Source organism: Ostrinia nubilalis, chromosome 16 (genome assembly GCF_963855985.1).
Source record: "Ostrinia nubilalis chromosome 16, ilOstNubi1.1, whole genome shotgun sequence".
Classification (NCBI taxonomy): domain Eukaryota; kingdom Metazoa; phylum Arthropoda; class Insecta; order Lepidoptera; family Crambidae; genus Ostrinia; species Ostrinia nubilalis.
Window position 1 is genome coordinate 13,488,425 of NC_087103.1, and position 72,089 is coordinate 13,560,513.

The 72,089-nt window shown below is 39.6% G+C and overlaps 1 protein-coding gene across 1 annotated transcript; it reads left to right on the top strand.

Annotated features, from left to right (window-relative positions):
• Positions 1 to 1,809: 1,809 nt before the first annotated feature.
• Positions 1,810 to 56,337, top strand: LOC135079440 (RNA-binding protein MEX3B). The gene is made up of 2 exons (XM_063974104.1): positions 1,810 to 2,182; positions 53,970 to 56,337. Exons 1-2 carry the CDS (start codon positions 1,936 to 1,938, stop codon positions 54,842 to 54,844), a joined length of 1,122 nt encoding a protein of 373 aa, XP_063830174.1. The 5' UTR covers positions 1,810 to 1,935; the 3' UTR covers positions 54,845 to 56,337.
• The last annotated feature ends 15,752 nt before the right edge of the window (positions 56,338 to 72,089 follow it).

The window sequence follows — 72,089 nt, forward strand, 5'->3', positions numbered from 1 at the left end:
GCCCTTTTGACACACTTTTCGATGGCGTTACCCACTTAAAAATAATTTCGGTATAAATAATTCATTATGCATAATTCATTATGCAAATGACATCTCACATCGATCGACAAAGAACTAATGACTTGTTAAATTTTGTTAATCGATAACTTTTATCTCGAATAATGAATAATTATGTTAATTATAATGACCTCGAATATACACTTCAGTTGAATGTATAACGCAGTACACGAACACGAGGACCTTTCAAAATTATTCCGCTATCACTAGGTGTAAGAATTATGTAGGGAGGACCTACTTATTAAACAAAAGCTACTTTCAAATAATATTTGTGTATGTAGCTAAAAAGTAGAAAACTCATTAAACCCCGCCGTATGGATGAGTATTGCCTAATTTCTTAAAATGTTCCTTTAACTTTAAATATTCAAAGTTCACAAGTTACGATATTCAATTAAAACAATACCAAATCTGTACCCAAATAGATAATAATACTAAAGTATGTTATCATCAACTATATTGAATTTAACGCAATGATATTATATAAAAACAAAAGCAGATATGTTATAAGCGCTCGCGCTGTGAATACTCAAATACGTCCCAATTGGGACGTCTTGTGTTTAGTCTTCGTGTGGCCTGCGTCGTGCGCAATCGTGTGCGTACCACACCGTAAGTTCCTGTGTTCTTACCAAAATAAATAAAAAATGCCATCGTGTGTTTCGAAAGTGTACCAACTATGACTCTAAAGTAAACAAAATACAAGGGATCTCTTACCACATGTGATTATGCAAAATTATTTAGTATTTATATTTTCAATTATTTATGCAAACAATCAAGACGCCATGCGCCATGTTCAAGTTAAGAAAGAGAAAGCGATCTTGTTTTGACGTTAGAGCGATAAGGATGCGTGCGATGCGGACATAGATTAGTTAGTGCAGAATCGTTAAAACTATAGCTATCTCTTTCATTTGCGTGCTATTTCGTATCTTTTGTTTCACTTATCAGTTACATTTGTCAATGTGTGCAATTTGGAATAGCTCGGCACGGATTAAAATCGTAATTTCTATGGACGTAACATATCTATAGTTCTATAATATCATTGATTTAACGTAAACAAAGCAGATAAGAGTTCATTAATTAATTCCGTAACACTCAATTATATTTATTAAATATATTCCAGTAGTAACCATAATTATTATTATTACGTCCAGGTGTTTATTAAGTTACTAATTAATTACAAGCACCCGTCCGGCACCTGCGTACGCAAAGAAAACAATTAGAAGTGCATTTCGCACGTAAGAGTAGGCGCACACCGTTGATTTTTCGTCGGCCGATAGTTTAGTCGGGCAGTTGATCAGTATGGGCATGTATGGGAGTGCGCACACTAGGTAGTACGCCGATTCGATTTGGCCGATTCTTCATATGCTGCGTTTACACTGCGCGGAAATTAGCCAAGTCAAGTCAAAAAACAGTGGAGTGGGGATGAATTATGAATTAATTTCATCCCCACTCCTCTGTTTTTTGACTTGACTCGGCTAATTTCCGCGCAGTGTAAACGCAGCATTACAAATTAAAATCGGGCACAACTATCGGCCAACTAAAAATCAACGGTGTGCGCCTACTCTAATTGTAAGTACGTTGGGTGAGCGGCCGCGCTAGGCGGCTGGGCGCTGGGCGGGCGGGCGGAAGCTGCGACGCATCCCGCCCTCGCTGCAGTCGCGAGCCCCCCGGCGCCCCGGCCCCGGCGCCCCCGGGGGCACGCGCCCCGCCACCGCGCGCAGGGCGCAGGCGCCCGCCGGCCGGCGACTCAGTTCACCGCCGCGACGCGACAACACCGCACGTGCGTATGACAAAACGCGGCGAATAAAACGATCGACTAATATTCCAGTGACAGAGAGGGAAACCTCTCTTTTAAAAGACAAAATTGCTTCACAAGTGGAAATGCCGAGCAGCCTTTTCGGCGACATCGGGGGAGGCGGCGGCCTCGTGGAAGACCAGCGAGCGCTGCAACTGGCTCTGGAGTTGAGCATGCTGAATTTCGGAGAGAGTCTTCCGTCGTCGAACCCGCTGGCGAGTCCCCTGGGCTTCGCGCCGCCGCCTGACGATCGTGCCAAGAAATCACAAAACATGACAGAGTGCGTGCCGGTGCCGTCTTCGGAACACGTCGCGGAGATCGTCGGCCGACAAGGTAGGTTCTTCATCAGCTGGCCTTATGTAAGGCACGTGAATCGGCTAGGTTATGTTCGATCACGCCCGGCCGGGGCAAACTCCTACTAAGCATGCGTTACTTTTTATTTGTTTACCCTCGCGTTATGGTTACTTCGCCAGTTTTACGTTACGTTGATTATAAAGTAGGCACTTTCTGGCGTGATTACGAGCGCTGGAGCTTATTGTTACCGCGGGCAGTCGTTGTTTATGTAAAGCTTCGAGCTTTCCAATGTTACGATCGAGTTGTGAAGATATCGAGAATGTTTGGTAATTTGTAACGTGTATACGTTAGTTTATTTACGTTACTACGTTAGACTATCACTTAAAATTACCATTTTCGGTTGAAATTAAAATTTGAAAATAACTGCCCTTTTCTATTTGTTACGAAATTGATGTTAAATCGTTTAGATTTGAAGAAAACCGCCGAAGTGAAGGTATACGCGAGCTTATCTTATCAGTGAGGACTTTTTCACTGCCACAGAGTAAACAAACAGACAGCGGGAATTGGTTGTTGTACAAATAGTGGTTCTATGCCTTCCCATACCAAATTCATGTTTATTTCCTGTCTGATACCTACCTAGTTACTTGTTTGAATAAAAAGTAATCTGTATCTAAAATTCGAGTTTTCCTCTCGAAGTTTTGAACTCAAGTTAGGTAATAAACAAGCCCTTGTTTGGGTTTCATTCGATAATTTTAGACTCCGTTTAATATCATGATGGTATAGTGATATGAAACAACGATTATTTTTATACCTACCTACATTGTGGATAGTTATTATTATTATAATTTTCAACCTTTTTGGTTAGATCATGACGATAGCTAGGGCTGTAATTTATAAAAATCAAATAACCAGTTTCCTATCTATCCCAAAAATGCGTAAATTCCCACAAAAACAGAGGTAATAATGAAAAAAGGCTGTTCTAATTAAAAGGTAACATTTGAGCAAAAAACGATACCCCGAGGGATGTCAGCATTTTTTCTGGAACACTGGAAAAAATGCCGACAAAGTGGACCAAATGGATCTTATCTGGGCCTAAATTCTCGGTAATATGCAATGGGTAGCGAAGAAAATCGATTACGGAAAATCACTTATTTTTAGTGAATCCGCAATTAATAAACTTTTTTGTTTTTTTTTTCTAATTTTTCAAGAATTTTTAAAATATTTTTGACAAAAACTTCACATAAAAAAGCATCTAAACTTTCAGATTTTGTTTACTGGCTTGTATGAGAATCGCGTTTATCAATTATTTTATTTTATGAGGTAAGTAAATGTACCAGTATCAGGTCAGGTATCCCGGTGGCCAATGATAATGACATGTCCAATTAATTACTAGTAATAGATGCTTTTTGCATGAAAATCCATTTCTCGCTTGACCGACCTGCACAGAGGGTAAACACAACTTAAAAAAATTGCACGCGCTCTCGGGGCGTTGACCCCGTGGAGTATTTCGCACCAGTATGATGAAAATCCGTTTTATTAACTATTTGATCACAATCTTCATTTAATTATAAGACCAATGTGTTATTTTGACCTGAAACAAACTTGGTAATCGAATCGCTATCATGTAATTTAATTTAATTAAAATGTTATGAATCTGTTTCCAACTTACGTAATCTAACACTTAAATTAGTAATCGTTTGAATAATTAATTTGTATTCCATTAAATTGTGCTGCGTATGTAAATAAATACGACATCCCTACTTACACTATTAGAGGCAATAAGGTATCTGATCCAATTATGGTCCAGTGACCCAATTTTACGGGTGATTTTTTAAAGTTACTGAAATGAACCTTTTTACTACTAAACTCCTCTGCATTCTCAAATATAGACGCGCATTTAAGTTCAACTGTTCAAGCGCTCGCTTCCAGAAAGTTCTAAAGCATTATTTATAAATGCGTTTCGAATCGTCTCGAACTAAAAACTCCAACCTGCGTAATGTAGGGCTCGTCGCAACCTCATTCCCTTTCCCATCGCAGAACAATAATATGTTATATGCTTATCTGTAGGTATACACATTTCCAGACAGGATTCGTGAAACCGGAGCAAAAAAACGCAGCTGCTCCACTTGCAACCTTGTCTAACTACCGATCGCACAATGCCCTCAGCGTTCTTACCGCGATGCCCCGGCCGCTTGGCGCGACAAGGTGCCATCGCACCGCTCCATAGCTATGTAGGTTATGTTGGTATATTTAGGACGTTTCTCTTGGTTTGTTTGTGTTTAGTTCAGTAATAGTTGCGTTTACCTAATTGACGGAACTTCTCTTTGTATGTTGTAATCTTGTAATAATCCCAAAATAGTATCTCTGATGTTACTATTCATATAAATTTAAATGAGACATTGATACAGAGATTTTGATCTTAAAATATATTATCAAAATATTCTGTCAACTGAATACAGTTTACTACTTGATTAATTTCCTTTGTAAAGTGAAGGTAATGTAACATAATGATTTTTAACAAAAGCAATAGAAATCCACAAGAAATTACCAGAAAATCACATAACTGACTGGTCCAATTCAAAAGCTCTGGGATATACAGAGAACGTCTTTAGAAAATGTATTCCTTTTTTTGGTCGAGTCCGTACCCAATGTTCAGAATCTGAACAATAATGGCAGAAATTCAATATGTACTACGCACTTACGCATAAATGTTTGTTCGTGTGGAAGTTTTTCTATAGCAAACGTCTTTACACAACAGAACTTTTTCGGGTATTTACAACTTACCTGACAGCATTGTACGATTTTTATAGCTTAAGAAGTTGTTTGGATCTCAGAAGAAATTGGTATTTTTTTATTAGCTCGCAGATTACCCTCATTTATGTAGGTATAATGACAAATATGAAATAAACAGTGGGTCTAGTACCTGTCAAAATACAGCATTTTATCTACGCACTATGGTGGACATGAATACAAATTATTTTGACATCCTTCACCACAAAATTTGCATTATGAACCTTATTGTCCTGTGTGTAGTGCGTATTAAATGGAGATATCTTTGTTTGTATGACATCTTGTACAAGTAGGTTGTTTAAAATTCTCGCGTTTACGCGCGGCGGTGTGACGTCACATCCGCTGGCTTGGACTCGCTATCGATATCGGCCGATTCGATTGTCTCGATGTCGATCGAACCTCCTGTCGGCTTGTTTGTTCTTTGATTTGTAGTGGCACCTCGATGATGTTTTGCATCTTTCGAGTTTTTGCAGCCTGCGTCTGTTAAGGGCATGCGCTGCTTAACAATTTTCATTTTATTGGAAACACGTTTTTGCCGCATGATTGTAGGCATCAGACAGTCTGACTGTCTTCGAAACAGAAGCATTCCTCGAATAAAACTCTCTAAAATTATTGCAATTAAAGAGGCCTCTAATCAAAAACAGCCCCATTGAATACAGAGCAATCCCAAGTTCTGTAACAAGCTTTAAAATTTACATCGTCTGGACGCTGGCATCCCAATGTTATTTAGAACTCATAACAAAGTTCCCAAACCGCACCGTTTCGGTGAGTAATTCATCCCCGTCCGTCACGACGAGCCGGTTCTAGTGACGAGTCGCTAGGACCGGTTCCACATCAATGACTCCAACCCCCTCCCGGCCTCTGTTTACTCCTCATCTCTTAATACTCCTGTTTTTTGTACACAATAACTCTCGATTTTGTCGCTACCCAGCCGTTTCGTTGCTATCTGAACGTTTGAAACCGTCTTTTTATCAAATTGTTTTGACTAGAACCGTACAATGTTGGCCTTAGAACAGAATACTATTTACAGAATCCGAGACGAGCGTTAATTAGCGAGAGAAGAATGTGGCCGTAGGCTGCTCGGGAGTTTTATATCGGTATTTAGTTTAATCGATGCAATTTCCGAACATGAACGAAAGAGAAAACAATCTAGTAAAGCACACGTGCGAGCGGAATGTACTAAGATCACAACATCGGCTAGGCGGTGCGCGGTATCGGCGAGATTCGCAATGTGGCTCGGCGTGCGTTCCGGTCGACGCCACCGCAGTCAGGGTCAAGGCTTCGCTCCTGCACACTGCTGCACGCCTGGTAACGCTCGCCGCCGCGATCCACACGCCGGAAATGGAACGCTAAAAGCGAAAACTGATTGATACCGACTATGCACTTTCCCACGATTGTTCTATTGAAGAAATTACACGTTCGACGTTAGGAATTTAGACTCAGTGCCCTCGCTAACTAGTACCTGACTACACTCGGACAATGAAATTGTTTTTATAGAATTAAATTTCAGTATCTTGACCTCCCGCCTCGATAGCCAACACACTGTTTATTTTATAACAAACGCTTTAAATCGTATAACGACTATAAATGTCAGCGTCGATTCTTGAATGATCGCTAAATTGGTTGTTAACCGACTAACTGCTATTACTTTAACGAGATTACACAAATCTCCCTATCCGTTGACAATTTTTGAATGAATCTACTCGAGCGGTAAAAAATAAACGAGCACATGTCCCGGCGCTGCTGAGACGTCCCAAAATTCCAGGGACCCATTTTTTGTGAAACTTTGACAGATGCATTCGGGGACGCCGCTAACCGCATCTTGCATCCTTATCACGCACTCGGAAATGCGATCTACGGTTGTATCTACTACGACGAATTTGAGGGTTATTTTAAGGTGCATCGCCCTGTCCTTGTCCCTCACCGAGGCGCCACAGCTCCGGGAAGAGGAGAGATACACTAACTCGCTCCTGTTTGTATTGTGCGCGCCATCACTGTAGCAGCATTCTTAAACATGGCTACTTTTTGTTTCCAAAGAATATTTATTAAACGAGTCGACGAGTGCAGCGATCTAGAACCCGTATAGAAGTATAATAATATCGTTGCGAAAGAAGCAGCGTGACGTCACGGTGCGGCGGCACCCCCACGTCTGCGAAACTTAGGGACCCTAATGAATGACTTCCTAATTGCCGCGGCAGCACGAATAAGCCCGTAATCCGGCGCGAAAGCCGCGTCTCCATTTAATTGTGGACCTTGAGCCCTTTTGTTTCTGGTCTCAATTCGATTGTCAGCTGTCTCGTGTCGTGTACTTCTGGACGAGAGTGGTTAGCATCAAATCGTTCAGTCCCAAATGTCACAGTGTAGTAGAATGAAAAACGATCCTATGATATCAGCTGTTAGGTTTGAATTGTAACGAGTTGTTGTGCGATTACGTCGTTTCAAATCGGAGCGAGTGACAGGCGCGTTATAGAGCGACAAGTCGATATGCTCCCGCAATAATGTTGACAACAATCCATCTCGGGCTGTCACCCGGCGCCGCGAATTAGACTCACTCCCATTTCGATTTACTCCTCGCAGGACTCGTATTAGCGTCCGTCTCGCTCCCACTGGCCACTTTCATTATTCCTTTGCCGCGTTCGAGGTTATTACCAGAACTATGCGATAGCAATTTCTACTGGAGATTAATTTATTTGTCGCGGACTACATTACTGTTGGGAAAAAATGCGCTCGTTCGTTTTTCTTGTAACTAAAGGTTTAATGACAGGATATGATGTTAATGTCTTCGAGTTGGACGGGCGCAGATGTGCGAAACTCTGTCGCCATGAAAAGGTTCCGTTCTACACAGCAACGGCACACGTGTTCGGTTGTAAACACGAAATGAACGCCGCAAAACATAATTGAGCGATTCGGTTGTAGAAAAATACGTTACTATTGTACGTGTAGGTGTTATCGTTTACCAATTAGTTCTAGACTCCAACAGGAGGGACCGATTCCGCCGTGGCTATTAATTTTAAAAGCATTATTCTCCTAATCTTAATTACCAATGAGTGTCGACGTGGATACGTTATCATTACCAATAGTCGTGGCAAATGTCGTATCTACATCTGCCAACCGTCGCAACCGCCTCTTCGCACCTGCCCCAGACCCCGACCCCGTTGGCTCCTTAAGAATTCACAGGTACAATCTACTCGGGTTAACGTTCCTTTGAGAACAAAGCAATAGATTTTAGTTGTTCCATTAATTGACTCTGTTTACAATTTCTATGGCTCCGTTATGAACTTCACCTTGGTTTGATTTCCATTCATTGCTTAAATTCATTTATAGACAGTTAGTTGTAACTTTACCTACTTTATTCATGTGTCAATTTCTAAAAATTAATACATTTTCGAACTAATACAAACAAAACAATTCAACATGATTATATTTTCCTTCGAGTTGGCGATTTAACGGCTGTCGTACATGTCCCGCTCATTACATCAAAAACAAAGCAAAAATGCAACGGCAGGTGCAACGCGCACTGCAAATTACCTGTGGACACACTGACTTACTGAATGTCAACTATTTTTGTTTAAACGCCGTTCCTATTAAAATAGACTGAGTGCGGTCGACGACTCCTTACCCGTCTCTTTCTTCACCTAGCCTTGGTCTCAACTTGAACAAGTGAACAAGTCTATCCCGGAATTTCAATTGAGCGTCTACTTTTTCTCCTTCGAGTCATTCACTCCTTGGACAACTTAATGTAGTCAAATTATTACCATAATCAAAGCTAAGAGCAATTCGAAACCGGTATGTCGTCAATTCACTTTCGTATAAGCCCGAATAAAAAGGTTTTCACTTTCAATTACGATTTTTGACTTCTCACGAATCGCTTTACTATTTGTTTTAATTACCTAATGGTAAGGCGAAGGATAACGATTAAAATCAGTATGCAAATTGATAGATCAATAAATTAACAAACCTATCAAACAGTGCACAAGTATATTGCTTGTTGGCTCAGTATGAATTAATTGCAATAAAACAATTTGGCGCAAAAAGGTCCGTAAAGGCTTGTATTATGGCGGGCTAATAGTGGAAGTGTACCGGTTTGCACGATATTTCGAACCAATTAAACATGTATTATACACGGATTATTAATGTAAATCGCTTCCTATTCCGAGGACTTGGTTTTCGTCGAACAATGAGTTTTTATTCGTTACATAATTGATATCTTTGTGAAAAGGTTGGCCATTAAATTCCTGTTTTTTTAAGCTTTTGTAACAATAATAAAATTCCTCTGTTCAAAAACGATAATGGCCGAAAACAAAAGTTGTCCAGCATTTTATTGGATAGTGTAACGTTTACGAAAATAATGTTAAGTTATCCGATTCGTCATCCGACAATAAGCGAGTACAAGTTTTTTCGTGTACCGGTCAGACGACAAGCGGTGTGGCAACAATTGGTGCTGTTACCTTAACCGTCTTGCGTGCGTTCCCTCTCGTCTGCACAGGGTTGGCAAGTAGAGCTTTTGATTGTTTTTTTTTGTTATATTATTTTCATACATGGAAGAAAATTGTTTTGTATTTATAAGTTTTAAGGAACATAGCTTAATGTTGAAAACTGTACATCAGTGTTGCTTGAAAGTAAACATTTTCATGTCAACTAAGTTCCTAACTCTTTAATGGTAGGTGTGCAGAGTACACAAACCCATACTTAGTATTTTAAAAAAATATCCTGACATATTCAATTCTATGGTCTCTGCGTTAGATATCCTGAAACGAACCATTTCTCAGGCGTTATGAGCCACATTCGACATTGCTCAACTATACCACACATCCAACCGATTCTCCAAATGACATATCAATTAGCCTAAAATGCCCATAACCAGCCCTACTTAACACAGGCATCAGTTGTTCAGCGACAACGGTCGCGACAGCTGCGCGCGCGCCGTGTGAACGCTAACGGCAGCGCAACACTACAAGGGGTCATACGTACGCATAATTGGCGCACTTACCCTATGTTTAACCAAAACTAGTTGAAGAATGACGTATGCATTTTTTAAACTGTCAACCGAAATTCTAGATTTTTTAAATCAATATCTGGCCATATTACAATATTTTTTGTTATAACCTATTAACTTAATTGATATTTTTTGCAATATTTACTGATAAAATATATTTAAAAAAGTTAGGTGACATTGAAGATACAATAATCCAATTAAAAGTTATGCAATAGCATTGGTCATCTATAAAATATTCTAGAACAATTTTTTACTTATCATTGTTTACTACGCAGCCGTTCTATTTTCCAATTTGAAGCTTTAATTTACAAATGCAAACTTATTTATTTTAATTTGCACTCGCAATGCAAAAGACAACCCAGCTGACAACATTGTAAACTACCCAGTTTGCGTCCAGGCAAGACTTCCTCTGACTCACTTTATTAGTGAGTTATTGCGTATTTGTTGTACGGCGGACGCGGGGTTATCGCCTATCCTATCACGCCGCTCGTTATTCGTACTCGGAGAGAGCGGAAAGCGATTTTACTATCAGAGTCTAGAATAAAGTACAAAAAATGTGAAGGATGCCACTATTTCTCAAATTCTCACGCATCCAATAAAAAAAATTGAAGAATGAGCATTTGAGTACCGCTCTTGCTCTTGCACAACAAAATTAAAAAGATTGGCTTCGATTCAAAATAAGAACGCTCTTTGAATCACGTAGACCTCTTCAAAGAAAAAGACATCTGGCCAGTACGTCTACTCATACAAGAAAAGAAAAATAAAACACCAATGAAAAGGCGCGGAAACAAAAGCGCGCCAAGGACAACCGAGACCATAGACAACGAGCTGACAATTTCGACTCCTTGTCATTTGTATTTCAACAGGCACTTTACAAGAGGCTCATGATTGTATTGTTGAATTCCGACACTTTCAACAAAGGATTCTCTAACTGTACCTTCAAAATGACCAATGAAAAAAAGGTCGGCTAATTCGTGAAAGCGTCTACCTGCCTGCTTACCTGCCCTAATCAGGCTTACCACATTGACGATAAATTAAATGCGCGTTTTAAACGTTCCAAATGGGATTTATGGCGTCTCCTGCTTGAGTTCATTATTCGTGCGTTTGCGCATCTTTTATTTTTCGTCCCGGGGTTAGTGGACTTGCAAATAAGAGGGCACAGAGGCTGGTTGTTCTGCGTGCATAGTCCTTATTATAATTTACATGTTTGATGCTGGGAATTCTATTAATAGGATCTAAAAGTACGCGATTTAAATCTCAGGTTTTGTCGGTCCTTTTCCCGCGTGAGGTCGGTTTAAATAAGCAGTAAAAAGACAATTTATACAAATATTATTCCGCTGTTGATTAAGCCACGCTGGCATTCAAAAGCGGCGAGGTTGGGAGTGAAAAATTCGCGCAATAAGTTATTGTTAATTTTATATTTTGATAAAGGTGTAGTCTTACGCCTCGCTGTCCTTCGGTCTGTCACAAGCATTTTTCTTGTCTTTTTGTGAATAAACTTATGAGGTGGATGTTAAAAATAATGATAAACAGTCGCTGCGTGCGGTATGCGCTCGTCTTTTCACAAGTTTCACCAGAGTGGCACACCATTGTGAGGAAATATTAAAAAAAACTGGGTGTAAATAATTTGTATTGCAACGCGTCTTAAAGCAATACACAAACAGTTAAAAAACACAAACTTTTGAATAGTTTTAATGAATAATAATATTCAGTCTGAGCTTTCATGTAGAGGGTGTCCTTAAAAAATCAATTATCTTTAAATATCGTAGTGAGTGGTAATAAAATAATTTTATTGCATGTAAGCCGATATAAGTACTACACCTAAATAGGTGTAACTTTAACTTCCTAGACTTTCAGACAAAGGACTGACGTGACATTTTTAATTTATTTTTATATTTTTTAACCAAGTGACTCGTGAAATTGTGTCTAGCCTGCTGGGTGGCGCTAGTTTCGCATGTAAGTCGATATTGTACCCGTTTACTGTAACTAGACTTTTAGGCGTGCAATATTATTAATTTTTAATCTGTATTTTCTTTTTTAAAATCATGTGGCTTGTGAAATTCGTGCGTGCGTCCTACCTAACGTAGTGGGTGGCTGGGTCGCGTATGTAAACCGATCCCCGCGAAAACGCTCGGTGTCGAATGGCGCGATCCTATAGATTTTCTTCGTCGGATGCTGGTGCATTGTGCGTGTAATTATAGTTTTTGCCCCCATGGGCCACCTGTCGGTAATTAAAGATTGCAGGCGGCATACGGGTTCACCTTCGCGAACGGGTTTGAAAGACTTATTTATCGGAATCTTTGTTTAAGAGAAATTGTTTTCGGCGCGTGAGCAGCTGATTACGTTTGCAGTCGTAAATAAGTTTTAATGTTTGTTTTGATATTTTGACTTTCAATTTTATCTACGCTTTAGACACCTAATTGTTACTTATTAGTCGCTATTTTGGAGTAATTTTATCGACTTAGAAGTTGGTTAACAACTTATAAAAAGTTTCAAAAAAATTCCAATTAGAAAACGTGCCTCATATTGCAACGTGCTTCAAACCACTGTCTGCCCCATATTTCAGCACACAAAAGCCGTACTTATGCGTTTAGCAATCGCCAGCTTCCTTCAGAGAAGTTTAGTCTGGAGCTTTCGACTGCTTTCGACTAGTGCTGCCTTTAGCGCGGAGGCGAGAGGCGGCCTTAGCTTGGAGCGGTTCCGCAGAGACGCAGCTGGCGGAAAAGCGCCATCTGTCGAGCGGCGCCCCGGAAACGCACGTTGTTTTGTTTTCGAATTCGAATCCTTCGATTCGAACCCGACTGCCAGTTTGACGTTTGCGGTTACGGTCACGCGCCGTTACGCTCCGTATTCCAAAATTAAATATGTACCTACGTTTTTTTCTAATTTATCTATGGCCATAATAATTTCGACGATCAAGCCCAGGCTTTTGAATAATAAATACACGCCATGTGTTAATAGAATAAGTGACATAACCGTTACACTAATTATGTAAGAAGTACAAAATAAAAACAAATCAACGCAATGAAAGCGTTCTAATAAGTTTTTTTTTATTGAATGGTAAACACATAAAGGTTAATTCTGAAAAAACATGTTCTATAAAAATGCAGCTTGGCATAATTATGCATCGTTCACCTATTTAGGATTTCGTTCCGTTGCACGTTCGACATCTGCCGTCGCACCTGCCGAGTTAAAAAGTTTTTACATCCGTTGATCCGCCACATGCGCGAACGCAGCCTCACCCTGGGGAGTTCTTAATTTAAAAGCTTGAATTCTTTTTGAATTTGGAACTAAGCCGTTTCTAGCGGTAAACAAACGGGTTTTAAGAGGGCGCTAAGTTGCACCTTTGTTAACCCCTCGATGTTCAGGGTGGAATTTTGAGAAGGGACAAGTTAAGAGAAAACGTTCAACTTAAATATTTTGAAGTTTCTTATTGGACTAAAAAAAAATATCTAATAAAGTTTCAACAAAATCCGTTCACTCGTTTTTGCGTGAAAGAGTAACAAACATCCAGGCATTATGACATCCAGACATCCAAACTTTCTCATTTATAATATTAGTAGGATATTTTCTCACACATTTTGTATGAAAATGAGGTATTTTTGCAGGTAAATAAGTATTTTGTAAATATTCACTTTTAATGCTTATCGATTCATCAGTCGAACACTTTATGTGATGACAATTCAGATCTCGTATCATTTCAAACACGTTAATGTATGCCCAAACGCATACAAAATCGAATAGGTATCGTTTGTCGATGTCAATAGTCGCCGCTTGCATCTGCGCCACAGACTGCATTCTTTATACATTCCTGTGCCTTTTTATGCCCATGACGGCATTTAAAACCTCATTCATTCAATATCGTAATTTTAAAAACACCTCAATTGCCCCAATCGTGTCTGTTTACGTGCATTTACATCGCAATTGACACCCGAGGCACGCTCTCCGTATCGCATAAGAACCGCATCTCACGCACGCACCGACCTGTAATTTCGACTTCTGCAGGTAATTGAAAAAATGTCTCTGTGAAGCCGAGATTGCCCGCGCCACAATACCCAACTCGATTATCGATTAATTCGTCGCGTCCAGAATCGAGTGGAATAACGACCGCATTAAATAAACTATAAAACGATTATATCGCGGCTTGTATGTGTTCGTCGAGAGCGAGAGCCGTGCGGCGGCATTCCGCGGTAATCGTCCTTAGAAGCGAGCGCGTCCCAGCATCGAACCTCGCGACAATCGATTTAGGAATGGCACTGGCCACCAACTTTTCCTTTTTTCAATTCCACCCACCCATTATGGGCATGCGAGTCCGTCATGACGAGAAAATTGCCGCGATCCTGATCCATCCAAAAAACTGACACGCACAATTTGTTTCAGGATGCTCAAACTAAGAAATTGTGAACCGAAACTGATTTTATAATCTCGAATTTTCGGTTGTTACCGTCCAAATATATGCTAAATCGCTAGCCTTTCCGCTGGCGGTATTGAACGATTTTATTATAATTGGCAACGCGGTCAACGCTTCTTGGAAATTGGCTTTTTTTCTCCCTTTATTTCCAACATTTAACCGATCTTGTTTTTGTGCCGGAATCGCTCGAATGGACCTTTGTTCTCCGCCATATTGTTTTTAATGTCGACCGATCGTCAAGGAAACACGAAAGTGAGTGAAAGTTCGCAATGTAATCTATTGTTTCGGGGCGGTGAAGTAATTGTTACGACGATTACGCCTCCGTAATCGATTTAGCGTAAATCCTTATAAGCTTCGAATAAGACTGGCCGCTAGAAAAAAGTGGGCCCTTGTTACGCGTGTTCGATTCCTATTACAAATTTAAAAGTTGGGCTGTCACGGTGGGTCGTCTATGGTTTGTTTTATTTTTAATTCGAGTGTTGAGTTGACACAGAAACACACTCCTTGTAATTAGGGGTAACCGGGCGAGGTGCGAGGGACCGAGGGAGCAGCTGACGCGCCAGTCGACCGTGAATGGAACTATTCGAACAGAAAATGTTATGCACCGTAATCGATACAATCGTTTCGTATACTCACCTCCATTCGTTTCTTTTGTTCTTATAACATTTGCATTAAAATTTTAAAGCTCTATCGATATTATCTTTTTCTGTAACGCAACATAATCGCTATATTTGATATTAATTGCATTTCGATACCGAAAAAACTTTTTAATTAAGTCGGTGACATTCATAAATCTTAAAATTTTATTTTTGTAGGTTGCGATCGCTTGTTTACCGGGGCACAAAAGCAATAAATAACATTATCGATATTTTAGGTATGTCTGTGTGGTCATTAAAATGCCGACGACATTTTTAACGAAAACCTTCTTGTGTCGGATTCGTCTAATTCTATATTCCGTTGAGTATCTCACGGTGTTCGGCAAATCGAATGCGAGCGGCCATCGTAAGTTGGTCTTCCTCCTCGGATGGGTGAATCTCAGCGCGTTACCGAACACAATTTTCGAGGGATCCTCAGTTTTCGGAAGACAGAAGGCGCACGCGTTTGATGTGGCCGGCGGTTCAATAGGCGATTATTCCAAATACACATCTCGTCCTAACAAAACGATCCATAATTCATTCAGATGTTTATCGCTTTAAGACGAAAAACTAATAGCGTCATGGTAGATGGCGCTGCCTTGTTAAGTTAAACGAGCGTGTTCATACAGACATGTTCGCGAAGTGACCTAACCTAACTGATACCTGGTGCAGAATTGTTATTTATTTGCCTTGCACAAAGTATTATGGTAATAATAACTTTACAGTCGATTCGTATAAACTCATTTAAAAGTAATAAAAATATTGAATTTACTGCTTCGAATGTCATAAAACTCATAAAATTATATGATTTAAGAACATTTAATGTCAAATTAGAATCTTATTAGAATACAACTTCCCAATTGAGCACAAAATCAAATTATCCAATTCATTAACTCGCACATAAAATCGTGACCTACGGTTTTTTTGTGGAGTTTTTCGTTGCGATTTTCGACAGCACCCGCCCTAGGCCCCGATCGGACCGTAGATCAAAGCGATTAGCCGCCGGTTGACAGATATTTTGATAGTTCGCAGATAATCTTAATAATATGCACGGATGACTTACTGTTGTGTCGGTGGTCGGTTTTTTCGGTAAAGTGACTCGTGTGACTTTGAGTCGGACGCGCGCGGTGGTCCGCTGCATCTGGCGAACGAACCCGGAAAGTAAAATGTCAATTTTATACACTTTGCACCAATAAAGTTTTACAAGCCACTCGAAAAGGTCTCCGCGAGCGGCGTAACCGACGAACGTTAAATTAATTAACGTCCTAATCGCAGGCACGGACCAAATTTGAATTCGGTTTTCGAATTCCCCGACGTGTGACGGTCACGTGGCCCGTTCGAAATTCGAATAATTGTTTACGGTCCGATCGGTTGCATATCTGTCGCCCGCGCCCTCCGGGTTGCGAACCTAATGCGGTCAATTCCCAGTGCGTTGCACTCGGTTACAAAATATTTTAATGTCTTCGTCATTCGAGACGACTTTTTGTGATGTTTTGCCACAATTAAACGTGCATTTTCGGTCCGACCCCAAACTTGTTATCGTAAGTAGTTAATTAATTTCAAAATCGGATTCGTTTGTTGTTTTTGTTTTGTCTACTGTAACATTTTTAATTGTGTGCGTTTATATTTTACGAGTCTGGTGTTTATTTTGGTTTATGGCTGTTAATAGTTGATATGATTAAATGTAGCGTCCGTTCCGGCTGTGGTGGGTGACTCTGGCGACCTAAAGACGACCTATGGACAAAAAATAAAGAAGTCCATTCACGATCGCGACAGGGGGACCTTGAACTAGTTAAACGGGCGGGAACACTTCGGCGAGACGCTGGCAACACTGGGCGGGAAAAAAGCGTTTCTACGTACCGCTCGAGTAGACGTGTTATTATCTCGTTATTAATAATATGAACTAGTTTTGAATGGCGGTGATGTTTGTAGTCAGGCGCGTTTTTGTACGTATCTTAACAGCTTTTCAGTTGAGCAGTTATTTTGAATTAAGGAGCTTCTAGAACGTATTAATTCGATATCCTTTCAAGTCTTTTAGAAAAATCAGTCGGATCATCATCACAACTGTTTTGGTCTTGTAGGTGCTGATCACTAGGTCTAATACGTCAATCAGCCTCACATTAAAAAGCTTTAAAAGCTCCGATAATTATCTAATTTGGTATTTTGCAAAGAAAAAAATGACAAACAAACAGCAGTCCTATTGTTTTCGCTATATTCGCAGACTTAACTGTAACTCGCCGTTTTTTCAGGGTTGCGTCATGGTGCACGGGGTCACGCGAGCTTGATGCATCCTACTAATGACCGCAAATCACAATCCTTGCCAACAAAAAACCGTATTAATCTTAATTCTGACCCACCATAAATAACGTTGTGTTATGCTTTGGCATTTTTTGAGTGATGATAGCGGTAAAAAAGGATCTAATTGGATTTGGAAATATTACAGTTAAACCACTGTGGGAATATTAATATCCTTAACATAAACTGACCATCAAGGAAAATAAAAGATAAATAAAGTTATTATCAAATAAAAACGAACAATGCAAGAATGACCCTAAAATTTTGCACTCACAAATAATATACCCAAAATATTTTTAAGGTTATTTATATGTGAACCGAATCGACTAAGTGAGATAATAGAGCGATCCCTTTTTTATTCGATAAATAAATACCTAAATGAGCCTTCGATTTAGCTAACACGGCCGTTACGGCGGCAAATTAACTCGATCCACAGGGTATGTATAAATAAGTAGTTATTTGTACAGATAATGATGGGTTTGGTGATTGCTCCACGATAGTATTGTAATTACGACTCGTAAACAAAGCGGTTCAGTGTTGGCCGCCAAAAAAACCGCCAAAAACTAAGCTCCGACCAATTAACCTATCAGATATTATTTAGTGCTGAAGGTCGCACATAAATGGGTGCAGGCAGATACATTTCTTATTAGCATGAAATAAGTTTTTCATATAATTGCTATGTAGATTATAATTATCAGTCGTTAAAATTATACCTAGATTTTTTATACAAAAAATAAAAGCAATTTACAATCTATTCAAAAGAGCGTTAAAAAATTAAATATGTATTAAAAACGTGTTAAGTGTTTTACTTGATGAGTACACACCTAGTTACGAGTAGGTATGATCGCTTAAAAATAATAAAAAAGAGGTTACGTTTTTTTGGTTTCAAAAAGAGTTCAACTGAATTGGTTTGCAACGGGAACACCGTTCCGCTTTGAATGAAGAATCGCGACTTCCATTACGACCATTAAACATAAGCGAACAAAGAAATTTGCGAAACGCACAGTTTTGACATCCTTTGACGCTCGCAATTTGGGCGCTGGGGATTGCAGCAGCGGCTTTAACAAAGAATCTTTAATAGCCCTTTCGTGATCCTTAATACATCTCAAAAAACGAATAACAAAGGAAACTCCAACTCAATATTTACTATAATGAAGCCACTATAATTGAAACGAGAATTTCGTATCTTTTTGCCGTGTACCGCTTCGTCCGGCGACGCGCCGGGCACCAGGGCAACAAAAGCAAAAGGAGTCTAGTGGACACGGCATAGACAAACCAGTCCCGCACTATGCATCTCCCACACATAGAAGGCTTCGCAGCCGAGCTCTTGCGGTAACGACCTGATAGATCGCTTCATTTGATACCCCATGACCACGGCTCAGATTAACCACACTATTCTATTTCAAATCACAGTCAACACTTGTGAAGTCTCGCAGTCCACCTTTCGAGATGAACGCGGATTTTCTCGCGATTTCATTACCATAACTTTCGGTTGCAAAGTTCTTTAAATAAATGGCGGTCCTGGAAGTCGAGAGTTCCGAATTCGATATTTAGAGTCAATAAGTATTCCTTTATCTTTTGAGTTAGTCGCGCCTAAAATTGATGTGGAAATGTCCAAGTTATTTGAAACTTGCCGAACGTTCGGGCATCCGACTGAAATCCAATTCATCTTCAACAGACTTCTGCTTGCCTAGTCCCAATTCGGTGTCGAAGTAAAATATTGTTTTAGCGGTGTCTGCTATCAAATTGTTTCTCTTTAAGCCTGTCTCCGGGTTGTGAGCCCGGTTAATTGAGTTGAATACCGAAAACTTTAAGCAAGCATAAACTAGCATCCATTTCTAATAAAAATATCGATGATTTTCCTGCATTTCAATGCATTTATTTTTTATTATTGAAAATCCGCATTTGAATGGCCCATAAAACAGAGCCATGAATATTCCCAATGAAATTCATATATGAAAATATTTCCTGCGAAATTGAAAATTAATGGAATTCAAAAATCCTTTAATGGTCGTCGAAAATAATTACCCAAAAAACCATGTTCCATTAAATCACAGAGCTTTATCAGTGAAGAAGACACATGCCCTAAGTCTTGTTTATCGGCGGAATACCACTGCTTAGCATATTATTTGAGCTAAACATAAGTGGTTAAGTTTGCATAATTGGGCGCTCGGAGCAGACATCAAAGAAAAGGAAAACAAAAACGCAGCCAATCGCATATAAGCGCGTATACATCGACGCATTACGTGCATCCGGGGCTTTCGTCGCATCCGGCGCTATTGTCCGCCGGACGCCTTGCGGTCGCACGTAATTTCACAACCTCTTGACTCCCATGATGCCCTGGTACTTCGCCGGTACAAGGAGAACTAGAGATTGTTGCTGCAAAAAGGGTCAAGACCGAAAGCTGCATTAACTTAACTTCAAGCTGCTTTATTGTTACTTTACAACCACTTTGTTTCAGCAGACGTCATCGACTACAGCTTTAGAAGCTTTTAGTGTTTAGTATAACAGCTAGCTGGCATGCTTGCAATTTAATGCATTATTCTAGGAATTTTGCGAGGATATTAACAAGTGATAATGGTTTACACGAAATAGCGTGCTGGTCGAAAATAGTTTCACACTAAAAACGTAGGCAGGTAGTTAAGTTTTAAATCAATGTTAATTAAATTCGGCACGTAAAATATGAAAAATCTTGAAAGTGGACGTGCAAGGATGGATTCAAGAAGGCTCAAACTTTAATTTTGCAATAAAATTATGCACATAGTAGATCAGTCGTTCTCAACTTGCGCGCTTGAGCGAGCTTTTGAAAGCTGTCCACAAACTGCCAATATTTATCAATGTAAGTAATCCAGATATGTTTTTATTAACGCCCAGGTAAATAGATCTTGAGACCATTTTCATTGCGTGCGTTGTTCTAAAATATTAATTAATTCAAAATGTAAATGGAGTCTGTCAGTATTGGTTAGACTTGTTTGGCAAACTGTTGTAGGTACTATCTAGATAAATTATAATTTAATGTTTGGCGGTTTGGACAAATTATAGGTTTGCATAAATCATTCAGATACGGCACCAGACGGAATCTCGGTGCATGTTAAGACTGACTGACCGGGAAGGTCAAGTTGGGCATAATTAGTAATGATTAGGCCCACCATACACGGACAGCTAGAAGCAGCTAAAATAGAAAGACACAGGTTTTAACGCTACGTTTATGAATGAGTTACATTATGTACTCACGGCTTGACGTTTCGGCTGCTGCTGCAGCCGAAGCTAAGTAACCACTGCAGTGGTCACAAGCAGACTGGCGACTCGTGAGTACGTGGCAAGCCGTGAGTACATAATGTAACTCATTCATACGAGTAAACGTCGCGTTAAAAGTGTCTATTTTAGTTTAGTTGAAATTGAACGCGACGTTTAAAATCTTATAGAAGCACCTGTGTCTGAAAGCTTCAAGCTGCGACTGCATAGCAAACTAAAGTATTCTACGTACACATACACGGAACCGCTCGAGCAGTAGCAACTGCTTCCGTAGTTTGCTATGCAGTCGCTTGATGAAGCCGTCGATACTAACTGCTTCTGCTGTCCGTATTTGACGGGCCTTAGAGTACCAGGATCGCATGGATGACTAGCAGTCGGCCGGGCGGTCGAGGCGCCCGCCCGCCTGCATCAATCATCCAATGATGTTTTAATAACACGAATTGGGGTATTAGGTGTCTAGATTGGACCATGTCTGTTTGTTTTTATCCCCGACCTACCTCGACGTTCGAGCGTGGGACGCGACCTTCTATCTCATTTGTGCACATATAAATAACTTTATCATACTTGAGAGCTTTATTTATCAGCGCGTATTTATACATAATGTAACATTCGTCTTCGCCAACACATCCACTCTCCGGGAACAATCGCTGTGCGTGGACGCAACTGGAAAGAATGCCCTCATAAATAGAAATAACTTATAAGTAGTTATGTAACGCGGGTGATATGATAACGCGACATAATACATTTTATTTACAACGTGGTAATGTCCGCGTGACAGGCCGTAATCAATATCAACGGTTTCTTTCATTTCGCTGAGTCGTTGACTTGTCACGTTGATTATATTGGCCGCGAGTCGATACGGGAACGAAGTTATTGCAATATACGTATAATAGGTCCCGCGACTCCGCGCTCAGATTAATTTATTCGCGGTTCAACCTTAATTCGATACGATCGGTTTAGCGTTCTAAATTCGATCCCTTTTTGTGCCTGCCGAGGCATTGTGTTCTTCTTAACTGTAACCTCGGGCTGGAAAAAAGAAGAGCGGCGGGTCCGCGCGACCCCATCGCCCTTGCCGCGGCGGGGTTAACGGTAAGCGTCACACTCGCCACCGGCCGTCATTTCGACAACTAATAACCCCCGATGGGCTCATAATTTACAAGGCGGTGCATGCGACCGCTTTTTACCTCGCCGTCGCCGACGTCTGGGAATCCGCAACAAAGAACAGGCGAGATTCCGTTTTGCATTCCGCGAGAGTTCGTGTGCGACGGACGACTTCCACGAGCTTTTGAAACCACCGAATCAGTTCGAAAATCGAATTAAAGCGTTCGAATTTCGAGCGTGATTGTCGTTTGGTCCAGACTCCAGACGGCGAGCTTAATCGCGGCGCGAGTGCTCGCGCACTTAATTTGACGCGTCTGGGTTTCGGCTCACCTCGTCACCTTTGTCCGTCTGGAGTCTGGGCGAGTCTGGTCGCGGTGCTCCGCGACGGTGACCCACTTTCGGCGCCATAAACCCCCCATCAAATTTCGTCCCGGGTTAACTCGCACGCAGCGTTCGGCCATCTCAGTTTTTTAGCCACAAAACCCGTTGCATTCCCGTCTTTACGAGCACCTCGACTGACCGACGTCTGACAGGGGTCGTAAAAGATCAAATTTTATTTCTTATTGTTCGCCTTTCGCGAAATCTAATTGAAGTCGGCAGGGCCCGCGCCCACCGCGCCATTTACGCGTTTTTAATTTTACAGCCGCGAGAACGCTGACTTATGTCCCTGTGGACGATAATGACCGACAACGAGAATTTGTTCATTACTTTTTATCACACATTAAATGTTTAAGAGTCGCGGGCGCGAATAAGACATGCGTTTACGCGCGGATGAGTGCGTGGCGGCTCCGTAATGTTTTCGGCGACGGATTTAGTTGGATTATTCCTCTCGTATAGTCTTTATCCGCAATCTGGCTGCGTTAAACTGCCAGAAACAAGTACTTGCGTGTTGGTTTCTTTGCCTTTTGGAGGCTGTTCACTATTCCTAGCCCAATGAGCGGCGTCAGATCGGCGGCATTTTAAACCCGATAAGCTTTCTGTGCACTGCCGCAACTTGATAATTGACATAAATGAAGTTAAATTCGTTAATCATTTTCGTATATCTCAATGCACCATAAATGGCGTGTTTGTCAAAAAAAGAATTAATTATCGAAACTAGAATGCGCGCGCGCTCCGACGCGCGGACGCCGCAAAAAGTAACGATCGCAAATTAATCAGCGGTCACTCGTTTTCTCATTTATTTACAGCGCGAATAAAATCGTTCGTAGGCCGTCTTAATGATATAGGCATTACAGCCTTTCCGAGAAATAGGTTCTTGGTTACTTATTGCAAAAAGTAGTTCCGAAGAGTTGCTTTATAACCTGAAACTTCATACCGCAAGGCAATAACTTTCAAAATATCTTCGAGTCTATTGTTAAAAGTTGTATTGTTATCAGAAAAAACCTCTTACGCCCTTACAGCCGCGTAAAAGCATCATTGCGGGCGTATTCCAAGTTTGCTGCGCTCCGGTAACTGGGCTTCTTCGGAATATTTTCCCATCGCACTCGGCACTAAGAACTCACTTGTTTCTATTTCTCTAGAAGCCTCCGCTGGGCGATCGTGAGTCACTTTATATTCGCCATACACCGCGCTGCGTCACGCGCCTATCGGAAACGCTAACGGCCGGGACTCGTATTTAAATATACCTCGTCCGCTCTTACCTGGACCCTCACTTAGCGCTGATTCCAGCTCTCGTTGGACCAGCCAAGGTGACAGGGGAGCTCTGGCTACGCTGGCCGCTCAATAATGCCTGGTTAGTCCTCCGACCTCGGCTTTGCAACATGCCATTTTAAAATTTTTGACATCGGTTCGATTGTTCTAAATTAAAATTTGAATATTCCTACCGCCATGTCCAGTTTGATTTATTCTAATAGCTACGGCCTGGATACAGCCTAGTTCCTTAGCCAGCCAAATAATCTTTTTCTATTGACACAATAGGAGGATGGCCGATTCAAAGCCGTTTCATTTCGGACACGTAGGTAGGTAACTGATTTCACTCTGAGGATTTCTCGTGATTTACGCAAACCGTGTTTTTTGTTTGCTTTACGAGTGCGTGTGTCTCGTCTGTGTTAGCATTTTTGACATATTTCCGAAGACAAAGATCGTGCGTGGATAAATTTTAATATAACTGGAATCTCGTTTAGGATCACGGTGTGGTATTCAATTCATATGACAAAGGTTGATTTTAACTTGTTCTCTCCACGGCCGTTCGAATACCAATGTTTTGTTGTTTTAGTTGTCAGCGCATTTTAAATTGTACAGGCTATGTGAACCTCCGTTCAGATGAAGTTGCTGGAATCGGCATTAAATTGACTGCGTATTGAACTCATCTGCATATTTTGTTGTTTTTATAAATGTTACTTGCACAGCCGTCGTTAAATTTAATTATTAACAGTTTGTTTCTCTATTTTCAGGTAAATATCTCCATCTTAATCGAGAAGATACATTGTACGAGTAATGTAAGTTCAGTAAGTTATAAGATTACACGTTGTGTAGGTATTCGCTGTGGTAATGAACTTCGCTCTGCTAATCGTGGGATCAAATCGCTTAGGTATTCAGTGTGATGGATCGCTGTTAAATATTTTAGATGATACTGAATCGTTTTAGCTCTCAGTTAATAGAAGTGATTGGTGGCAATCACATTCATGCGTACACCGCTTCATATTTAATAAAGGCCCTTTCAAACAGGTCCCTGTGAATGGCGGACAATTAATTTGTTTATCGGACTATCAGCGCCGAGGCCGTCTGCTTTCTTACACATCTGCCTGGACAAAACGAAACCGCCTTTTGTTGTTTTTAATTTATTAAGCGGTAGGACCCGATCGAAACGCTTTGCGAAATAATAAGTTGGAATGTGAAGGGCTGTGGGAAGCCAGACATAAAAACTGTGGCTGAATAATGTCGTTCGTTTAACATTGCTAGGTATTAAAGTTATTTTGTTGTGAACTCTTAATTAATTGGACTAAGTACGATTAATTTCGTGAGGTACCAGGGCGCAATGACTCGTAGGGAGTAGCTATTGCAGTGCATCGGTAATGCGGCGCTGACCTATCCCACGAACACTTTCTTCTAAACTCAAAATGTAACCGTAACTATGAGCGGGCAGCGTTTCCGGCGCCCGTGACGTCACGCCCGTCTCGCCGGTCGCCGCCCCTACTACGTAACCTTGGCGAGCGCTCGCCTCGCGCTCGTGCGACACTCGCTTTCGTTTGAGATGTTCTTTTTTCAAATAAAATATGAAATAGAAGATCGTAAATATTTTCTTCATAAAATATTTAATCGTTGTCATTTGTTTCTTACATCTTTTTGTGACGAGAAGTTGCCAGTCTAGCTTTTTTCCTCGATGAATTTATTTATTATTATTATTTTAAATGAAGATCTCGTCGAGAAACTTATATTATATTATGCAATATTGATTTTTTTCACCGTGTTAATAATACGTAATCCTAGCCTACCAGCCATGTTTAAAACGTAATAACACCTATAAAATAGAAAAAGTTGCTAATTTCCACGTGGGTGAACCCAAAATCTGATTTCAGTTTCAATCATTCTTTGACAATGCGTTTGCGTCATTCGTAAACGCAGCCGAAAGTGTGCGTGATTAATACCCGGCCGGATACAAAAATTACACATATCGAATGCCACTTATAATGCGAAACAAGAGCAAAATCTCCGGTAATTTTTCACACGATCCGCGAGGCATAGTTGCCCTAAGCGCGGCGCGGGGTGAGCGAACTCGCAACCTGTAATTTCGGACCGCAAAAGGAGCAAAATGCATCGAGATCGGTGATTAAAAACCTTTGTCGGTTCTACTAATATTTATATTTTTCGCAATACGGCCGACATCTAATTGGCCGCTCGCACATTTGATGCAGGTACGCGGCGCCGGCCACCGCCGATTCATTAGGTTTCCTGGTAGAGAAATCATAAAACACTATTTTTTTACGTTCACTCATTTAAGTCGAGACATGACCCAAACAATGCCGACAAAGCGTCCGTGGAAAAATCCGTTTCCTTTCGAAATCACATAAAAATCGGCCCCAGCCCGCATGTCGGTAACTCGTTTCGGTCAATAAGGCGCTAAAAATAGTGGCTAAATTATTGCAGGTGGTAGGTATGAGTAACTAGTTTCAACTGGCCAGTGGTACTCTCGATCGCGCCAAGGTCTGGGATATTGAACCTGGCCGGAGCAACAGCACGGCAAGGTCCGCCGCGAAAGGGACGGATGCACTGTCACTCATTGTTATGGGGGAAATGTCGCGGCCACACGCGCGCTCCTCTCGCGCTGCGCTCCTAGTCCCCTAGTCCTAATCGGATCGGCATTCGATGCAAAGCAGGCGGCGATCCTGCGGCGGAGCACTTCCTCAAACAAACTTTCCATACCAAACGAGACAAAAGCTCCGGCGCGTACGCGCGAGCGGGACGGCTATACCGCGACAAGTGCTGCGGAGGTGCAGCGCTGACGCATCTCTGTGTACTCTTTTTGTAGACGCTACCCCCGCGGCTTTCGGTTTCGACGCGTTAACATCAGTTTCGACGAATGTCGTTTATGCCAATATTAATCAGTGGCGTAATTAAATCTGCCGGTCGGACCGGTCGTCTCGCTTGGCATTTGTTTGTTCCCACGCGGTTGATGTAATTTTTATTATGAATGGCGGCCTTCGAGAGGGCTGCTGAGGAGCTCCTCAGACCGCTGACCTGGCTGTGGTTTTCGCTGCGTCAGCGCTCACCACATGAATGGGCGCGGTAAACCTCGCGACGGAGAAGGAAGCGCATGAGGAATCATTTTATTTATTTAGACTCGTTATAGCCGACGCAAATCGAAGGTAAACGTGCTAAGCGTTCGTTGGCATTATTAAAAATAAATAATATCGGTTTCGGAATGTTAGCCGGCGCGTCACCGGGCCTCCCGCGGAGCTCCGCTGAACTCTATCGGGCCCGGCCTCATCGCCAGAATGAGGACTATCGGATCGGGATTTATGTCGGACATGTGCTATCAGGTTGCGCAACGAATTGTGGCCGCGAACACGTGTCCAGATCCTAACACTTACAGTTCTCACGACGGCAGCGAGTGCGTTCACACCCATAAACATGGTTGTATCGCGCAGGGCTGCTTATTTATGCTGGGCAAACATTCGGGCGATAACGCGTGAGCAGCGGGCCTGTGCTTCCCACATCTGCCGACCTTGGCTGCGGCCCGTTGTGTAACGTTATCAGTCACGCTTCTGGTGCCTTCGCGGCGAATCCCAAGTTTTCCGGTGTCGATAATCCTTATCGACAGATGTACGGATTACGGACACGTGCGTCGCACTCAGCTCCTCCTGCGAGGCGTCTTTCACTGTCACTCCGCCGCGTCCACGTGGGTCCAGCTCGTTAACATAATTACAGATTTTTCGGCGGACCGGTCCGGCTCGACGTTTATCGTGCGCCTCTAAATCAACGACGGCGTTTGTGCGAAACCGAAAGTCGGGTCTATCTCGCGACCGCCGACGAAGGTAAAAAGGCGAGCGGTTGACACTTGAGTTATGAGTTACGAACGATGTGGGTGCTGCCTTCCGCGGCTTTATTATTCCGGTTATAAATTAAACTGCTCGTTAATCGGCCCTTTAATCCGTCTGGGCGTTGACTCCGCCAGGATGAATGGCTCGTTTTATCCTCAGCTCCAGTAGTAAAGCTAAACAAGTGTCCGTCGTGTGTTTACGTGCGAGAAAGGCTCGACACAATGGTGGTCCGGCGACTCATCGGCGAGGAATGTGGCTGCATCTCGAGCCTACCTATGGTCCGAGTTTATTTAGATATCGACGTGAGATAATTCGATACGTTTTTTGCGCTTTATTGTTAGCCTCGAATGATACACTGTTTGAATATTTAGCTATATCCGCTGACTTCACCGCGTGTAAAAAATGGCGAATAATTAGTCAATAAAAATTCCGTCGATTATATGCCGGCGGTTACAAGAGTTGCGTAATGGGAGTAAACGACCTGCGGAGGTCTCGCGCCACGTGGCGCTGCCGAACTTATCTGCTGAGCCAACACGCCAACTACCAACTTCCAACCTCCAACAGCCAAGCAGGTCCCCAGAGCGTTCATCGACGCCTGCCACTAAAATACTAAATCTTCGTTTCCACATGTTACACACAACTCATATTCGGAACACTTCGAACCTAAATCTTCGATGTCGTCTGCAACAAAACGATCGAGACATACGTTTGTTTTTGCACAAGATGATATCGTGTTTTTCGCTTTCGCCGACGCCAGACTGAATTTATTTCATCCTTACGCTTTCAAAATAACAAAGGCTTTATTTATGCTCCGATCAAATAGCAATAGGATTGATGAGAAAGACGTAGACTGATACAAGGATGCTATGAGTCATTTACCCCGAAACGCTATCAAAGTACGCGGTGTGCATACAAACTTTTTACGTTTACAAAAAGTGCATTAATTCGAGTTCGTCACGTCTGTTTACGAGGACTGAAGCTCCGGCGACGTTATCTTGTTGCGGGGTGTACACGGCGGGGAATGTAGAAGTAGCGTTCGAGTTGCTTGTTGTGGAGCGGCGATGGAGCCGTCCTTGACCGCGCGTCGCGATTTGAATGAATCGCGTACGGTGCCATTCATGTGTGCCGTTAGCATGATTCGAGTATTCGAGTGTTTGACTAAAGAGATTATACACTGCCGGCCGCGACGGCGCGCATCGATCAACGTCTGTGACGTCACGTCCTCTTTAAGCTCCAACTGAAAGCTTTACAATAAGATTTTGTAAAAGATTGGCTTTTGAGAAAAGATTAGCATTGGCGCGTGGGATCGTTTTTGTTACGTGATGAAGCATGTTCAAAATTATCAATCTTTATGTGAGCTTTTGGCTCTACATTTAAATTTTAAACTCCCTTTCGGGAAACATCTTTCAAATGAAACAAATCTTTCAAACAAGTATCTAACTGTCAGGATCTCACGAACTCATTCGCATCGCAATTCGCAGTGTCTGATTTTGAAGCAGAATATCTTTATTACGTGTCCAACGAAGTCCGGCCACCAATAACAACAACGTCCATCTTCACCAACAAAATATGTTTCCATTCTTATAAGCCATTAAACCGCGATACAATCCATTAAAGGCAGGACAACAGCACGTAATTAGCTGGCCACGCTCGGCGGCCGTGTGTCCCGGCGGAAGAGCGCGTCACGGCTCGCGGGGCGCCCCTAAGAACACTCCTGCGCATGTCTTGCTTTATTCAACTTTGTGTTGCGCCACGTTATTGTATCTTCATTTAGGTGTTCTATAATTAAAAATTAAGTTCTATTTTTGAAAATTAACAGGCCGCATAGAATAAAACCGCGACAGAAAAAAAACTTAATTTAAATGTCAACTTTTCCCAGCTCCATTAGAAATCAAGGTCGACTACAACACTGCCTAGAGACAGTAATTCGGTGTATAAATAACCCTCTAAAATACACAAGCTAGAAATACAACCCTAGTTCAGCTAGCTTTGCACGGTACCAAAACAAAAACAGGCTGAGGGTCCGAGACCTTTTTATTATTTTTTCATTTATACCTGTTTCTGCCGGTCCCATACATTCATTAAAATGCAAATACTTGTATTTGCAAACAACACTAATACGTGTTGCCGTCATCCACACTGTCCCAGCTCATTTGCAGCCATATCCTATGTTTGCCGATCCCGTAACTTGTTGGCTGACCGCTCACGGATGGAAGTCCTGGATTCTGTTACCAGGATGTATGCCTACTTGACAAGCGAGGATGTAGTGTGGATGCATTTGTGCAGTTTAAATATTTTTGTCGCTATTTTCCTTGTCAATGATCTTTGTTATTGAGATTGTTTCTACAAGGTTCTTGAACCTGTGACATTTATTGTCACTATGGGTAGAACCAGTCTAGAGCATGAAAGGATTACCAGGCGTTTATAACTCGACAAACGTCCATAATCAGACAACAAATTATTTGCCTTGTTTCATAGAAATTAATGGAATTGTCTAGCCTAGTAAACATTGCAAAAAGTACTAGGTTCTCATGATTCCATCGAAGGTGTGTAGCATTCCAAACTGTCACGTTTGTCTGCAAGACTAGCTGACTCTGTCTGAGATATCTACGAACTAGCCTAGTGCATCCTAGGCAAAAGTACCAGGCTGGCATAAGCCGGCGGAGGTAGGTGCATCTCGTTAAAATCGGCACATCTATGGCGCTACATAATTTGCGGAAGGCGCGGGCGCACGGTGCGGCTAAGTGCATCGTACGAGCGCACGCTCCTTGCTTAGGGCTGGCCTATTGCAAAAAATAAACAGAAATAAATAATTACAAAAAAAAAATCGAAAATCGAGACCTAAAATAAAAAAGTCAGATATTTTATCTTCAATACTTCTCGCAATAACTGCAATACATTACATGGTAACAAACAACTATGTAGAGAAATTTCTTTGTAAATCCAGCATTATGAAACATAATGCATTTTTCCAATGAATTCCTCGGTATACAGTTTTCTATAAAACCTTAACGAAAAGCTGATAGCTGGCTGGAAAATTACGGCTTTTCCTAGAAAAACTGACGGTGATTTATTGCATTATGCGAGTTTCAGTGTTTCCAGTCATTTCATATTAATATGACCTAATTAAATTACATTATTTATACCTATAAACCCATTTCCTAGTCATTATTATAATAATGTCACGTATGAGAGAAAATAAGAACTTCCCTTTTTTTACTGGTCTTTAAAGTATTTTCCACGACTTCTAAGACCACAAGAATTTCTCACTGACCTAATTGGACATCCCGACGTTACTATCATCCGTATTCAGATACCTATGAACTCATTTCCCCAGCCTTTTAATAAAGCATCGCGTCCAACAATCGATGCACCGAGTATCGAGTACCTACGTAATCGAGTCCAGTCGCGTCGCCCATTGACAGCCCTGCGCCGGGTCGTCGCACCGCCCGGACCCGATGGGAGGTCAAGGCTGGCGCGCGAAAGTAAAAGTGACGTCCAAACCTGAATAGAATGCGAGGACAAACAAAAATGAAAGCTACTCTCCTGTCACAGTCAGTATCCGCGTCTAATCGAGATTCACTTACACAGATTATATCCGTCACGTACTGATCGAAAGTGCTTTAAAATTCGCTTCAGTTTTTTAAGCGAACTTTATTATACCTTCTTTGGTATAACAAAAGAATAAGCATCCAAATAAATTAAATTTTTAAGTTATTTTCGGAATTAATTGAAAAATGTTTAGCGTCAAATAAATGTCACATTCACATTTTATTTGGCTAATAAAAACAAAATGAGGTCAAATGTTAATCGACAATAAATTAAAAACTCTGGTGGTTTTCATTTTTTTTTATTGCCAACCAGTTCAGAATTATGATTAGTTTGAACTTTGAAAATGGAACAATTGAACGATTTCCGGCTGAGTTAATTCGTTTGTAGTTAGCGTTTTATTTAATCGATTGTTAGTCATTGTAGTGACTTGCTCGTTTTGCTCGCCATGTGCGTGCGAAAGATCTCCATAGCCGCTCTGATATCCTGGTAGTTAGGTCACCAGACGGACGTTGAACTCGCGATTTGTCACAGTAGAAATATCCAGAATGTAAATTAAAATTAGAGTAATCCGCTGAGAAATCATAATGCTAATGATACTCCTTTGCAATGGGGCCGTTGCTACCCAGACTGAGGCGAGCAAACTAAAGTGCGTTGAAAAAACACACCTAATTTGGATAAACGACCGTCTCATACATTCTGTCTGAAATACATAAGACTTGACTTGAAGTAATGAATTATATTACACTTCAAACTAACTAAATAGTCCATTTCGTAAGTATATTCTGTTAAAGCAGCGAAACTAACGCCCCAGGCTAGACGCAAAACTTCAACTTCTATATTCATCAGGGATTGCATTGCCAAGTTTTTGAACCTAAATCTAAAGCTTAGCTTTTCGTATTTACTTGAACAAATTCAAGAGACCCGAAAAAACGTGATGCCTACTGATATCATCAAATCAAAGAAATGTTTTTGCACAGAGTAATCCAATAATGCCGAAATGGATAACGCATTGCATTATACTTGTATAGAAGGCAAGAAAAACTCGATTAGGTAGGATATAAAAACAAAATATGACTATGGTAGGAAAAAAAATGGAAATTGTATAAATAAGGCCTAATGAATAAAACCTATGTAATTAAATTAAGATAACAACATAATATCCTGATTACTTTATAATGAATCAAAATTCCAAACTCTTCCCCAAAGTGAAATTACATTTCCCCAAGAGACCGCAGCTAAGCATTACTTGAGTAAGGTAATCATAACATTTAAGTAATAACACATTAATCATTCATTATACCTTAGATCAGTCTTGGATTATAAAGGATCTAACTATTGAATAGGCTAGTTAATACCTAAAAAATTAACTTTTAGTCCGTATTACATTATCAAAAAGTATTAGACACGTTTTTATTTGTCAATCAAAGAAGTAGGAGTAATTTCGAAGTTATGATGCGTTGAAGTTTCGCGTGACGTCACAAAGTGCTACACTTTTAAGCATGCCTTGACGTCACGAGCCTCTACTTTGATTTTTGGCACACTTTATCTCCTTAAATTTTCATTAGTTTGAAAAAGTGAAAAATACGTGTCGAGTATTTTTTGATAAGTTAACCGACGGACTAAATTCAAACTTTATTACCCAGGAAACATCCCTATTACATTTATAAACAATCTTATACGTGCCAATTGTGTTCTCTCGATCTTATTGATCTAAAGCAAAAAACATCGTTGTTTAGTAACAAAAAGTTTGGGAATCCGATACGTTGTTAATAATTTGTTAATCTCCGTCAAATTGGTCGTGAAGCGGTCGTTGGTCGCCGATTGCGCGCGCGACCGCTCGTAAAGATCACATTCGGCAGGCCGGTCAAGTGTGACGGTGGCTTAATGTCAAAATTCGGTACAATACAGTCAAAGTCAAAAGTTTCTTTAATTGAATAGACTATTAAATTGTGTTTAGAAATCGTCAAAAATACTTCAAGAAAAAAAAGTAACAGACTAATATAAAAAAACTAATAGTTTTGCCCTTAAGGAGCTTTTACAGCCTTTACATGTCTCATAATCGTTTTGCCCTACCAGCGCTTCGAGACCAACATTTGACAAGTGCTGAGAAGAAGTGCCGCAACAAACTCAGTCACCACTGTCAGACATCTTTCAAATAAGTTTCTAGATTACTTAGACAAAGCTTATACCTTGAGCCCAGTGACAGAAGTATGAGCCCAGTCACAGAAGTATGAGCCCAGTCACAGAAGTATGAGCCCAGTCACAGAAGTACAAGTAATCTGTCCTTATCCTAATTGTTTTGAGCTAGACCAAAACACTTGCCGTTTATTAGACAAGTTTCCAAAGATTTCAATGTTTCGATTCCAATGCCAGGGGAATTTCATAAGCTCCTGTTATACTTTTCTCCCGCCCACAACTATTACATACAACTCAATAAACATGTTGCTACGAAACTTAACTTAATCCTAATTTATTTGATCAAGATAATTTAGCTTTAATTTTACCCAAGCCTCATATGATTTTTCTGGACTTAAAAACTTAATAAAGCCCACAAACTCGTGCGCATTTAACGAGTAAATATGGTATCGCTATCTATTTATTGATCCCTAAGGCCTTAGCACACCTCCACCGCGAAACCATGACAGCGAAACCGATTTCAATACACATCTCTGAGTTCACATGTCTACATTATCAACGTAGCGAAGTAAACGCAAAGATGTATAATAAAATCGCTTCGGTGTCATGGTTAGGTGTGCTACAGGCTTGAGACACAACTTGAGAGCAGTTCCGCGAACTTCAAAACCGGTCGGAATATCGGGTCTAATTAAAACGTTCAATTGACTCGGGCTCAGACGATGTGTATCACTGGTGAGACATCGGGGTGACCTCAAGCAAGCTCATCTTTGATCGCCTTTCAATAAGTCTAGACGCAAACAACAAAAGAACTATTTTCATATTTCGCCCTAAATACCTCACAATATTTACCTCGGCGAGACTTAGCTTTCTGTCTTCAGTCAAATATACAACAAAATGTACCTACTGATAATGCTAACAAATCACATTATAAAGCTTTGGGAAATCCGCCTGCTTTTCAGGCATTATTGTGATCGCCAACAGTATTTTTTTATTGATTGTCTCATAAAAGTTACATTGAATTTACTTAATTCTAATCTGCGAGAAATATTTGGGAACGATATATGACCACCACAACTATGCCATCTTTGTATTAAAAGTAGATAATTTGCAAAACTTCTATAAAGCGGGGATGGAAAATTAAAAGTGCTTATTCATAAACCTAGTCGAACTAATATAGCTAAACCATATATCAAATTATGTTTCTCACCCTGCAATCAAGCTCGGATTTCTCCCGGGATGCTGTCTGGCAGAGATTGCTTTTAGCAGCTCTGGAGTTTTACCGATTACATACTGATAGCGTCTCACCATCCACGCAGGTCTTCTGTTAAATGGTAAACAGCTGGCTGGAAATAATATTAATTATTATCTTTTTCTTTTTTCCGTCTTGAGTTCCAAAAATAAAAATTCGGGTTCAGCCTTTAGGCTGCAATTAATAAAAGGTACAAGAGCTGGTTGTTCTAACGCATAACGAGCCGTTTGATTAGATCATTGCCGTCTCAAGATCAAGTTTTGAGGGTATTCTCGGTATTTCTCATTAGTCATTCAAGATCGCCGCATCGGAATATTTTCATTAACCCTTTTTGGTGGCGCGGAATTAAATCTGTGATTTAAATGTTGTACTTATTAATTTATGTAACAAGTGAACATTAGCAATTCAGCGCCTTACTCTTATAGTCTTTTAGGCGCAGCAAAATTCGGTCTAGACACTAAATACACTAAACTTTGTTCTTCGGTCTTATTTTCCAGTAAAGTTTGCTGCGAGTCCCAAACTTCCCTCAACGGTTGCTTCTTCTCTATTATTCCATGAGCTATATTAGTTTCCAACGCTTTTTACAAAAAACACATATTACAATTTAACGTATCCTTTATCTCACGGCAATTTACGAAACGCGTCAGATCATAAATGGCCATCCAAACGTGCTTGGACAAAAAACCAACCACGTACAGTCAGTCTTTTGAAAATGTACCATTTTTTTTGTTCAAAAGTGTATATTATAAGATGGCTCATAAAGTATGACCAAGAGTTGTGATATCAATAACGGCCTTTGGTACCTTTTCAAACAGCTATTGTTACAAACAACCCTCGATAGAATTGTCAAAGATGAACTACATTTTTCATGGTATACTAAATTCTAAGGCGAAGGCTACCCAGCCAGAGGTCTGTGTTATTTGTTTTCAGTCATGTTTTTGACTAGACATCTTTGGCTTCAAAGTTAACATATTTTTATAGTCGACTGTCTGTCTTGAACTCGCTAAGAACGTGTTATGATTGGTCTGATTCGACCGCGGTTCAATCCGATCGGGCACGCGTGCCGTGGAAAATGGACTAAATCACCGGCTGTGTGACCACACTACATACTTCAGCTGTATAGAGTGGGCTTACAACCCCCTATAAAACTACTTACGAACACAAAAGCATACTCATGGTCTTGTGTGAAAACAAAAGCTCTTATATTTCAGAAATGCTTCATCAACAGCTTCGATCGTTTTTGCCAAATGACGTCCACTGCTGGACAAAGGCCTCCCCCAAGGATTTCCATAACAACTTACTCACTGTACAGTGTACATATGCCACAAATGCATGATATTGTGCCTGATCCTTAGCTTTTCTTTTACAATTGCTACAATCCACCTTCTGTCGTTATTCATTGTTTGGTTTTTCGAAATAAATAGATATGCAAGTGCATGTCTTCTTGGCTAATGCATGTACGTCACTGAGCCTTACTGTCAACCGTTTCTTATCCCTATCTGTGTGTTATTGGATTAGCTTCCGAAACTGCTGTACTACCATAGTAGCTCTACATTTTTTCTCACCTCTTAGAGTGGACATTCTGTGCCTGCATTTCTGTTGTAACGTATGTCTGCGGCGTATACTCGCCGGTATGCCCACCAAAACATCCTCTAGTTCTAGTAGACCGGCGAAGGATGCCCGAATTCTTAGAATGTGAATATTTTAGTGGAGAAGTCATCGTGCGTCACGCTCGCAAGTGACTTCCATTAAGACTAATCAACTGTTTTATTAATGATCATTGCTTTTAAAGTTTTGGAGTTGTTTTATTATTATTTTGACTAAAGAAGGACCGGCCATAATAAAATTGTGTGTATAAGTTTTTTGTATTGACAATCTAAATAAAGACAAGATACTAGAGACGCTCACGACGTGACGTGGAGATGTGATCTAAAATTAGTTATTTTCCATTGTTTACCACTTTAGTATGGCCTTGTTTTGTACAATATCTAATTCATCGAATCCCTAGGCTAAACTATCGATGTTTCTAAGTGGTGCCCCTCAACTTTCAATTAGAGCTTAGCCAGACTGAATTATTTAGGCTGGCGCATGCAATCCATTTGCAACTCTATACCCATACATTTACGGAAGCAGACACCCTTGTAGTACTACAGAGTGACGTCATGTCTTGTGTAACTGACCTCCCCTACACTGCAGTAACCCCTGCAATAATAGGTTTGGGATACGCTGCAAATTGAACCTTATGTTGTGCTTCTTAATTTCTTTTTGCGGTTCGCCGCGTCTTTTGGCAAAAGAACGTGAAATTATAAGTAGAGGATTCATTATTGTCATTACAAGTCATATCTGCACTGTGTGGGCTACATTTTGATTTCCAAGACGATCAAAGTAGGTGTTTAATTAATTAATTAATTTATATTATTAGATAGACCAGGCTTTTAGGGTGTTGCCAAACATTTTTGGAAGTAACATGTTCATGTTCAGCCATTAGGTAGACTCAGCTCAGAAAATGCAGATGCTATTGGTCATTAAATCAGTGACGTCATGCCCTGTTCTCCGACAATAGAGGTTCAAACCTGCAATTACGGTTTAACATTATCAACAATCTCAGATTTGTTAGCCTATTGTGCCTATGACGTCATGTGTGACTGACCTGACTGCAGTGCCGGTGCAAGCATAAACCTCTTTGCTGTCACGTAGTGCTGACTGACGTTCGATTAGCTTTGAAGTCGCACACATTTCGACAGCGCTATTAAGTAGTAGGTATGTAGCATTTAATATGGTTAACCTTTTTGGTTGTGCTTAAATTGCTAAAATTCTGAAAGTCTGACTAAGTTGTGTACATACGTTTAAAAGCTTTTTGTTTTCTGAAACTGAACGGTCATTAGTCGGGATATTCAAAACATTTGTATTTGTTATGACCGCAATTTCACCTGAAGTGATTTTGAAATGATGCCAATTTCGTAAGGGAATTCCTAGACTCGAATGGTAGATGGTTTCGGTAAGATGCTATGTCAAGAGGTTTAAAGAGGTACCTACATATTTGAATAAAATAAGTACTCTACATCAAAACTGAACGTGGATTCACGCCAAAGCTTTGCAATTGCGTCTAGTTATCATCATACATAATTACATACGATTAAATGCTACTTTTAATCCTAATTGCCCAGGCAACCCAGTTCGTCCACCTGCGAACTTCAATTTCCTTGGCATTTTCCGAGACCTTTGTTACAGCGAGTATTCATAGTGCAGTTATCTATAGTCTGATAGTAGTCGGATGCACCTAGCCCGACTAAATGTCACTCGGTGGGCCGCCGACGTATTTAGTCGCTCCGAAATAGACCGTTGGCGTTCAACAACCCCTCACATTCGTCATCCGCTGCCGGCAGCACTCTTACCCACTCACATTGACGCTTTTCACTCACTAAACAATAACTCTCCCTAACTAACTCCTCAACCTACAGCGTCCAACGCGATTCCCACCACACACGCACATCAACTTTTTCCTGCGTCTCCCGAACTTTCGACGCATACGACTCACGCACACAAAAACAATACCCATAGTAATCCGACGCTGTCCAATTCACAACCAATTTAAACCGAACGACCCGAATCCCAACCGCATCGATACCTCTGCAATTTACGTCCCGTCATAATGACGGCAGCAAAAACTTTTGACACCTCTCACGATAAAAAAACAATCGATTATTCAATCTCGATGCATATCAAATCGGTCTCGGTAAATAAATTCGCGCGAGAAACTCCGTAACGGCTGTATTATCCTGGCTCAAGGATCGAATAATCGTCTAAGCAAAGTCAACGGTCCCATTGTCGCGGCGCTGAACTCCATGTTCATGAAACTTACAACTGAATGTTTGTAAACACGCCCGTATATTCGCACTTTTTACTCGACGATCCAAACAGCTGCTTTTTATTACACAATCTTGGTTTTATTGCGACATCTATTAAGAATGCGGGAAGCGACAGTTTGCGGCGTGCCGTTACCGAGCGAGGAACGAGTTTGATGTCTTTTTAAAATTCGGATTCGAAATGAATAATCAGTAGGCGCGGGATAGTCCGCCAGTGCGTCACCGAGTGCATTGGACATCGACATTTCTACCAGCTATGTTATTTCTAGCGTCGTCGAAGGCGCCAACTTTAGATTAGATACAGAGCTCATCTGCATTCAGGCGTTATTTGTGGAGCTTAATAATATTATCCTCCATTCAGGTCCTGGGGGACGGCAGGCGCGGTGGGCTTAGCGGTTGAAAAGGGTCAATTTTGAGGATCGAACGTGCGGTCAGGTGTTCGTAGTTTTGAAATTGGAATTGTTTATGGTTGTGCTGCGCGTGAGTAATGCGATTGCGATGATGGAGATGGCGGCTGTGTCGGCACGTCGCTCGTACGAGGAGTTTTTTTGGATCATGTGCTTTATTTGCGTTGTCCGCGCTCCCGACGGAAACTTTATCCTGCCGGTTGACCTTTACTCGCTTTGTGATGTTCTGCGACGCAAAAAATCACAATGGCCACAATTATATTGGATAAATCGTATGATTAAGATTGGAGCGCTGATCATTTTTTTGGTGTGACCATCAATAAATCCGTGTTAAAAATGTATCGAGCGGTAGTCGTATCTTTGTGTAAGATTAATACATTTTGGGCCGTCGAGATTCTGATTTGGATACGGATAATCCCGGTGGGAATAAATTAAGAAGGTATGCAGCGGACTAAAAGGTTTTCAGTACCTAATTGCCTTATGCTAAGTATATAAATTACCCAACAGGAAGGGTTTTCCCAATAGATGTTGTGAGAACTTAGCACCTCCTCAGTTTCTTGTACATTGGTTATGCCAAATACATGATGTCGGTCTTAACAATGTGTTCAAGGTCGAAGTGTACAGATAACAAATGACAGCGCCTGAGTGTGCCCGTGACGTCCTCAACTGTCAAACACAGACGTCTCCCCCAGGATACAGGAGACAGGTAGATCGATAGATGAAACTTCGAGCCCATGTATTGGATGGCCGGAATATACCTACAATATGCAAACACGTAACTAAAGATACATGTTTTTTGCTAAAACAATACATTCCTCAGTCAACCAAATCAAAGAAAAACCAGGAAAATCGAGTAAATCAACACAAAAATCATTCGCGTTCAATGCTATCCAACCCTTGTTACATCTTGTTTTTGAAAACAAATAAATACGAATACCAATATTTAATTGTTTGCAACATTCCCGGAACGCACTACAAAATTCTCTCATGTGAAAATACGAGTAATCCGATACACGTGTAAAGTCTACCAACGGCGTAGTTATTTCACTATTTTTTACTTGTTTGAAAATCCCAGAATTTCGAGGTGAATCCACTAGAGTATAATAGGTTTAACAACGAAAATACTGCGTAGAATCGAAAATTTCATCGACGAGCATGATCTGCGTCGTGCAGTAATACCTGGAAGCTGGAATAAAATATTCATGATAAAATCAAATTAACTGTATTTTGCGCCTCTCCCAGAAATTCGGATAAAATGAAGGTCAATATGTAAAATAATACAGTCACATCAAGATATTCTAGATGCAAAAGAATGAGACGCCTGATTTTCTGATGAGAAAAACGATTTCGTGTTTCGGAAAGCATGTTGGCGTGTCGATTAAAAATCGCAATTTTTAATTTTTTTCGTGTTCACCTTTGGCTGGCTTTCGTTGTACGTAGAACCATGTCAGATGCAAATGACGGTTTGACACCAGGGATGTTACAGTGCTCACGAATGCATGGGATTGGAGATTGAAGACGCCTTGGGAATACAGGCAATCCGAATCGGCAGATTATTTCAATATTTATCTGAATACCTACGAGTAATCACGACATGCAATTTAAATCCAATCCAATCTCAATCTCAACAGTAAACTAATAAATTAGATAAAGTCTAGTTTGCCGTACTTGTCAAACATAAATGAGATGAATTGAAAAATCCTTAGGCCAAGTAACTGTAACCGTAACTATAACCTTAACCGGTGTTTTTTGTATGGAGTTTAACAGACTTTTGACGTTTGCCTCAAAATATATGTAGATATGATTGCGCTGCAAATTTTATTGGAATACATCTAAGCTGTAAAACAGAAGATGCACCAAGAACTTAAGGAGGGACCATATCCAGGGTATCACCAATACCATCCCAGGTCATTGCTCCAGATTGCTCATCCTCCACCAGACATGTAGTCTGACCCGGCTTTCGTCGCGTGGGCCTGCGGTCCCGGCCGGTTTCCGCTCATCATATTTGCAAATTACCCCAAGACTTCGGCAACTCATACAACACCTCGCCTTCTTGCGGTAACAACAATAAAGCTCATATTTGCTCATCCAGGTTTATTATTTTGACAACTTCCGCGTTGAATGTGAATTACAACGACTCAGATGAAATATATCCGACTTTGCGAGTTAAATATTGAAGGCGTGTTATGCCGGCCGTTTTTTTGGCTTAGTTTATGCATTCAAAGGCGCTTGTAAACGTCAAACGATACTGCCGTATGTTTTATCGCCCTCTGTTAATACGTTTCGTACTTAAGTTATTCAGAACGATGAGGGTCAGGGCGTGTTCTTTTTAAATAATACCGATAAATGTTATGACCAAATTAAGTTTCGGAACCATATTTATTTTTAAAACCTCTCAGGTGTTCCGGCGGCCAGTAAAAAACATAAACTACAGGTAGACGCTGCTATTACTTAGCAGCAACTTAAGCTTTATTCTCGTATGAATATATGAAAAGCTCCATTACATGTATCAACAAATCGTTGAGCTATTTCAAGTCATAGATATCCCCCTATCAACAGCTGAGGCCCCTATCATTGAAATCCACATAAAGATGATACCTAATACTTGGCTAAAATGTATTCGACGACGTTTATCGCGAGCGTCGGCGCGTGCGACGCCCCAAGGCCGCTGAGACCCCAGTCCACCGACATAGGGGACCTCTACCTATGCATACAATTAATCGTCTGAAAGGGCAAATAGACATGGCTCACCTGGCTAAGCTTAACCATTGTCACTGCCCTTTGAGCAGCTGGCGTTGCTAAGCCAAACTTCAAAAGTTACTTCAAGAATACTTATTTTTAAACACGGAAAAGCCCACATCTGACATTCTAATAAAATGTATCTTGTTTAAGACATTGCTAAAAATTTTGCCTCGCAAAGTTGAGCGGTCTAGCTGGTTACATAAGGCAACCGTGACCTCCGAGCAGGCGGAAACGCGCAGCCAGCCGCGTTCGGCAATGAACCGCGTTATCACCATCAACTCGTGGTGCCCTGGTACCTCGCCGCATTCCTCGGAACTTTGATATCCACCGGCAGGCAAATAAAGCACGCGCGATGACGTTTTTTCAACATCCAAAAACCAAGGTGAGGCGGTCTATGTCACTGCACCGAGATAGTCCGGGTTCAACGGCCGATAACGTCGCCTCCTAAATTCTCAAATGTTAATCTCGTGCACTACACTGCACAATTTAACGAAATGGAAGCGTCGAATCTGAATTTCATAAATGAAACCGCTCGGAGCCCGTTACGTAATTGGCTTAGGCTGTGCCTAGTTTAATCCTTAATTGTTTCATTGGGGCTTACAAGGTAAGCGCTTTTAGCTGAACGGGCTACCGATGTCGAAAGTGATGAATCTTAAATCTTAAACAATGAAATCTTTTCTACGGTTGCACGGGAAACGGTCGCCAAGTTGGATTGTTTATCTAAGATCTAAGGTAAACTAAGGAAGAGAAAGCGTGAAGACACTACGAGTGGCTATTTAATTTGGCTCATTAATTTCCTTCGTGCAAGTCCTAGGCAGAACAGTGTCGCCTACCAGGCGTTTATAACCTATCGGGAGCTGGTTACGTGCGATTAGAGCGTGAGCTGGCGCGCCGCCAACCGGGCCACACGGTGCGTTCACCCACCGCCACCGCACCGACGAGTAATTAGTACCGATTGTTTTTATTTTAGCCTGCATGCTCCGCATATTCAAAACAATCGAACACTAAACATTTTTGACCAAAGTTTTAACTTACATTACACAAAACATAGGATTTCATTTGACATTAATCATTTCGAAGTACGTATTCGTAATATTGTTTTGATCAATGTCAAGCACAAGTTGGAGGCGTGATTGATCACAAAATGATGTATCGGTTATTAAACTGAGGATAGGCATCATTTAATTTCCCAAAGTAAGCTTTTTCGTAGTATCTTTGGTTGATATTACTTTATTATAACTCGCAATATCTTTTTTTTGCTTAATAAATAGCCACAGAATAAATAACTAAGTAGGTATAGCTTCAATCTATGCTAAGCGTTTTGCTTAAGCGGAGACTTGGCGACTCTTTGTGGCCGTTCAAGGTTCATTGCGCTATAGAAAAATCTATAAATCTTGTTCGCAAAATTTCGAGGATAACCTCAAGGCCACCACGGTTGGGTATAGGCTTTTTATATACAGGGTGGAATTTTGTCATTTTGTGATGCCACCTGGAGGGAAAGTACTCTTAATACTGTAGATAGAAAATTTTACACAGAGAGAACATTCCTTTATTTTTGAAAAGAAAGAGAACTGCATTCAAAGATTTCCGATTTTTTTTCTACATTTCACTACCACACCATAAAATTTTCTGTAAATAATTAAAATACAAGTGTACTGTCCTTCCAGGTGGCATAAGAAAATTCCACCCTGTATACCTTCTAAGCCTAAACTATATCCTTAAAAGTTTCGTGACCGAATAGCCGACATAACCAGTTTAGCAGACTTTATGGCCATTGAAGAGATTAAGATACGCATCTGCAACAATAATCTCCCAGTTAAAGTTGACAGCCGCATAGGTTGATGCACTTTGAATACTAATTTTGTTTTTGACTACTTTTGGGAAGAAACCTACAAGTTTTGGATAAAAATGCCGTGAATTCTCACTCAAATCAGAAATAAATGTCCAATAAGTCAAATGCTTATCAAAAACGTTCAAGAATATTTAAATTAAAATGTGATAAGAATTCAGGACAAAACATTCCTACATCAATGGCAGGCGTCCAGGAAAAATCACTTAAAACGCGCCAAGATTCTAACTGCGGAAATTAACCGCGGTTTAGGTAGGTATTGTTAATAGTTATCGGAGTCCTGTAGCCTTGAGTGTTAGTAATCAAGGCTATCGCTTTACGCTCATTCGTACTAACGGTCATGATCGAAAGGCGCCCGCGCAACCTTGGGCATCGAGATATGAATGGCCACCACGTGGGGTGACGTCACAGGAGATTTGGTTGCTAGTTGCTAAGACAACTTGAATACGGTTTTGTTATCAACTACGACGCTGGCCTACTCAGCTGTACGAAACTTCGAAATTTAATTTGTGGCGCAATAATGTAAAACATAAAAGATTTAAGTAAGTTACTTATACTTATCAGTTGTACAATCTTTGTTTAGTCTAGCTAGGGACACCATGCCATGACGCTGTGGTGTACCTAACATTAATAAAGTTATACATTTGTTGTAATTATTATAATCTGCTCTGTACACCAAACAAAAGAAGCTCTATTATACCATTTTAGAATAATTTGCATATGCCAAAGACCAGTACTACTTACGTCGGACCTTGAACGGTCATAGATGTACGGAATTTTATTGCTCCAGTAACATTAAATAAAGGCACAACATAATGAGATATTAAACGTAATCGCACGAGTACATAATATTAAGGAAAACGACGCTAAAAGCCGATACTTGTTGGTAATTATTTACGATTTCTAACATACTTACAAATCGTCAAATAAATGAACAAACAGACGAGAACATAGGATAATAGCGTTATTGGTCTGCCAAATAAATTTCAAAGCACATGTCGCGGAGTCAAAGTAAGTCAGCAAAAACACTAATGTGATCTGTTGGACGCGTTTTTTGCTGACCTTGCTTGACTTTTACCTACAGCGTTGATTGATACAATATTTTATAAATTACAATCGCAATGATATTCTTAACATATCAATTTAGTGTGTAAATGAAATCAATTTTGTAGTCTAATCATAATATGTAAATTATATGACTCTATAAGTAAAATTTGTTTACTAAGTGTAATACTAATTGCATTTTTTGTTCTTTCAGGTAAATATGGACCTCTCATCTACATAACAACAAATTACAGCACAATAAGTATAACGTTTAGATTTAAAGTTTCATATTAATAGATTTCACTTTCATGGCGGCCTCAGTAATTATTATTAGTATCGAGCACAAATCCATATTCATCAAATATTGATCTGAAACTAATAGTAAATAGTAATGTTCACTTTCTCAAGTTAACTTACACTCTAAAACTAATCAAATCAATCTGGGTCGAGAACTTGGCGTTGTGTTTACATTGGATTTATAATGGACTTTCTTTTAGAATTTTGTCTGTCACAGAAAAACTTTATCGCGCGCGTCCCTGTTTCAAAAACCGGGATAAAAACTATCATATTATTATGTCCTTTCTCGGGACTCAAACTATCTAATCGGTTCAGTGGTTTAGGCGTGAAAGCAAGACAGACAGATTTACTTTCGCATTTATAATATTAGTATGGATTATTTTTGTTAAAATTAAATGTCAAGTCGGTTGATGGAATTTTATAGTTCAGTGACTTATTAGTTGTGACAGATTTGTGCAGCAAAAAACTAACCTACCTCAAACTAAATCGTGATAAACGATTTAATAAAATGTAATCTAAACCTGTTTAATTGAACTTGGTTAGTTGCATTAAACGGGGAATGTATTAGACTTTCTAAAAGCCTTTATTTGACAGTAACATTAGTTATTAGGTCAGGTTATGCGAACTAAGGACATTACCGACTTGAACCAACCTGGTTATTTGATAAGAAAAGTGTTTAGCAGCTTCAGAGATTAAAAAAGCTCTACATCTGATCGCACTATGTAGTTAGTAATTGTTACAGCCCACACGATAGAAGAAAATTGTTCACAACTAAAATAGGTAGGTACTTTCAGCACACTCCGATCTAAATGTCTATGTATCTTTTCTACCTTAAACGTAATGTAAGGGTAAACTATAGATATAAGTTTTGCAAAGATCCAACAACTGCAACTAATAGCGATAATGTGAACTTTTGCAAACATAACATAGAACCTCCTCCTTTTTAGAAAGTCGGTTAAAAACTACAACATTGCAGTCTCACAGATTATGAATCTTCAGCGATATAAACATAACAGATACTAAATAAATCAGCGTGTAAACAAAAATGCGCTCTCAAACGCATTACGTAAAAGTTTATTTACAAAGGCGGTTTAATAAGCTTCAGTTAGCAAGATACGAGCCAGTTGTTTTGTTTTATTACATTACATCAGATTTTGTTATCATACTTTTTCTTAGGTAAGAATTTTCAGACAACTAATTTCAGAAATAAATCTTGACGATTCAAGTTAGAGCATATTTTGAGCTTAAAGCTTCATCAGTCTAGATTTTTGTCATAGATAGTACTCCAACCTTCAAAATTCAAAGTTTCCCAAACTTCTGTAAACTCTGAAGTCGAAACGTGTCTCTGTAACTTTTGAGTTTCTTCTCAACTGAAGTAGGTACTCATTTTTTTCAGTAACAATTAAATTCAGAACCACATAATTATTATTTGCACTAAAAGAGAAAACATTCGCGAAGTTTGGCGCGTACGAGACGAGTGTGTTCAAAATGGTGGGTGCACAAATTAGCAATTCGCTAAATATTGCGACAGTTATGTTCCCTTTTTGTCAACCGCCTTGTCTCACAACTCAAGGAGGATTTCGAGATGACTCTTATTGCTTTCACAATAAGAATAATTTCGGCATCTCGCTTTGGCATAACTGTACAAGCATCCGGCATCGGTTTTAAATAACAAAGGTTTTTCATACATTAATGCATGTCTTAATATTTTAGGCCGACTGTGTAAAAGTGGCCTTTAAGCTTTATTACGGTAATTGTCGACTTCATTAACTTTAAGAACGGATATTGTGTAATACTTATTTTGTCTTTTTGTGGGACTGTACCCCTACAAGGCCTTGCCTGAAAGCAATAATTTGCCTAATATGGAGAGATGCTGCATTAAACTTTTTGCGCCATCTATTGAGAGTTCCCGCGAAACATCAACATTCTACAAAAAAGCACCAAAGACGCTATCGCGGTCCTTGATTCTATATTCATACTCGCAGATGATAATTTCCAAATATTACAAAAAAGGGACAACAAGCGACACCAAAATAACCACAAACTCGTCTCAGCATTTCCCTTTCGACGGAAGATACTCGTATCTATCTCTGGCCATCAGAGCGGGACAGCCTGCCGCCTTCTCTGTCGCACCTTTACGGGGCTCCCTAGACGCCACGTGTCAATCTCCACTCACATAATGTATCAAGTCATTAACGTGCCGTAAACAAAAATAATATTTATTGCTCATGAAACAAGGTCTCTAATTGCTCAAGTTATAACTCGATACAATTCACGGTTCATGAACGTAACGTCCTAAGTTGTTTATCACGTCCATTAGAAACTCAACTTAATCATAGCGTAACAAGATTTGTTTTACAATGCATTGATAGCAAAGCAATCGTCAAAAACCGGTGTTCCATTTTCAAAATGTTCCTAAATTCGATCCTAGAATTTCATGGATTTGTAATGCTACAGCGCCCGTGTAATGTTGATCCTTTCCAGTTATTTATTCAAACCAAAAATCTGAATTAATTCAGAATTAATTGTTATGGCATGAATGGCCTTTGACAAATTACTTGGTGAAACAAATGTCGGGCGAGCGTTGAACGCTGCCAATTTCAGTTCGATCAACCCCAAACCTCACCCCGCGCCGCACCCCTACGTCACCCGCACCCGCTAAGAAGCACCATTAATCATTGCGGAACGCACATCTCCTTACCGCAAGGTGTTTAAATATAGAATTTATTTTTATTCAGCTAAGACTGCTTTTAGATTGCCGAGTGGCGGTGTATTACGGCCGTGTGAACTTGAGCGGGCTCTCGAGCCGGCCTACCTCCTGTTACCTCTGTACCCCTGGTGTTATGTAAGCCGAGTGCAATGGCCGCTCGAAAACACCAGAAAAGCTATTTTCCCTGCGTACAAAATTTTCCTTGGGCAACCTTAATTTTAGGCGGTTTCTGTAAAGTAAAATATTATGATGATGATTCGCGTTTCGCTAGACATCGCGATACCGTTGGTTGGTATAATTTTTTAATAAACATTGCGTTAAGTGGCCCAGGGGATGTTTACTTGAGGTGTTGTTGTTTTATTAGTTTTGTTTCGACTGCGGCAGCCTTATTATTTAGATATAAACATCTCTGATCACCCAGGCTTAGCATAACACTCCGAATCGCCGAAGTTTTGCTGGCTCTCGTTATTTCGTGTACTATTTGCCGATTGCGTCAGATTTTTAAAATTCCGCGACTTTCTAGTTGAACGCGTCAGTGACCCACTTAAAATGCATATTCCATCGTAATCCGCGTAGTAATTAGCGGGTCTGCGAATGTGGGTTAAATTCGAACCGGCAATGCACCTCGGTCGCGGACCCGGGGTCGTTGACCGCTATCGATCGGGGGTGCGACGCGCCCCTGCGGCGCCGCCTCACCCCGCGCCCGCGCTCACACACGCTGCTACTCTTTCCGCATGCGACAGTTCGGTCAGGACGTCTTAACGCGTCAACCTATATCGCTTGGAACTTTTGGGACTGTGATTGATTAAGCCAACCTACAGATTTGATGTAAAACATCGTTGACCCAAATTGTTGCGCTGCACGAAACTCCCCAACGTTTGTAACGTGACCATCCATCACTCTTCAAATAAGCCGCTCTGTGCTACCCACATCAAGATTACCTGAACTATCAACAAATTAACAAACATTATACATATGGTTCAATCTGTAAGGGTTCAGGAATCTTCAAATGTACATCGGTTTAATGTTATGTCTTTTGGCTATTGACTATATGACAAGAAGATAAGAACACCGAGAGTCGTATACAAAAGCGATTTGTCACGAGGCACACGCCGTATACGTAAACCAAACATTCTCCGCGACGTTCAAATATCATTATTTGTATCGTGCACACAGATCGATCGCAGATTGTTTGTCCGATTCGCGTAAGTGTTGACACTTTTTGCTTCGGGTTCATTGCGGTTCAACTGCTCATCTGGCTTTGCGTCAACGCTGGCCTCCCTCCAAACTATGACGAAACGAATTGCTAAGCTACTAACCGCTTGGATCTCATTCGAAAAAGTCATTTATCAAATAATATCGAGATGAGAAACAGGAAATATAGGTAGGACACCGACGGAGAAAAATACTCTGTATCTCAAAGAATCGGGAAGTAGAATAGATGAAAACGCGTTCCCGGGCATCCATTATGGACAGGAAACTCGGCTATAGCGTTGTATAGGGAAACAGCTGTAGTGGGGTGCGCGGGAAAACACGCCGCCTCGGAGGGCCCGGCGAGCCCGGCCACAGTTGTTATGGAGACGTCTCGTGATTTATGTAAGCCTGGTGACTAGTCACTACTCACTCCGCGCCTTCACGTCTTCCTTGTACGTTTTTGGCGCGATTGGCGACTGAACCTTCATAAAACACCCCGCATGGCCGCGTTCGAATAATAATTTTCGCCGTAAATTCTGTTATCTACGCCTCGACGTACCTCGTAAACTAAACCGAGGATGGCAATACTTGAACATGAATACGAGGAGTGTCTCACTTAAAGCACCAAAGGCGTTTATCCACCTATATTCAAATTGAAACGTAACAGAATTTGCACATTTCAATTAAACTTGTTTACAGTGAAAATAATACTTCAATTACGGAGTAGCTCGAGGCTGATAATCTCGTAAGATCTGGCTGAAAAACACGAAAACAGATATCGACCGGGGGCCTACTTAATACAGCAAATAACGAGAGTAATAATATTAATACAGCGTTAATAACATTAGAATACAATCTGAGTTGATTTGTTATAACTTGCAAATTGTTACACCAAATCGATATAGGTACGTAACGTTTTGGTGCGTGCTGAAAATATTAATCAAAAGCATAGGAATCGATTAATCAAAGCAAGCATCAGTCGGTGACGAAAGGAGAGCGCGATACGTGGGAGCGAGAGGGCGGTGTGGCTTTGTCTTGTTCATTATTCAGGATGACTCGCTTTTCGCTGTTTTCCAAAGCCTGCGCATAACAGCACTCTTGGCCTAGATCAAATGGCAGTCTGGTTTAAGATAAGCTTAATTTTCAGATGAATGCTCTATGTTTCTTGCAGCACTTAGAATAATTAGAGAATTTAGCCAACTATGACAACAAACGGGCTTAAGTTTAAGCTCTAGCTGTTTTGCCTAGTACGCCTTAATTTTTTAGGATTTTTTAATTTGTTGAACCATCTTTCATCAATTTTTGCTACATTACTGAAATAGTAATTTATAACGTAGCAGTATAATCTAGCAGTGGCGGATAATGATAATAAAAACGGCTAGAAAAAAGCTTGCTTGCAAGTCTTGATTTGCTTGCGTTTCATATTATATCTCTAAGGAAAAACAAACCATTTGCATCATCACCCTCGCAGAGGAAACCATTGTTAATCAATCATCGTTTTGTGAAAACGAGGAGGCCTTGTCAAACCACACCATTATTCCACCATGGACAACATTATGTGCTTTCCGTTGTACATAATGATCACAGCCTTGAAGGAAAAAGATGAGGAATAAGACACTTTCTGAAGTCAACTCAGGAGTTCCGAATTTATCAATTAAATCCCAATTACTTTTGTTTAAGTGTAGTCGAAACTTTGAAGCGCTTTCACTTCGAGTGTTAAGTAGAAACCGTGTCAAACAAAAAGTTTCAAATTGATGCTCAGCTATTTAACAAAGATCTAAGTCACTTATTGAATAACTAATATCTACCAGACAAAACAAATGAAACGATTAAGTATAACTGAAATATTGTTAGCTCGTAGCACATCTTCGTAGCACCGTAACGCCATCTATGCTCCCATGTAGTAAATAGAAAGAAACGCGACTTTCGTATTAGAATTAAAAATGCTTCAAATCTTAAAAACAGTGTCACCAACATTATTATCTTTAATTTTAGTAATCAAGCCATAGCTCGTTAACATATTTAAGATGCTAAATAAATATCGGCTTTGAAATAAAATGCTGCAAACTGTTGAAGTTTCTAGAATACTACAACTCTCACTTGTATCACTCCTAAACAAAAATAAAATTCTGAGTACAACGTACTTCCAAAAGTTTCGAAGTTCCAAACCACGCATAGCTTTGAACGGCATTACGGCCCAGTCACGTGATGGCTTGGGGAGGGGCAGTGACCTGATTGCGAAGGTATTTAATATTCAGTTGTATTTTATTGTAATCACACATATCTAGCATCGTTATTATTTAAATACGAATAATTTAGTAAAAAAATATCATCTAAAAATGATTTTCCAAACTAACCTGAGAATAAAAAGCAGGTAAATGCCTTAAATTTAGCGAGTCCCAAATAAATAAACAATTTCTTTAAAGTTCAAAACCGTTCTAAACTTAAATAATGAATGGCTTCTAAGTTCTATTTATCTCCACTAAAGTATCAAACTTAAAAGTTACACTAAAGTACGCATAGCGAAGTTCGTAGCACGTAGCTGACGTAGCACGAACGCGGGGGGCGGGAGGCAGTGACCCGGTTGCCGCGGTGCAGTGCCCGTAGCTCGTAGACAGTCGCGTAGCCACGCGGCTTCGCGGAAGGCGAGTATATGTACGTAGTATGAACTTAGCTGATATTATGGTAATACATTTAGGCTGAGTTGCACCACCTAACTTTGACCGTAAGTGCCTTTTCACACGTTCCGGTTGCCGGCTATCCGGCGCCGGGTACCCGGTCGTGAATGTATGGGCATGCCGGATTAATTACGCCGGAACATGTGAAAGCTACGTACCATGCCCATACACTTCACCACCGGGTACCCGGCGCCGGATAGCCGGCAACCGGAACGTGTGAAAAGGCACTAACTGTAACGATAACCGGTGTATTTTGTATGGAGTTTGACAGATTTTTGACGTTTATCAAAGTTAAAGTAAGATGGTGCAACTCAGCCTTAATCAACATTTAATAACTAGTCAGTTAGTTTTTATTATTTGCCGATTATTTTTTATTTTCTTCGGAAACTTATAAAAAAAACTTTTATTATTTGACAGAAACATATGTCCACGAAAAACATTCTTAGGTTATAGGTATTTTGACACCATTCCCCAATAATTCTAAAGCACAACTTTTTTAAAAAGACTTCATTCTGGTCTTAAAACCTTATTCAATTTTAAATTTCCTGTAAACTAGGATTTTTAATGGCTTTGTGATTTAAAAAGTAGTTTAATTGAGTTGACAAAATAGTGACTTCATGTATTGCTATACAAAATCTATGGGAAAGTCTCGTTCTAACAATGTTTCAACATACTAGGCAGTTCGATTTTTTCAAGTTTTTTATTTATTTAAAATTTAGTTTCAACATAACAGTTTAAAAAAGTACGTCAATTGATTCGTGGTGTCAACACCGTATTGTTTTACCTAAGCTGTAAATCCGCAAAACAAATCGTTGCAAGTCTCCCCGACTTAGCATACCACCCTGTATTCGAGATAACCCAATTTTTCGCAAGGAGTTTTGTTATCAGCGGTCGCTGGCAGCGTGCCAACCGCTACTATAGTTCAGCATAAGTATAGTTACGATCGCTTACTAGTCGCTAGTCGCTACTGTTCGCATTTGCCTGAATCTAAATGACCATTTACTAAGGGGTCATGGTACGGGGTTCCTAATGATAATAAAAGGTTTAACTTTTCAAATAAATGTCTTATACATAAATACTGAGCTTTCATAGGATTTTTTAGACCGCATGCAGGGAAACTGTTTCGTTACGCACTATAAACTTTTCGAAAAAGTATTTCGCTATATTTTCGATTCGCGATTATTTATTTTCACAACATTTGAGGGTGGTTGTGATAATGTTTTTAATTTTACATTAAGACCCATTGCAATCTCTCCTGTATTCGTTCAGCAATAATTAATGTGATTTTAATTGAATCTCACCGCTTTGTTTTAATTAACTTAACTATGGATCAAAGTTATGTTATGCCTCGTTAATGCATCTATTTATTGATAACTACACGATTAAAAGTACACACACTTTAATGCTCCTATTAACGACACGTCCGTACATCAACGGAATACTAAACGTCAGTTTAAAAGCATAAAACCTAAGATCGTTGACCCCACCTTATCAGACGTATTGCTTGTCTGTGGCAGTCGTGGCAGACTGAAGAAGTGTGACAAATGTACCCTGGGGCTCATCGCACTCAGCTCTAATGGCAATACGATGCCCTACTCGATGTTCGCTACAGAAACCATATTTGTTACGTCAAATTGATGAAAGCTGTTAAAATACAAACGACAAAAGCTCCCAATTTACTTAAAGATAGAAAGAGAAGAGTACGGAAATGCTTTCCAGTCTATTTGCATTTTTTTCATTTGCCAGTAAAATAACTCAATATTTATCCCCGTAATTAGCCGACATCAATCTCGAGGAGAATTAATTAGACCATCCTGTGAATTAATCGCGAACACAACCAAATTCAAATCAAATCGAAAAATGATCCTTTTCGGCTACCAATATTTCACCGCTTTTATTTTCGAAGTGATTAATGCGGTTCAATTTTATACTCTAACGCGTTTTATTTAAGGGCTTGTATTGTGTACTGACCTCAGCCCTCAAACGCAGATTGTACCATTCAAAACTGAGCTCTGCCTCTGAATTGTAAAGTTGGGAATCGCGCGTACGCGACGGGAAAGGTGAACGGCCGGGTTCGATGGCCCGTGATTCCAAACTACCCTCCATTATGTTAGGCCTTCCCCATTTGTAACGCTAAGTAGTACCTGGTTTTCGCGCGAAAAGAATTGTGCCTATTACGTTAATGAATTCTTGAGAGCGCGTCTTTGTTTTAGATTTTTCGTGCTGACAAACAATGCCGGTGACAATTAGTCCAGTTGTCATGAGTCGGCAGAGTAAAACGGTCACCAGTCGGCTTAAGATGTAATCCTTGTTTTATAAAAGCGGGATTTGCAATTATCCTATCTCAACAATTATATTACGAAGCTACTTGCTGACTTTATAACTGTTATTATTATTAAAGAGGGCATGATGCCATTGACTCTTCATAACTACAAGTATAATTAATTAAAGTCTGACTATTTAATGACGTGTCTTGCTTTACCTAAATATCTTTGTTATGTCGTGTGGGTTGTAGTAGTTGTAGGTCCATATTATACTCGTATTCAAGGAAGTGTCGCATCATTACGAAGATCGGAATGTGCTATGGTTTGCCGCATTGGGCAGGGCGAGCAGGATGGTAGTCGGGCACCACGTGCAGGGGAGCGAGAAAACCGCAGTGGGATACGCCTTCTACTTAGTTTCGGCCTATTATGTATGAAAATGAATGTATTTATTACATTTCCCCTAAACTATTACTTGCACATTTATTAATACTTTTCTTTATCGAATTTGCTTGCATATTCGCATAAAGCTGTGCTTAACGATCTCGTATGACACGTAAATGTCGTATGGCCTTCCACGGAGGCCGCTGCGTCGAGCGGCGCCTCGCCGCCGATTGACGGATTCTCGCCCGTCTGCCAGCGGGAGGGGGCGGTCTCGCGGGCCACATTGACGCCAGGAAACCGACCCGCACCAACTTCATCATCCCCAAAGTACACATAGCCTAACGTCCTTCAATTTTGTACAATGCCACAGTGCGCATTACTTACGCAAGCAACCTTGACTTTAACCGGTCCCACGTTGGGCGCCAATACACCGTGTGCCCAAACTCCCGAATGTCGCGTCGTTCAATATTAACGAGACCGTTCGTTTGTTCCAGGCTGCAAGATCAAAGCCCTCCGGGCGAAGACCAACACATACATCAAGACGCCGGTGCGCGGCGAGGAGCCGGTGTTCGTGGTGACGGGCCGCAAGGAGGACGTGGCGCGCGCCAAGCGCGAGATCCTGTCCGCCGCGGAGCACTTCTCCCAGATCCGCGCGTCGCGCAAGTGCGGCGCCGCGCCGCCGCCGCCCGCCGGCGCGCCCGGGCACGTCACGGCGCAGGTGCGCGTGCCCTACCGCGTCGTGGGGCTCGTCGTCGGGCCCAAGGGCGCCACCATCAAGCGCATCCAGCACACCACGCACACGTACATCGTGACGCCGTCGCGCGAGCGCGAGCCCGTGTTCGAGGTGACGGGGCTGCCGGAGAGCGTGGAGGCGGCGCGCAAGGAGATCGAGGCGCACATCGCGCTGCGCACGGGCGCGGCGGGCGGCGCGGCGGCGGGCGCGGCCGACGGCGAGCCGCTGGCGCAGCTGTACCGCGCCGGCATCGCGTCGCTGCTGCGGCCCGAGCCCGAGGCCGCGTTCTCGTCGGCGGGCTCGTGCTCGTCGGGCGGCTCGTCGGCGCGCCTGGGCGACCTGCTGGGCATCTGGTCGTCGACGGAGCGCGACGAGGGGCTGGGCGAGTCGCCGTCCTTCGAGTCGCCGGGCGGCGGCACGGCCGGCGTGTGGGGCTGGGGCCCGACGCGGCCGTCGCCCGCGGCGTCGCCGGCGCGCGCGTGCGCGGTGTGCGGCGAGCGCGGCGTGGCGGCGGCGCTGGTGCCGTGCGGCCACAACCTGTTCTGCCTGGAGTGCGCGCAGCGGCTGGCGGCGGGCGGCGCGCCGTGCCCCGCGTGCTCGGCGCCGGCGCACCAGGCCATCCGCATCATCTCGTAAGCGCGCGGCCCCGCGTGACCGCCTCGAGCCGTGCGCTCTCCTAGTAGGGATCGGTCTTTTTTACTCGAATCGTTATAAAAATATTAAAAGAATAAAAATCGCGTAATCGAAATCCTGGTGCCAAAAGTCGGCGCCTCGCCGGCACGGCCCGTCCGCCGCGCCGAACCTATCGTAAGTCGGCAGAGTTGTTCACGATATATTTTCTTATTATGAACGTTTTTTATTAGGTCGTCGAGCCGCCGCGCTCGCCGCCGCAGAGAGAGTCGAAGTACGTTACGATAGAATTTCGAAAAAAACATAAAATTTAAAAAAAGTTGTATAATTATTATTATTGATAGCGTAAATGAGAAATCGAAAATTTATAAAGCTTACCTAATGTAATAGCGTAAAGTATTAAGATATTATAATAATATAATAGGCGAGGGACGGGCGGCGCGGGGAGCGGGACGCGCGGCTGTTGTCAGTTCAGAGTCTAGGTAGGGTAGGAGTAGCTAATGTAGGTAATGCGCCGCGCGCGGCAGGTCGGTCCCGCGCGGCAGGTCGGTCCCGCGCGGCCGGTCGGTCCCGCGCGGCATGTCGGTCCCGCGCGGCCGGTCGGTCCCGCGCGGCAGGTCGGTCCCGCGCGGCAGGTCGGTCCCGCCCGCCCCGCTCCCCCGCGCGCCATGCTCACATTATTTTGACTATACGATTATTCGCTTAATGATATTAATACGTACGTACACACTATGATTAAAATAATATTAATATAATGTTTGTTTTAAGTGTGTTTTAATGTTTAGATTTTTATTGTAATGTTTTTATGGATGATTTTTATCTGTATGATTATTATTATTGATTATTATTTTATGTGTTGACGATGTTTTTTTGTGATTATGTGCGCCCGTCGGGCCGAGGCTGCTGTATGTTCGTTTACTGGTTATGATATCGAATAATAATAAATTTAAATAATAAATAACTGATTAAATGATAAAGAATCATATGAACATTCATTATTATAACTATAGTAGTCTGTAGCACGACTTGACTAACCATTACCTATTGATATACTTATTAAGTATTATTATTATTATTATATTGAATAAATTTAAAGAATGCATAATTATATTTCATAGGAATCATTATTCTGTATAACTCTAGTTAAATATAACGATAATAAATATTATTGTATATGTATAGGGACGACGTTGTTATGTTCATTTAACGGGGGGCTGGTTTTATGAATTGATATTTTTTTATTTTTTTACCGTTATTAGTTTTTGACTTACTCATGTAAAGATATTGCGTGAATAAAATAACTGCCTATTAGATTATATTTTAAAAAATAATGGTTACGTAAAATCAGCCCCCGTCGTTCGTAGTTCCAGTGATTTCGATGATTTTATTTTCATAATAAAATGGGTAGACGCTTTAGGTTCAAATAACGTTGTGAAAATTTGTGAAATTTTGTAGACTACATATCTTATTATAAATCTAATATAAACTATAACTTTGGAGCGATCTCTTTTATTTCATCTTCACCACACCCTGTATCTAACATCCATCGTTCATTCATTCACTCACTCTTTTTTCAAGAACTGTGGGGCAATTCTCGTGCAATAGAGAACTAAAAATATTTGTTCTCGATTTCTGATTTTTCATTTAATTAATTAGATAGTCAGATTGATCAGTAAAGCTCATATTTCTCTATAACAAGTATCTCCATTGCCCGGAATAGTCCCTACAATCAAAGATTGAACACATAAGGAAAAAATCACTGATTAATTCATTACAAGACTCGAACAAAACATCTATTAGTTAAGTGGAATAGAGATGACGATAGGAACCACTATATTAAATTTGGTCTGAGGTGGAATTGTGTAAAGCAATCATAATCATTTGACAGTTCATAACGTACGATAAAGTCAGTTAAACAAAGCTTTTGACAGAATAATCCTACGTTATGAACTGTCAAATGATTACGATTGCTTTACACAATTCCACCTCTGGTTTTATTGGCCTGTTGTATCTTTAAGAAATAAAGTCTCTAGAATGTTGACCTGAAATGTGAAGGCAAATGAAACAGCGAAAACATGATAATTTAATTATTTGACGCACAATATTTCATACATTTTCATTTTAAAGCCCTTCTAATCAAGTTATTCTATATCATCTCAATTTTTTCTGCTGTATGCCAAAAGAAAAAATGAAAACTATGTCATTTTCAAAAGGCTTTAAACACGTTATCACCATCATCAAACATGCCAATTGCCATGGGACCGGTATCAACATCGCAACTCCTGAGAATAACTACCTTGCTACATCAACAAGAAGTAGGTATAAAAATACATAAGTTGTAAGTATTTACAGTAATATAACTGGGACAGAAAAATAGTTTAGAAGTCTTGTTTAAGATCAAAAGTAAAAAATAAAGTTTTCTGTGAATGTTGACCATGAATTCGAATATTTAAAAGCACACCTGATACGTAGAGTGCATTTTATTATGTCGATCTAGCCTGATTCCTGATATTTTATGTAAGCAGTAACTTGAACTCTCTACTGGATGCAGTCCGATATAATCGAAAGGTCTTGTTTGACTGGAAACTACCTGAAAAACTACGTATCCACATACGAATGAATACGTAGCAACACGATAACAAATTGTAAATATCTAATGATATAAATAGGTACTATGCAGTCAAACTAGGTTCGAAACCTAGTCCTTAAAAAACATGAAAGGTTAAAAAATGTCACAGGTGAGCCTATCAGCTAGATACTTACCATTTTTTTCTAATCTTCTATTAGACTTATGACCTTTACTAATATGATAAATCTGCTTACGAATTGTAAACAATATTATTACTATCATTAGATTCGGATTACTTTAGATTAGAGTCTACAAGACAAAAATATTAATGAACAAGATTATCGAAGTTTTCTAAGGCTGAGTTGCACCACCTAACTTTAACGGTAACTATGACGATAACCGGTGCATTTTGTATAGAGTTTGAGAGATTTTTGACGTTTGTCAAAGTCAAAGTAAGATGGTGCAACCCACCCTAAGAGACTAGCTTCGGTCAGTTCAACACTAAATTGACCTTTGTACATACTTCGATAGCAAGTCTCTTTTCCAATAGTAAAACTTAGGTAATAGGTATTGCAAAAGTAATTTTTTGTGTATAAAATTGGCAATTTTAGTACTCGGTTGATTACAGATGTGTTTCGTAATAACGGAGTGGGTAAAGTTTTAGTATTGTACATTGATATCGAGCCTATAGAGACTTTCAGATATTTAAATTATATACTCTACCACACACAATAGTTTTATTAGCAAAATCAAAAAACCTAAAAATTCCTTCCAAAAAATATCTTGGACCAAAGGTTGAATGGAAGAAAATAATACATTAAGCCATAAAATGAGCTAAAGCTCACTTTCTCACTTCTTCTCTTCTGGTATAATAAAGTATTAAAGCGCTTCTCCCGGGATCTGAACCCGCAACTGCTGCGTTGGTGAATCGCATCAGGAGAAGCGGCCGACAAGCCAGTATAAAATGTAAGATTTAAGTGAGTATGGAGAAGTGGGTATAAATTCTATGTTAAAGGGAAGTAAGTACCTACTATAAGAAGTATTAGTAGTCAAAAAGGAACAGCCATTCGATTATCGACCTATCTACTAATAATCCACAAGTCAGTTTAGGAAACATGTATGCACGTTGACCGTTGAAATGTAAGAGCCAAACGACTTAATTTAGTTTGTTCATGATAGTCATTGCAGAGTAGAAAAGGTCATGATGATCAAATTTATATGATAATAAGGAAATATTAGTACCTTACATGGTTACATGCCGAATATCATGTCACTAGCAGTGCCCGCGACTTCGTACGCGTGAAAATCATTTTTGCTGCACCTATTACTCGTAGCGTGATGGTATATAGCCTTCCTCGATAAATGGGCTATCTAACACTGAAAGAATTTTTCAAATTAGCGCGTTCAAGTAAACAAACAAACTCTTTAGCTTTATAATATTAGTATAGATGTATTTTTTACTAAAAGACGTCATGCTACTTTTTGAAAAACTCGTTAATTACTGCCTATTGAAAATACGGTTATGCTAAGCTACGAATACCTACAGACGCTACGATGCTACGGACCTAACACATTTCTAACGATATGCTACGGACTACAGTGCACCGTAGCTAATACGTAGCACCGTAGTCGTAGCGCTGAACGATTCTAAAGATTTCAAATGGAAAATGTTAGATACGAGTAGGTACTAAACCTTTTTGAAATGTAAAACTAACTAAAGTGGCGCCACTGTACAGTATAGTCCTGTCACTTGCCAGTGATATCCTTCATGCCATACGTTCGTCCATAAAACATTGTAAATTACTGCGGTCACTGAATGTACTGGCTGTATGTCTCACGCCTTTGCCTCATTTCAAGCAAAATTAAAAAAAAAACAATCAACGGCAGTGGTCTGTAAAAAGGTTGAACTCTATTTTCATTCATTCTCTCGAATTTTTATGTTCTAAATTCAAATCTCTTTATTGGCCTTGCATTTGTGACGTGATCAAATTATTTGAATTTGGAACGTCAAATTAGGTTATTTGATTAATGTAGTAATGTACGAGTCATACGAGTAGGTGGTGTGAAAAGAAGTGTCGTATAATCATAAATGTAAAAAATATTATTTTATGTATATCTTTCGTATAAGTGTACTAAATAAAGTGTGTTGGCAATTTCTTTGTATGTCAGGCATGCCCTTGAATATTCATGTTATTAATTGGCTTTTTTCGAGCGGCAAACTAGAACTACCCTCGTTTAGAAAAATAATAGTCTAGCGGTGTTTTATTGCGACAAAATAGTTGCAATGTTGTTATCGCGATGTCCACACGTTACGCTTGTTCCGCAGATTTTGTGTTCGTTTTGTGTTCGCTAAGATTTATTGCGTGTTGTGAAAAGTGATAACTTGTGTGAAAGTGAAAGAGTTATTTTAGTGTTTGTTTGCTATTTTAATTGTTTAGGATCGCATTGGCATTGAAAGAATCCTGATGAACCTGTAAGTTTTTGCTCAATTTTTTTTTATATTTCAATAATCACATCAATGATAAATACCACTAGGAAAAAGACAATGGTAGTATGTACTACTTACTTTGGGAAAAGTATCCAATATATTAACACAGATTAAGCGCCTAAGTAGTGCTAGTCACAATGCATTTTTCGTTTCATTTTGATACTGGCTTACACAGTTTTAGATTACCACAATGAGATAAACCTCAAAAACAAGAAAAACAAAGTTAAACAGCAGCCACCAACTGCGTCACTCACACCCCCATCAACCCCTTGATTATCACAAAAACAGTTCCGTTTCAACTTGAAAAGACAAAAGGTATTGTTGAATTTGATAAAAGACGTACTTTGTTTGCTGGGCCGCCACCTGTGCGTGCGCATCCTTCAAAAAACGTGTGACCGTGCGCAAGGATCGAACCACTAAAGATGTAGACACAGTAGGGTCATTCCATGACAAATGTTACCGAGGGTGAAAAACTAAATATGTTCTTTTCGCATTAAATCTGATTAATTTTGAAAGTAAACATTCCAAATTATAATGTGCAACAAAAAAAATCTGCAAGAAACAAGTAATTTTTAAGTTATTAGTCTTCAAAGTCTATACTTAAGTCAACTGTCTGAATGATCATTTTCTCTCTAATTATTGGTAATACGATTAAAAAAAAAAGTATCAATCTGTGAAACGTTTTGCCACTATATGATTTGAGGGTATTTATCATAGTATTGGTAGATAGCGCCACAGTCCCAAAAAAAATTGATAATCATCAAGTTTTAAGTGTGTTTTCTTGTTATTTCGGCGATGTAACACCCGAAACAAAAAAACAGGTATTTGTTTTATTATTGTACCTTACACATGGATTATGATAACAATATTTGGTAAAAGTAAGGTCATGGTAGTAATGATTTCAAATACTAACTAATATCTGAGCATGATACTAATTTAGTATGTTTCTTTCTTGATTAAAAACTGTAACACCCGAAACGTTTCGGGTTTTACATTTTTATTTATATGTCGATAATGTGTGTATATTGCTTGGAGAAGTCAAAAAGTATTACTGTGAGTGTCCTTCGACCTCCCACTAGCGCTGGCGTCGGAAAAGGAGGCATATTTCTCTATTTAAGATATTTTTGAAATATCGACTTAACACTAAAATTAAGGTATTGCTAAAAAGTCTCGATGTTTGACATTTCCATTAAATATCGTAATTAGAAATTAAAGTAATGCTATTTCAAGCCAAAAACAATAGAAAAAGCTATATTCTGAGGAAAAATTAAACTTGAACTTTGTATATTTTTTAAGAAAAGCTGCTTCGTAATTTCATACCACAATTCGCACTATTTGTGTTTATTTGTTGTACTCCTTATTTTGTAGTACCTAGAGACTAATAAAACACCGATTTTATCGATAAAACGCGTTGCATTTTCGTACTCGTAACACCCGAAACAGAACCATTGTAACACCCGAAACAAAGAAAAAAATTATAAAAAAATAGTAAAACGTTTTATGTAACAGTGATTGTATGTTACATGGTTTGCAAATTTCATACTTTAGAAGTCCTGTAAGTTTTAGGTATGATTCCTTAAGAAAATTCGGTAAATTTCGAGTAAATGCAGCAACAGTCAGAACATAGAGGCAAAATCTCGTAACGCCCGAAACGCACACTTTTCGACTCATATTTTCGTTATCCTACATTCTAAGCTGCACAAACTTTATTATTTAGATAAAACAACTAAAAACGGACAGATTAAGGCACTAATATTATTAAAATGCTATTTCAAAATACAAGAAATTGTTGAATATGTGTGTACGAACGTAACACCCGAAACGATGGAATGACCCAGTAGTCTCGTGACAACAAGTATAGTGAACAAAAAAGAAGATTTTTACGGAAGTGAATAAACCTAATTCTTGACAGAAACATATTAGGTCCCTTTGTTTAGACTGTAATTAAAAGATTAAAACTGTTTGTACAATTCTTTAGAGACATCAATTTTATCCATTGTTTTAACCTCGACAGCTCATCATGGCATGTCAGTTAAATTAGAACTAAGGTAAAAAAATATAGCTTTAAGGGCTGATTTTTCGATCAACTTTTAACTGAAGAATTTTGTCATTTTGACACCCATACTAAAATTGTCAATATACCAAACTTATTCTTCAGTAAAACTAAAAGTTATCCGACGATTGAAAAATCGGCCCCAAATTGATCATATCTTAAGTAATTCCTGGATGTTGTATTCAATAGTATTCATACCTTCCTTGGTATTGAACCACTATTAATTCTTTTAGGAGATAACTTTTGCATTAAACAAACATACTTGTGTAAATGTGCGCCTACTACTTACCCCTACTATGTGGCTACCGGGACAGATGCCTCTCGAGTGCCTATTAACTATGACAACTAGTATAATATTCTGTCGAAAGATCTCGCCAGGCAATTATCGACTGTATTAACGACACATAGGGGACCAAATTAGCGTATGTACACCTCTGGTTAATACATGTTTGTATCCACAGTGTCAAATTGCAAGCTTCCTTTACTGTTTTATGTGCGAGCACGTACAGAAATACATAATTATGCAATACTAATTAAGACTCCGTAGGATTATTTAACGAATATACATATATATATTACAAGTAAATTACTTGTAATATACTGCCTACGAGTATTTAATTATCCAGAAATTAATATAATTATTCGAAGCTCAATTTTATATAATTTTCGTCAGAAATTCACTGCGAATTATTTTGTTGTGTAACAATGAAATATCATGAATGCTTTCAATATTTATATTAATCTTCACTGTGAGTAATATTTATTTAATATTCTGTAAAATCTTTTCGTATATCATAACAATGGGGCAACATAAAATGAGTTCTCTATTACATTATATGCTTTCAGTCTGCATTTTCCAGTAAGTTATTTAACCTAAAAACCTTAAAAGGTTTTCATTTAATATTAATAACATACTACTGCATACTAGCTTCAACCTGTGGCTACAATCGCTAGGTTTTCGGTCTGGAAACTGTTTCTTACCAAAACATTTAATTTATTTCCGAAATGATGCGAACTTTCTTCCACCATTTCATCCCCCTAAATTTTTTTGGACTGAAGTAAACACGAGCTATCTACATGTACCGAAATTCATAATCATATTTATTAGCTTAGCTTTTTTATTAAATCTCTAATTACCATACATGAGCGTGGGTTCGATTCCAGTTAGAGACATTTTAGTAAAACATTTTCTTCATCTATCAAACACTGGATTGGTTGTCTGGACTGTCAGAAATAAAGAATAGTTTATATTTATTCTATCAACCTCTTGCTAGATTCAAATCCGCAACTGCTGACTTCGTAGAAGAATCCCTAGAAAAGTCAGTCATTTAAATTGAAAGATATTATTGTGCGTGGGCCTTTTACCAGTATAGAGTTTTCCTTGTAAGTGGTAAAATTCTTTAAGAACTTAATTAATAACATTATAAACATTTATAAAGACATATTTAGCCATGAAAGCCGGTTTTTTAATGAATTCCTACAACCAATAATTACAACCAATCCAGTGTTTGATAGATTACCAAGAAAATGTTTTACTAAATTGTCTCTAACTGGAATCGAACCCACCGTCAAGACTACTACGAAACTGGAGTCACACTGTGAAGGGTTGTATTCTGAATTTCTGAATATTACCATCAGGTGAGATACAGGCCAAGAGCTTCCTCGTTGTGGATAAAAAAAAATCTAAAGCATACGAGTCTACACATACTCGTACTTCTTGAATGTAGACGAATTCGTATTCGGTTCGGACTGTTTCGTATGCGAATTGGAATTCTATTGCTACAAAAATACGCCTCCAGATGTCGTTTTCTTTACTTGGCTTCCCTTTTGTAGTTTCACAAAGAACAATACCTGTTTTCCGCGTGAACCGATACATCTCGCGAATGTTATTTATATTACACAAATGACAGACGAATATTACCTATACTATGATATAATAGAATAGTTTATTTGGCTTAGACAAATAGTACATAAATAAAGTAGGTAATTTGGAGATATACAAAAAAATGCATTTATAAAAGATTTAAAAGTTGTTAGGACTTATTATTGAACATTTTCAACGCGTATTTCCACTCTATAGTTGTAAATATTTCAAAATAATCCAATCTGATAAATAGTCTCAGCACATGAGCCAAAGTTAGTCACTGTTGGCTCTAAGCCTACCCCAAGGTTGGGGGGTCCCAACAAACCCACTTTCATCCACCCATTGCCAGCTATTCTCTTGGTGTTAGCAGGTCATCCCACACTATGTTTGCCGAGACATACGCCCGTATTCACAAACGATGTTTGCTTAAGTGAAGCAGCAAATCGAACGCGCAGCGTTGGACAGAGCTCTGTGATTGGTTCATGTGGCACCCTGTGCGTCCACGCGCACTGTGAAATCTCATCTCTCAATCTCAGTAATGTTTGTGAATACGGGCGATAGTCTCATTTAAAGGCGCGCGCGCACGGGTGACTTTTGTCACCGTGACAGTGTCTCTCCATAGATAAGAATAAGTAGAACGATGTGTCTCTTTTCCTCTTTGTAAAAGTGACTGTGACATAAAGTCATAGCCTTGGTCTTACACGTTTAGAAAAAAATCTGATCAGCCATGATAAAATCTTATCGATGATTTTTGACGACAAACGTATGGGCTTATCGCGTTAAATCGATAAAATGGCGCGATAACAGCTTATCGCGGCGCGCATTCTAGGCTAGGACGAGAGAATCCTGCAGGACCTGGATTGGGAAGCTGTGACCCCGCCGGCGGTTGCTAGGCGACGGGGAACACGTGCGCCCTTGAAAAGTCCAAGGCCTCAACACAATACACAAGCACCCAGTAACTAGTGTACTATTGATACACTTTTTGTGTTTATGTATCAATACGGGTATTTTATAATGTAGAGCCTAAGGGTCAAGATTCAATGGGTAAAGAAATCTTTCTTAAGCCCACTCCGCTCTATTACGACGGAATCAGTTATTTGTCGGTTAATACTGATATTGGGTTTATAACCATAGAGTAGGTAGGTATAGCCAAAAGTTTTTAGAACATTTTCTTATTTTTATTCTTAAGTATTTTCTTATTTTTATTAGGGTAGACCGGGGACAATAGTACCATTTTTTGGAAATTGTTCAATATTGAGAAATCTAATGAAATATAACTTATTCTGTTAGGATGCTGTAATAACTAGACTCTTAAGCTACAAATTTAAGCATGCAGAGTTGAACTATTCTTTCGAATACTTAATGAAAAACGAATTTGAACTGTACGATGTCTCATGTTACAATTGACCCCTACAACGGGTCAATTGTACCAATAATATAATATGAGGCAATAAAAGTAGTTATGTTTATCTAATCATCACCTTTATTGGTATTCTGTACTCTTAATCTCCTACAATCATCAGCATTTATTAATTGAGATCGAAAATATTTAGGAACAAGTAAGAAAAATCAACACTTAATTTAAAAAACAAAACAATAACTTTTCTTCCATAAAAACGAAAAATCTCACTGTTTCTACATAATATGCCACCTATTTGGCTCGGATATTGCTTCTGAAACAACAATAAGCATTATAACAATGATAGAAATATCAAAACTGAAAAATCTATTTTTGTATGAAGGTACAATTGACCCCTGGTACAATTGACCCTGATTATTTATACCTACTACAGCTTCAACCTTTTAAGATTTTTTCATAAGCCTGTTCATAAAGGAATAGATCCGTTGATCCGCGATCCGTACTTTTGACTCTACGCCGAGGCATCTAAACAAAACGTTCAAATACTTAGTTACTTTCTGAATTAAGCTAAAATGTACATATTCAGAAGGGTTTTAGAAACCCATATTAAAATATTTTAAGTAGGCATTTAGGTACTTATATAACCTTTTTATCAACATCTACCTACTTATTTAATAAAAACACGTTAAGTATGTATTTAATTAATGCTTAATGCATGCAACTATGAATGAGCCTAGACTATTTCAGTAGGTAGGTATGCCTAAAATTGTAAAAATAATAACCACGTGAATGTTTTATAATAACTTATTTTATTATAACCAATTTAAAATATTATGTAGTAAGTATATAATAAGGTTTCGGGGGTTAATTGTACCACGGGGTTGATTGTACCGCTACAATTGACCCCATGGAGACTGGTACAATTGTTCCAAGTAGGTAGTCAAGAGAACTTCACCTAAAATTCAGTAATTTTCACAGTGAATGCCAATAATTCGCTGTCGATACAAAGTTTCGAGCCTGGATAAACTATTGACAACAATACCTTGGTAACAAATAGCATATTAGGCAACTTATGGGCTCATATATTTGACGTAAAACCTTACTGCGGCTGGGCAAAAAACAAAAATCCTTCCTGTATACCTTCGTTTCTCAGCGCAAGCGCCGCCGACTGGTGAGCGGATGGAAACACAAAAAGCGCATATTCTAACGCTATGCACACAACCTAACGTCGCTTATATGAAGAAATATCGCCGATGGTACTATTGACCCGTGGTACTATTGTACCCGGTCTACCCTACATTATGCAAAAAAAAACGCAGTCAAGGTTCTACCACTGGCTACGTAGTGGCGAGTTTTGTCATAATTATTGTAGATTAGCGGTACTCATAAAATTCCAGCCATTGATTTCCAACAATAATTATAATAATCCATTGCGCGCATTACGCCTACGCAAGTAACCAAATAACTTCGATCAAATATTTTTTCAATGTGCACCCCGCGTAGGTATTATAGCTAGGCTCTATATACATATTTTGTATGGACACTCCTATACTTATGTTGGACAAAATATGCAAGAGCTGCTTCCTCTGATACATGCTTCTGAGATCTGAGAATCCAAATTGCATACCTAGGTAAATAAAGTTTTTATTTTGTTTATACAAAACTTAGTTGGCCGATAGATGCGTCGGGCTGATGATCAGACGAACATGTATGGAAGTGCGCACACTACACCGATTTGGTATCGGTCGATTCTTCATACAAATTACAATCGGGCCCAACTATCGGCCAACTAAAAGTCTGGAGATACGTAGGAGAACCAGAGTGGCTCACATAGCCCGCAGAATCGCTTAAATCAAGTGGTAGTGGGCGGGGCACATAGCTCGGAGAGCTGATGGCCGCTGGGGCAGGAAAGTTCTTGAGTGGCGACCATGAGCCGGAAGACGTAGCGTGAACAGGCCTCCCACTAGGTGGACCGACGATCTGGTGAAGGTCGCGGGAGGTGCCTGGATGCAAGCGGCGCAGGACCGGTCTTTGTGGAAATCCTTGGGGGGGGCCTTTGTCCAGCAGTGGACGTCTTTCGGCTGAAACAACAACAACAAAAGTCTGTGATCTGCACCTAGGCTAAATCTTCGCTTTAGTTTGAATCGAGTTTCAGTGTACTTTCATGATACTGCTCGCTCGCGCACTGTGTCGTAAACATATGAGATTGTTCCCCGCAAAGGACGAGCCTACGCCATTTTGGCTGGCCCGCGGCGCTCGGCCTAGATTCAAGGCTTGTCACAACAATGTTCTAGAAGTTTAGGGAAGCAAGGTTAGCCCTTGTCTTAAAACTCTTAAAAGCTTATGATTACATTTATTTTCTTCCACCAGGGAAAACTTTATTTTTTTAATCATTCAGTGAATCATTTTGGTTTTGCGTTTCGTTTTAGGTAATTTTAAACTTATTTAGCTGAACTTGAGTAAACATTAGACACTCCTAAATTCTACATGCAATCTTTATTGCGGTCAATGGATCTGTGTCTCTATATTGCATTCAAATTATAATTAAAAGCCTACATGCATACGGGGTGTTAGGTAAATGGGTATATGAGCCGACACTAGCCCATGTTAACATGGTCATATAAATGGTATGGTGAAGTCAGAAAATTGATATCTTCATTTTAATTATTTTAATTTTCATACAAATCGGATTTTTATAAAATTTATTATGTATGAAAATTAAAAAAAATAAAATGATGATATCAAATTTCTGACTTCACCATACCATTTATATGACCATGTTAACATGGGCTAGTGTAGGCTCATATACCCATTTACCTAACACCCTGTATAAGGGTATTTCAATAAATTATCTCCCTCAGTCTTATTAGCTATCTAGAGAAAGAGAGATTTACTCTAGAGATGAACAGATAAAATATTCATTGTCATACACGTGTCATGCAAAAATAAATATGAAATAAAAAAAACCTTGATAGGTTTTTTATTTCATATATTTAAAGATATTTGATAATCAAGCCATAATGTTTCTCTCGACACGACATACCACCATAAGTACCAGGCGATCATAACACACCAGGAGCCTTCCGACACTCGTTCGGTCCGGAGGCTGCGGTCTCGCGTCCTGTCCCGCTTCCGGGCTCGGGTTACAGGGCAGATGGATGGAGGCTTTTTATATTTTTAGTTCCCATGACCCGACCGGATGTGTTTTCGAGTTTAATCAAAAGATTGCTCGATATGTTACAGGTAATATTTAATTTTAATATGATGTGAAACTACTTTTTGTTTCTTTTTTGGTTCATTTTAACATGCAAGATTTTTTATATGTATAGTACATGATTGGGTTGTTTCTATCCATAAATTCCAACAGGATTGTGTGGGTACTTAAGTAGATGTTTAATTGTTTAGTTTTCAGTGTATTTGTAAAATAAGTGTGAATACTAAATATTAATTACTTTAATCAACATGCAATTTCATAATAACTTGAAGTCATTCTGAAAAACGAAAAGCTGGCTTCTTTATAAAAATGTAATGTGGATTTAAATCTCTCTCTACATAAAAATATTTCCATTAACAAGAAAGATGTTCAACATGCACCAACATAGTTCGCTGTCACTCACCCTTCATATCTCCCATGTTGTATGTAACCAAGGTAACCCAAGAGAAATTTAGTGGGATGGAAAAAGGTAGTAGTAATCTATAAAAAGTATATGAATAAGCATCCGAGGAAAGTTCCCAGCCACATAGGATTATACATACAATTGGGATCTTTACATTTATAAGAAGTAATAATATGTAATGTAGGTACGGCAATGAACATAATTACAATCTACGAGTATATTAGATTTTGGCTAAATTAATCCATATTAGGCCCGATTCGACTAAACTTTTATCCGAGAATAACTCCTGGTATAACTGGCACATTGACAGTTTCAGTATGGGAAAGATGTCTAAACTGACGATTTATTCTGAGATTAATATTTACTCTTGTTTGGTCGAACGAATCCACCCTTAGTGAAGGCACAGAATAAGTAGGTAAGTGAAGGTAACATGAAATAAACTAGTAGTATTGTTATGCACTGTTTAAATTTTAAAAGTCTAATAAAATACTTTGGATTGTGTACCTACTTTAAAAATCGCTTATTAATTGGAAAAGATACTCAATAGATACTTATCTGTATACTCTCAATATCCAGTTGTTTACACCCACGGCTTTTTCCAAATTAGATGCTTAAGCAGCATCTTATTTCAGGAAGGCAATTACAGATTACAGTCGCCGACCTATTAAGCTGAGCACTGTTTTTTTTAATGTAGAGACTAGCTTTCCACCCGCGGCGACGCCCGGGTGAAATTTTATCTGTCACAGAAAAACATTATCGCGCGGATAAAAACTGTCCCATGTCCTTTCCCGGGAATCCAACTCTATGGCAAATTTCATCAAAATCGGTTCAGTGGTTTAGGCGTGAAAGTGACACAGACACACAGATAGAGTTACTTTCGCATTTATTTATTTATTTATTTATTTGTAATAGGTATACAAACAGTTTACAGTCTGGGCTTCATCGTAAAGAACATTAGTAAAGATTATAAGCGTGAATTTGCCTCAAAAATGGCTGTCAGATGTGCTTTAGACTGTACTACTCATTAAATGCCATAAAGAAGACCATATAAACAGAAAATATAATTTTTGATTCACCTACATTTAGCATAAAAATTAAATAGCGTTGAGTGCAAACATCATTAATTACCATTAATTGTAGAGATAACGATTTTTAAAATTAATTAACAAACTGAAATTAAGTTTTAAGTAATGGGAATTGAACCTTCTAGAATGTTGGAACACGTGTAAAAGGTTGGGGAAGTCCATCCACTGAGTCAGCGGGATTTCCACGCCGTAGTCTATTAGAGCCGTGTGTACCGACGATAGCACGTTAAGCTGTACACTGGGAGATCTTATGTTAGTTGAAATAGGTGCTAGTTTACTACGAAAATGTAATGTTTGATGAGCTGTTGGTTGAGTTAATTTGGGGTCATTCATTAACTAACCCTTTCTATAACTGCAATTGTTACTAGTAATGGGTTATTATTATTAATGGAGTTTTGTAGAGGGTTTTGTGAACGAAAAATTCAAGTTAAAATTGTGTTCATTGTGAAATCACATGTACATACATAAGTCAGGTCATAAAATTTGTGAATGAAAATAATACTTACCTCAAAGTTTTCGTCTTAACTTTCAGTAGGCCCTATCTTAGCCTATTTTTTTTTGGGTCGCAAACTACATTATCAGGGCTATAATTCCAAGTCTTTCCATTGAAGTTTCCGAGATTACTGAGATAAGTGGGTGATCTATAAGCGTTCGGTGTTGTCACTGGATCGGAGAAACCCTAAAAATGGAACCAAATTAAAAACTGTCTCTACGCTAGTCGAACGTAACTCTGTGTACTTATTTATTTATTAAAGACGCAAAACAGAGGTGGAATTGTTTAAAGCAATCGTAATCATTTGACAGTTCATAACGTACGATTACAATGAACTTATTTGTTTATTGATTACATTTTTAGTATAACACATTGTACTTTGGAAAAGGAAGGCTTTTGTTATAATAAAATATTGAAGGATTGTAAAGAATTGAAGTTAGTACTACGTGTTAGTACTAATCATTTCTATAGTCATTTAGTATTTTGTTAAAATTACCGCCTATTTCTATTATATCTGTGTTTGTACTTTGTTTGTCTAAAAATACCGTGATTTTTATTTTACATAGTAAAGTTAATAAATTCTATCGAGATTTTTTATATTTATTACTAAAAGCACATTTAACCGATTGTAACTTCAATATTTAAACAAAATCGCATGCACAATAGTTATAACTAACGCTTTTCTGTCACAATAATATTGTATCTCACATCTAGAGTTACACATTCAAGAACTACAGAAAAACTAGGTGAGTTAGGAGCTCAGCACTTCTACGAGTAATACCCGGATCGCGTGCACAGATCCTAATAAACGATATTAGTATTTTTTTCTAGACCTAAAACTCTACTAGATGTGTCTTCAATATGTGATGGGTTAAAAAAAAAGAAATTCTCAGTCCAACTTCGCAAGACGTCATCAGCGCAGACAGCGTTATCGTTTACAGAAAATTGTATGGTATGGTGGTAAATTTTCGAAAATTTTTAAAAATCTTTGAATGCAGTTCTGTTTCTTTTCAAAAATAAAGGAATGTTTTCTTTGAGTAAAATTGTCTATCTACAGTATTAAGGGTACTTTCCCTCCAGGTTGCATTACATAATTCCACCCTGTATAAATTTGTACTTTCTATTTTTTTTTACAATCTTATAATGTGATATGTGATAAATGAAAGTTATTCAATTTATTGTATCGCTAGAATTTGCCCACTGCTTTTTGCTCGCGTGATTTATAGGTTGTCACAGATTGTAATAATTTAAAGCTATTCTGATGTATAAACAATATACTGTAAAGTTTCATGAAATTCGTTCAGTAGATTTTGCGTGAAGAGTAAAAACATCCACACTTTCGCCACGTTCTTTCGCATTTATAATTAGGATGTCCATGTCACATCCAGTGTCGTTAAAACTATGGCGCACACACATATTTTTTCTTGTAGACACAAAATTCAACTCTAAAGCCTTAAAGTTACATGCTAGTATTAAATGGTTAATCCCGTCTTTTGAACAAAGAAGTCCGTAACTTCAATTATAAGGAAATCGGCAATTTAACAGTAGGAAAACTTTGTTTTATTTACGACAACAAATCCAGCCCTTATTTCAATTTAGTAACAACATAATAAAATAAAGTAGATTCACTATATTTTGTCCTAGACTAGTCCTAGACTAGATTGTGTAGAAATGTGTGAAGTATTGTCTCGTTGAACGCAAGGAATCTCAGGTTCAATTCCT

What these genes read in the sequence shown, in the direction of transcription:
- LOC135079440 (XM_063974104.1), top strand. Translation starts at nt 1,936, where the DNA reads ATGCCGAGCAGCCTTTTCGGCGACATCGGGGGAGGCGGCGGCCTCGTG. An exon ending in GGAGATCGTCGGCCGACAAG is followed by an intron (nt 2,183 to 53,969) that starts GTAGGTTCTTCA and finishes CGTTTGTTCCAG; the next exon opens with GCTGCAAGATCAAAGCCCTC.